Below are 72,089 nucleotides of genomic sequence, written 5' to 3'. Positions count from 1 at the left end.
TATATCATCCTTGCGGTAGATTATTTTACCAAGTGAGCCGAGGCGATGCCTACATTTGAGGCAGACGGCAAGACAGCTGCAATTTTCGTGTTCAATCATATAATTGCTAGGTTTGGTGTCACACAAGCGATTATCACTGATCGTGGGCGTCATTTTCGAAACATTATGATGATCGAACTTACAGGCCAGCTTGGTTTGCGTCACGATAGTTCAACTCCTTATTATCCACATGCTAATGGTCTGGTTGAATCCATCAACAAAGTTTTAGTCAACATGATCCAACGAATCATTGGGATTCATCGGTTGAATTGGCATAACATGCTATTTTCAGCGCTTTGGGCGTATCGAACTTCCGTAAAAACATCAACAGGGTTCACTCCTTTCCAACTAGTTTATGGTCTGGAAGCTGTGTTACCCATTCAATGCGAAATCCCGTCATTGCAAATGGCCATCGAGTTACTTCTAGCCACTTCCGAAGAGGAAAAACATTTGTTATACTTGGCTCAATTAGATGAGAATCGACGTGATGCTGCATTGGCGATCGAGACTCACGCAAAACGGATGAAAACTCAGTATGATCGAAATGTGACCCCTATATATAGATCACTAATTCCTCAGCTATTTTCTAGATAGATCACTTTCCTGGACTCTCTTCTTTGCAGGGATTTCCAATTTTCTAGACAGATCCTTCAACAACTCCAGAAGTAACAGACAACGTTTTAACGAATGCTACCAGAGCAAGGTGATGGAACTAAGCGGCTTGCACAGTGGATATTCGACCCTAGCTCTGATACTAGTTGTTAGATCAAAACATATATCACACACAGTGGATTTATACTCAGAGACTTCAATGACAATAGCAAAGAATAATTCACAGAGACAGACAAATGGAGAAACAACAAGATTACTCAGTCAGAAACAACAGAATAGATAAAACAATCACTGGAGAATAGAAATCACTTTGCATTACATAACAGGCTTGGGCCTTGGCTTGCTTGCTTTCCTTGGCCAGATAAATTACAAATTTATAGAGGTTGAAGAAGGATCTATAATCCTGTATGTCATTTAGATGGAGATCTCGAAAGATCTAGAAACTAATGGCGGTGTGGAGATATAGAAAGATCTGATCTAGAAGGATCTAGAATCCTGCGTGAATTTGGCTTCACACTTAATAGGTAGAACCCCCAACATTCATCTTACCAACATGAGAGTACAAAGAATGGTGATTTTCTACTAGCTAGGCTTGGAGACACAACATTGTTTTTATACATTTCATTATACAAATTTGGCTTTAGGCTAGCCAATTCATTACAAAACAAAATGAGAGATTGAATTCCAACTATTTCCCATTGACGAATACCCAGTAAAACCATAAGCTATTAAATATAGATATGATAAGAAATTTTCCTTCTTTTTTTTTTGCAAATCTGGGAAAGATCTTACAATTCTGGGAAAGCTGTAACTTGTTACAAAACTACCTTAAAGAACCTCATGTGTATTCCTAACCATAACTAATTTTTTGAAACGATTTCAGTTTTAGATAATTTTCTATATTGTGAAAATACCCATATGATCAAATTTTTGAGATTCTCCTCCATATGCATGTAAATGAAGGTAAAATTTGACATTTTGAAAACTATGTGAAGTTTGAGCAGTTTTGTTGATTTGCTTCTAGAAACCCACACGTACAACTTGGGTGCATTCCAAATCATGTGGAGGTGTTAAAACATTATTTTAGACAAAAACCTTCCTCTATTTTCTTTGAAAGTGTGTCGAGATGTCGAATTCCCAAATTGGTTTCTGTTTAGTGCAGGAATAGGTCAATGAAAGATAAATGCACCTTTGACTATTAAAAAAAAGCTCCAAAATAGTTTTGAACAAATTTCATCTATCATTTTCCTTTGTGGCAATCTCATATGATCGAGTGGTCCCCATATACTTCCATTCTGGTGCAGGATCTATATGGAGTGTAGGAACTACATTAACAACATTTAATGAACATCAATCCTAAGAAATGCATACAACAAAGGTATAAAATGAAAAATAAATGTAAATCTTTTTTATTGCATCAAAATAATGTATAAGTGTAAGATAAAGGTTCGTTAACTGGTAAAACAACAGAATAACTGAGGCATCATATGGGAAAAAAGATTCATTAGATACCCATGTTGATAATCTTGCATGTCCTCATGTATGTGAATCAACTGCTATACTGATTTTCCCTTCCAAAAAAACAAAATTGAACCATAAATGTTCTTGCAACCATGTGTAAACAAATGTTCCCGGCTAGACTTGACTTAATGCATGTTGGTTCATTTCTGTACTGGATTATTTATTCATTAAGAATGATCCAAAGAAAAATTGATTCCAAGGCTAAAATAAGAATACTAACAATGTTGTTATTGCAAGAATAGTGTTATCATGAAATAACCAACCACTAAAATTTCCATAAGCATCTCAAGAGAAACCCTAATCAATAGTTCTTCACCTCAATATCCTCATTACAAATATAAGTGACATGATTTGAAAGTCACGACATTAAAGATGGATGGAAATAGCGGAAAATTAAATATGATAAAATGATACCTTCCTAAGGTGACCATCTGACCATTATTCAAGCATATAACTGAAGCTCCTCTTGTTCAGTCAAAGTAATCACCTACACTAGGGGTCCCACATCCATGAAAACCAAATTATTTCAAAATATAGAACTCCAAAGCATAGCATGAAAAGGATCTTAAAGCCATTCTCAGAGGTATGATAATGAGTTTAGGGAAAGATAAAAACGACCAAGTAAATCATAGTGTAAAATTAACCTTAATACCACAGGAATGGCCCCACTACTAGTAGGAATCTATAGGCTCGACGAGGATTCCTTTTAACCCAATGAAATGCTCGTGTCCCATCCATTAGGTGTAGATTCAGAGTCATTTAAAATCATTTACATTAGTTTAAAATTTAACTGAAGGTCATTGTACTAGCTTGGTGGCATTCACAAAAACTAATAAGAATGAACATGCCAGATCATGATGAGACCTCTTGTCTTCCAACTTTTTAGCTGAAATCCATTACCCTAGCTTGGTGACGACAAGCAGTAATGTCATTCTCGCTAGGACCCATGATCATGGTAAGTTGGATCATAATGGGACCTCCTGTCCCTCAATTAATCCTTTTAAAAGGAACTCTAATTATAATTAACCTTAAATAGGTTGTGTAATAGGTGGGGAATCAAATATTCTCCTTAAGAGAAAGGGGTGGCGTGAAAAGTTTTTAATGAATAATCTTTAATAATTCATCTTGCTATCCTAAAGACTCAATTTAAAGAAAACATCTTAGATAATGACTGAAGGATTCCCCGAGTTAATCATGCTAGGGTTCTCTTGAGAGCTCATTAGAGTTTTACAAGATTGGTCCACCATAGGAGGTTATTTTTAATAATATGTTATAAGAGAAACTTGAAAATATTTCTTGTACAACAAATTGTTAGAATGACTAGGCCAGGGTTAGGGTTTTAGCTTGAAAATTGAAAGTTTTTAAGATAAAAATGACAAATCCCCTTGAGTGACTCCATGGATGACCAAACAATATGAAGAATAACCACCCATAAATGATCAACGTCACTTTACAAGATACGAGGCATTAAGAATGAATTGTTTCTGACAAGACTTACCACACGAGTGCATAATAATGGAAATTTCAATAGTTGTGCCTTAGGGAATTGCAATTTTAAGAGTGTTGCTATAAGAATTTTATTCCAAATTGAATTTTTATTTATTGTTTCTATACTATCCTACCCTAAGTTAGAGAGAGGACGATCTCCTTTAAGTGTAGGAGTACTTCCAATGTAACCATGTGCGTAACAAAATACTAAATATACTCGCACTTAGGTTTAAAATGTAAACTTCAACGCATATCAGGGTTTGAGAAACCAACTTCTTTAATTGATATTGTACCCACACCGAAAAAAATTAAAATACATGTCTCTTAGTTGGAATGTCACATCGCCCATATCCCTACAAACATAGTTAGAGTAACTATCTATCACTTGCTTTGGATGTCCTCCTGACTCTAGGGATTTTATTACCTTAGATTGTTTTGATTGTTTCCATCGTTTGCATTGTTCCAACCATGGGATTTCAATAGTTTTATTCAATTTATTTCGACCTCATTAATCCTTAGTACGTCAACCCTTCATGGTTTAGTATCTAAGTAAGCTACAAGTGGATGTCTCATTGGATCTCTTCCAATGGATAGTGTTGTACCTCCTAGAGACAACCTCCGGGTTGAGGAGAGTTTAGTTCCTAGGACATCTTAGATTATTTGTAAAATTTGCTAGAATTGTCCATTTGCATTCAACATTGAAACACATTTTGAATTAGAAATGGTGAAGAGTCTCTTTCTAGAGGGTAGATTCAATTTATAATAGAAAAAATCTCTAGAAGACTTAATATTAGGCTTTGGTGGCTAACTTGTAGAAACACATAGTTCATTTGGTCACTGTAGCATGCATGAAAGAAAAAACGCAAAGAAAAGAAATCAAATACGCATGGCTTAGAACAAAACCCATGCATTGAACTTCAGTAGGAATACTATCAGGCCAGGTAGTAACTCCTTAAGCAAAATTGATCCGTGTGTTTTACTCCATCAGGTAGGTCTTCATTATATACATGAGGGAGAGACTATTCACTTCATCTCCCGATGACTGTTCTTATTACTTATTTATCTATTTACATTATATTCACCCAATCCTGAGGATCAGGTGACAACATTACCCCCCTTAATCTGAAGAGATGTTGGTAAGTTCAAGCATCACTCTGAATCGTTCAAGCTTTTCTCTTCCAAGTTCTTTGGTGAAGATGTCTGCAATTTTCTCATTAGTGGAACAATGACGGAGATGGATTTTTTTGGCCTCAACATGATGTCGAATCAGATGATATTTAGTATTGATGTGCTTCATTCGATCATGGAACTTTGGGTTCGTGGCCAACTTTATTGCAAAGTTATTGTCAACCATGAGTGGAGTTGATTGTACTTGTTTTACCTGCAAATCGTCATGAATTTTCCTGAGCCACACTATTTCTTTTGTTGCTTCAGTTGTTGCCATGTATTCTGCTTCTGTTGTGGAATCTGTTGGAACTGATTGTTTGCGTGATCTCTAGGAGACAGCTCCTGATCCAAGACTCATAGCATATCCTGAAGTAGATACCCCAGTTTCTTTGTCTCTATCGAAGTCTGAATCAGAGTATCCAATCAAGCTGAAGTCTTCCACCTGTGTATACTTGATTCCAAAGTCTTGAGTTCCCTTCAAGTACCTTAGAACTCTTTTTGCAGCAGACCAATGTCCCTCACAAGGCTTTTGCATAAACCTGGAGAGGATTCCGACAACAAACGAAATGTCTGGCCTGGTAGTAGTTAGGTTGTTGAGACTTCCTACAAGTTGTCTATACTTTGTTGCATCCTCAAATCCTTTTCCTTCAATAGATGTGAGATTTAAGTTTTGTTCCATTGGAGTAGTAATAGGATTGCATGCTGTCATGCCAAACCTGTTCAACAGATCTCCAATGTATTTCTTTTGATAGAAATGTGGACTTCGGATGTTGGGTTACTTCAATGCCAAGATAGTAATGATATAATACTTTAAAATGAGATAGATTTCCAAGAGAAAAGTCAAATCAATTCAAATCACAAAAACCTAGCTTTGAAATAAAGATTCATATTAGTTACAAATACTTGAATTGCTGATTGATTTATGTCATAAATGCAGGCAGAAGAACGCAGCAATGCTCTGAGAGCGGCAGTCGCAGATACAACCATTGATCCTGTATGATCATCTCATAAACACTGCACAATAAACTTTGATAACTTTTATATTTAATGGCTTTAGACTGAAATCTAATGGTGTTGACATTGCCGCAGCAGAATGAGGAGGTTCCGGCACCAGGCCAACAGTTGCAACATGCACCAGGACAACAGGCACCAGGCCCACATATAGGGTCACTTTACGGCGTGAGGCAGCCTCGTCCAATATCTAACGAGGATCCACCGCCAAAGCCACCGCCAATGTCAGACGAAGACAAGGAAGGTCAAGAAAGACGGAGAAGAGCAGGAGGATGGGATCCTGCTTTCACTTCTCGTAGATCACTTCAACAACTAATGGATACGCTGTTCCTCTAACCTCCATTAATTCAAACCATTAATGTAGTCATTTCAAAAACAGCAAAACTAACAGTAGATCTTGAATTTGAATTATCAATGATGTCCAAAACCTGTGAAATACTCTTATGTTGACATGGAGTCTGTAAACGTGCTAGCTATCCATTTGGTTTTAATCCCTTTATCCAATATCTGGACAAGCAAGGCAGATGAAATTGGTAGTGGAAATCCTTGGCAAAACATAAAGTTCAGATTGTAATTAATATATTTATAGTTATTATTTATATATAAATATTTTTAAAATAAAATAAGCGTTTAAAAATCTGGAGATGTAAATGTTTAATAGATCTGCCCCTGCTTTTTCATAGGAAAATCTCAATGGCTGTGGAAACTCTTATGACATACGTTGCAATCCTTAGTCATTTGTTGGGTTGCTGGAAAGAGAATGTGTCTGAAATTAGATTTAAGAAAATAAAGCTTTTTATTTTATAAATATTTTTTATTTAAATAAAAATAATGATATAAAGAGAGTGGGAGAGTATATAGAAAGAAAAGTGAAGGAGACATGAAGGAGGAGACGGGTAGGAGGAAATAAAATTTTATATTTCTTAATAAAGGATTTTTTTTAGTTTAATCTTTGACATTTATGATATTGAGCATTTGAATATTTTTATGTGTTTTATGTGAGTTATATATTAATTTGTATAAATGGATTTATTAGGGATATCTATAAGCATTGAATTTTTATATTTATTTGGGAAAAAATTATTTAAATTATTTATAATTAAAAATATGGTTGAAATCGAAGAAATCTACAATTTAGCTTAATTTTTGACATTTATGTTTTTGAGCATTTGAATATTCCTATGTTGGTAGGTGTTTTACATGAGTTATATATATTAATCTATATAAATGGATTTATTAGGGATATCTATAAGCATTGAATTTCCATGTAATGTTTATTTGGAAAAAAATCAATTAAATTATTTATAATTAAAAATATTGTTCAAATTGAAGAAATCCACAATTTTGGAAGAAAATCAGTAGGTTTATTTTTGTAAGTCTAGGTTTAATTTTTAAATTAGTAGGTTTGTTTCTAATGTCTATTAGTATGAGCCATGGAGAAACCTTCTTTTAAATCAACCACATTGTTTTCCATGTTCAATTAATGCATTTCCTATTGAAAAACATAGTTTCAAGTAATGTGCACACATTATATTTAGTGATAAACACCCAGAAATTGTATAATCAAGGGTGTCTCATATACCAATTTGGTGTTTGTCTTGGTCATGTTCTCCATTTTTTTCCAATGAACCATGACACCAACAACATATTTACATGCAATGGGGTTTAAGTTTATAGTTTTGGGCCTTGAATGCTATCTTGGTTAAAACACACACTCCCGTTGGTGTCTTAGCTTGAAATTTGGTTGAAGACACACACCCTTGGGGGTGTCTTAGCTTGAAATTTGACTCATATTCCACTTTTTGTCCAAATAGTACTTGTGGAAAATTAATAAATTCATGCTACTAAGCCACCTAGGTATACACACACACCACTAAAAGCCTTCTTGGTTTTAGGGATAAACCATAGGATAAGACAAGACAGAGTAATGGCAGGAGGGAAAACCACTAAGATTAATTAGGATCTTAAGACATTCCATATTAATCTAGGGATGCACATGATGCATATAATTAGAGTACTTAGGTTTCAATTAATATTTTAACAACAAGTCAAATGAGCAATGTGGGTCAACTAACTAGGGTTAGTTCAACAAACAATAATAGTAATGAGCTAGAAATTGTAATTCTTGAAATTCTTAGAGAAAAATGGAAAGAAATCACATAGAGTTCACTATTCTACGTGATGAAGCTCCCCTAAGATAAAGAGGACAATTATGACAATCCTATAAGGGTGATAGACATCCTAAAAAGTTGTACACTAACTCTAATATCAATATCCAAAGACCTTTCCAAAGGGATCCCTTAATGTATGATCCCTTCTTTTCTCTAGCTATCATGGAAACTCTTTTGGGATTATAGGGTTGAAGCTTTTAAGCTTTGAATTAAGTAGTGAGGATCCACTACAATGAATTATTTAGACCCAATATCCTTTTAAGGGTGTTGAAGATACTAGGTGTAACCCATGGGTTCAAGGGATGTGGAAGGAATTTTACCCCTAATATAAGAGCTGACACTATAAATTTGATCCATGAGTGAGAAAGGAATTTTACCACTAATATAAGAGTTGACACTATAAATTTGATCCGTGAGTGAGAAACTTGTGCTGATTCAGATTGGATCATTGTATTGTTTGTCATCCGTCTCACTTTCATAGTGGAAAGCTAGAGGAATAACTCGTAGGACCATTTTATCATTGTATTGTTTGTCATCCGTCTCACTTTCATAGTGGAAAGCTAGAGGAATAACTCGTAGGACCATTTTATCATTGTATTGTTTGTCATCCGTCTCACTTTCATAGTGGAAAGCTAGAGGAATAACTCTTAGGACCATTTTTACTAGGAGGACCCAGCTTGGCAAATTGGGGTTTGAAACCTTTTGGGAGCGTTTTGAAGCATCAAATGACATTTTTAGGGACAAAAATTTGCCACCTTGGCGCATAACCTTTTTTATTACTCTATGTTATTACTCTATGCACAAAAACTTTCCAACTGTGCAAGAATTGTGTTAATCATAAAGACCTTTCCAATAGTGCAAGAATCGTGTCAATCAGAGTTCGCGGAAATTATGCCACTCAAAAGTTGACCTTCATGTTTTCACCACTATAATTTGAGAAGATGTCATGTCAACCACCATAATTCTTGGAATTTTCACCACTATAATTTGAGAAGATGTCATGTCAACCACCATAATTCTTGGGAAAAGGGCTAGCCACATGTTTATGATGAAAAAGACTCTAGAAATTCTATATTGTAACTCTAGTTAAAAGTTGAGGTAGTCAAGCCTAACCAATACTAGCCTATCAGGGTATATTATAACCAGACCACTAGGAGGAAAACAGGTTCCATTCTTTTGAGTGCATTTGTTCCATAATGAGAAAAAATAACTGAGAGGGAAAGGAGATAGAGCACACAAAGAGAATTTGTGCACTGTAGCAGCCCATAGGCCACAACCCATACATCTTTGTAGATAGAGCACACAAAGAGAATTTGTGCGATGTAGTAGCCCATAGGCCACAACCCATACGTCTTTGTACTCACATACATTTTCAATTCAGAGAAAGAGAGTAGAGTGACCTCACTAGAGTAGAGCGACCTCACCTTCCAATTGGGTTTTTCTCCAAAAAGGGTTTCCCAGGTCAAATATTGTGTCAAATATGTGTCTGTGTAAATTTCATTTTGTTCTCTATTTTTGCATAATTTTAATTTGCATGCATACATTTGTTGGGTTTAGTATAAGGTATGTTGATGGACCAACATTTAATTTCAATCTAGGGTCTGTGGACTTTGAAGAGAAACACTGGAAATGCTAGAGAATGACTCTCACAACCTGCAAAATAAAACCCTAATTTGTCTTGCAAACAACAATTATTACCCACTCCAATCATGCAATCAAAGGAATTCATTAAAATTGAAACCATAAACACTAATCTTTCAAAACCATTAACAACCTTTTAAGTTCTAGAAAACAATGCATAAATTCTCAATTCAATTCCTACACTAGATTTGACAATTTCATTAAAAAAGGACTTGATCAATCTGGACACTAGCCGCCACTCCATTTGTTGACTCATCAAACAAACTGAGATTGAAAAACTAGGTAAATAATCAAAATAATCTCTAAAAAAACATGTGTCAATCTAATCAATCCCACAAGAGTGCTTAAAGGAGTCACACATGACATCAAAACATTCTTGAACTACCTTAATTTCTCACTCTCTAGTTATTCCAATTCGTACACTGCTCAAGCTCATTCATTGTGGGTTCAAAATATGACAAACCAGATGTGCTAGTTGAACATGTAATTTTCATAACCAAAAGAGCTGCAAGTGAAATAAAGATCTTTAAAACACAAGATTCCACAACCAGTTCAATAAAATCATAATGATAACCAAAGCATTCCTGTACTAATCAATTTAGTTCCTACACTGCAAGAATTTTGTACTAGAAAAGTCCTTACTATCTTTTCTTCACACACTGTGCATTCAAAACAAAACCATACAGATGTGTCATACCAAGCACAAAGCATACATAACTTAAAGAAACCTTCATTCTATTCAAACTATTCAAAAAGGCTTTCCAAAACTTAAAGTCGATACTTCAAAAGAATCTGTAAAGGGAAATTGCAATAATTGAGATTGAGTCCATGAAAGAGTAATCCAGCTCTTCTAATGAACCTTCTCCTATCATCAACTCACAAGAACCCAAAGAAAACATGTCCTATTAGAATATTAACCAAATCACTTTAGATTCAACAATACAGTACTTCTACTTTGAATGTTTAGTTACTGTAAGAAAGGACCAGGTATCCATAATCGATTCTACTCTTTAAATCATTCACCCATAACTTGAATCTTGTCTTAATTTATAAGAAGAATAATATCATAAATAAGTATTCAGTCGAAGATTTACAAGAGTTCTATTCCTACACGGAAGTGGTGTTCAACAAGTCATTCTGGACTTCGTGAAATTATGAAAGTTTCAGCATTATTAGATTTTCAAAACCCTTCTTTAAATTACTCTAATCATCACGTGAGTTTTGAAACAAAGAAATGTTGAATGTTAACAATCTATCCCAGAGCTTTGAGTCTAAACCAATCAGAACTTGATATATAAGTTTGACATACTAGTATGATTCATGAGATTAAACAATGAAATTACAAGCCATTTTTATGTTTATATTAAAACAAAGTATATGGTTATATAACAAGATTTTGATCAACGAGGTGTTGATTACACGATATCAAGCCCTAAACTCAATGAACTTAAACAAAAATAACTTCATGAACCTTCAAATTTTCACACCACTACTCTAGGTCTGGATTAAACCACACACACTGAATGAACACCATGAATAATCATGTACGCATATGTAAACAATATAAAATTCTATGTTCACTCCACTAATGTATATATGAAAAATAAATTCCATCAATGCTACTAGTTAGAAGATAGCAAGCTGGGTTGGCTGGGCCCTAGCCAACCAACTCATTTCCTTATGAGGAAAAGAGTAAACTACAGAGTATTTAAAAATTTTAACAAGATTGAATACAAATGAATATTGAACTTGACATTGAAGCTTTATTAATGAAACCACCATAAGCTTTAGTAGTCTCGTTCTAGTTGATCAAAGGAAGGGGTTAGTGTTAGATCAGACATACATCACATACAACATATTTATACTCAGAGACTTAGACGGCAATAGGAAAGAATAATTCACAGAGACATACAAATGGAGAAACAACAAGATTACTTAGTCAGAAATAGCGGAATAGATAAAACAATCACTGGAGAACAGAAATCACTTTGCATTACATAACAGGCTTGGGCCTTGACTTGCTTGCTTTCCTTGGCCAGCGAAATTACAAATTTATAGAGGCTGAAGAAGGATCTAGAATCTTGTATGTGATTCAGATGGAGATATAGAAAGATCTAGAAACTAATGGCGGTGTGGAGATCTAGAAAGATCTAATCTAGAAGGATCTAGAATCTTGCGTGAATTTGGCTTCACACTTAACATTCTCCCACTTGAAGCCTACCATGCCTCTACAAGAGTCATCAAGTCACACTGAGTCCTACCATGCCTCTACATAAATCATGTTTATTTCGTGGTAGAATCTTAGTGAGCATATCAATAGGGCTCCTAACTGTATGGATCTTTTCCAAGGATAAATGTTCTTCTTCCAACACATGCCGGATCCAATGGTACCTTAAGTCAATGTGCTTGGTTTTTGAATGAAATGTTGGGTTTTTCGCCAAGTGAATGGCACTCTGACTATCACAATATAACACATACTTGTCCTGCTTTATTCATATCTCTCCTAGGAATCGCTGCATCCACATCATCTCTTTACAAGATTCTGTTGCAACTATGTACTCGGCTTCTATTGTAGAGAGGGATACTATTCTTTGTAGCCTTGACACCCAAGAGACTGCTGCACCTGCAAATGTATACAAATAACTTGTAGGGGACTTTCTGGTATCCATATCTCCAGCCATATCCGCATCTGTAAATCCTTCAAGCAAACTCTCATCATGACCAAAACATAAAAAATAATGACTAGTACCCTTGAGATACCTCAAAATCCATTTTACTACTTGCAAATGTTGTTTGCATGGATTGGTAAGGAACCTACTCACTACTCCCACTGAATATGCAATGTCTGGTCATGTGCATATCATGGCATACATAAAACTACCAACTGTTGAAGCATAAGGAATCTTACTCATCTCTTCCTTCTCCTTGTCATCACTAGGACATAATTCAGTACTCAACTTGAAGTGGGCTACAAGGGGAGTACCAACTGGCTTAACATCCTTCATATTAAACCTATCAAGCACCTTCTTGATATATTTTTCTTGTGACAGCCACAACCTTTTGTTTTTCCTGTCACACATAATCCGCATGGCCAATATCTGTTGTGCTGGTCCCAAATCCTTCATTGCAAATTTGCTACCCAAATCTTTCTTCAATCTATTGATCTTATTCTTATCATGCCCAACAATCAACATGTCATCCACATATAACAATAATATGATATACTTTCCTTGATCATACCTCTTGATATAGACACAATGGTCAGCTTCCAACCTCTGAAAACCATGTTCCAACATGAATGAATCAAATTTCTTGTACCAATGTCAAGGTGCCTGTTTCAACCCATATAGACTCCTTCTTCAACCTACAAACAAGGCCTTCTTTGCCTTTTTCTATGAAGCCTTCTGGCTGCTCCATATAAATTTCTTCCTCCAATTCACCATGAAGGAATGCAGTTTTTACATCTAACTATTCACATTCTAGGTCTAAAGCAACAACTAGACCAAGAATGACTCTAATGGATGACATTTTAACAACAGGTGAGAAAATTTCAGTGAAGACAATACCTTATTTTTGGGCAAAACCTTTCACCACCAGTGTTGCTTTATACCTCTCCTTCTTTTCGTCACCTTCATGCTTAATCCTGTAAACCCATTTGTTTTGTAGAGCCTTTCTACCTTTTGGGAGGTTTACCAACTCCCAAGTTTTATTTCCCTACAAAGAGTTCATTTTTTCTTCCATTGCTTTCTTCCATTCTTTGTTGTGCTCAACTTTACAAGCTTCTTGAAAACAACTAGGTTCACCTTCATCAGTCAACAAAATATAGTTTGGAGGAGGATAACTTTGTGAAGGCGTATGAGGCCTAGAAGATCTGTGAACCAATTGTGGTGGTGCATTATCAGGTTGAATCTCCTCTAAGGGTTCCTGCAAGATTCCTTCTTCTTGTTGTTCATCATTTTCCACTTGTTGTTCTTCATGCTCTTGAATTTGTTGTTCATTTTCTTGCATTGGTGGGCTACTTTCCTGCTGCTCTTCAAACCTGTCAGTAACCTTCTTGACCTCCAACTCACCTACAGTCCTCTTGAACATTTATGACTCATTAAATATAACATTCCTGCTTCTAATAATTTTATGTTTGACTGGATCCCATAGACGATCACCAAAATCTTCATCCGCATATCCCAAAAAAATGCATTTCATAGATTTATCATCTAGCTTAGTTTTATTTTCTTTGGGAATATGTACGAATGCTTCACATCCAAAGATTTTCAAGTGAGAATAATTCAAATTCTTACCAGTCCAAACTTCTTCAAGGATACCGCCATCCAAGGTTGTAGTTGGAGATCTATTTATGAGGTAGCAAGCGGTCCTGACTGCTTCAACCCAAAAATTCTCCTCCAAACTAGAATTGGACAACATACTTCACACCTTTTCCATAATGGTGTGATTCATCCTTACTGCGACACCATTCTGTTGAGGAGTACCAGGCACAATCTTCTCATGCTTTATGCCAAACCTGTTACAATATTCCTTAAATGCATTTGAGCAATATTCTCCACCATTATCTGTTCTTAAACACTTCAGCAATTTGTTAGTCTCTCTTTCAATAGCAACATGGAATTTTTGAAATATTCCAAACACTTCACTTTTATTTTTCATAGGATATTCCAAAACCTTCCCGGATGCATCATCTATATATGTTACAAAATATGATGCTCCTCCTAATGATTTGATGTTAACAAGCCCAAACACATCTGAGTGTACCAATTCTAACACATTTTTCTTTCTGTCATGGCAACCTCTAAGGAATGAAACCGTTTTCAAAATTCTTGCTCCTTTTAAAATATACTTTTCAAAATTCCAACATATAATTATATATTTTCATAATAAACATATATAATGTTTTAACCTTTTCATATTTCACACATACATATGTTGGTTTGAGAAAAAACTTGACATATACGTGCAAGCTTGATGTGAAAAAAAACTTACAAACACCACGTTTCAACATAGATCCACGACCTTGTTTTTCTTGCAGCAACTGTCTCTTAGTTCCAGCATTCCTCAGTTATTTCCTAGATAGATCACTTTCCTGGACTCTCTTCTTTGCAGGGATTTCCAATTTTCTAGACAGATCCTTCAACAACTCCAGAAGTAACAACCAATGTTTTAACGAATGCTGCCAGAGCAAGGTGATGGCACTAAGTGGCTTGCACAGTGGATATTCGACCCTAGCTCTGATACTAGTTTTTAGATCAAAACATACATCACACACAGTGGATTTATACTCAGAGACTTCAATGGCAATAGTAAAGAATAATTCACAGAGACAGACAAATGGAGAAACAAGATTACTCAGTCAGAAATAGCAGAATAGATAAAACAATCACCGGAGAACAGAAATCACTTTGCATTACATAATAGGCTTGGGCCTTGGCTTGCTTGCTTTCCTTGGCCAGAGAAATTACAAATTTATAGAGGCTGAAGAAGGATCTAGAATCCTATATGTGATTCATATGGAGATCTAGAAAGATCTAGAAACTAATGGCGGTGTGGAGATATAGAAAGATATGATCTAGAAGGATCTAGAATCCTGCGTGAATTTGGCTTCACACTTAACAGGTAGAACCCCCAACACTCATCTTACCAACATGAGAGTACAAAGAATGGTGATTTTCTACTAGCTAGGCTTGGAGACACAACATTGTTTTTATACATTTCATTATACAAATTTGGCTTTAGGCTAGCCAATTCATTACAAAACAAAATGAGAGATTGAATTCCAACTATTTCCCATTGATGAGTACCCAGTAAAACCATAAGCTATTAAATATAGATATGATAAGAAATTTTCCATTTTTTTTTTGCAAATCTGGGAAAGATCTTACAATTCTGGGAAAGCTGTAATTTGTTACAAAACTACCTCAAAGAACCTCATGTATATTCCTAACCATAACTAATTTTTTGAAACTATTTCGGTTTTAGATAATTTTCTATATTGTGAAAAAGCCCATATGATCAAATTTTTGAGATTCTCCTCCATATGCATGTAAATGAAGGTAAAATTTGACATTTTGAAAACTATGTGAAGTTTGAGCAGTTTTGTTGATTTGCTTCTAGAAACCCACACGTACAACCTGGGTGCATTCCAAATCATGTGGAGGTGTTAAAACATTATTTTAGACAAAAACCTTCCTCTATTTTCTTTGAAAGTGTGTCGAGATGTCGAATCCCCAAATTGGTTTCTCTTTAGTGCGGGAATGTTGTTCTTCAGTGTAGGAATAGGCCAATGAAAGATAAGTGCACCTCTGACTATAAAAAAATCTCCAAAATAGTTTTGAACAAATTTCATCTATCATTTTCCTTTGTGGAAATCTCATATGATCGAGTGGTCCCCATATACTTCCATTCTGGTGCAGGATCTCTATGGAGTGTAGGAACTACATTAACAACATTTAATGAACATCAATCCTAAGAAATGCATACAACAAAGGTATAAAATGAAAAATAAATGTAAATCTTTTCTATTGCATCAAAATAATGTATAAGTGTAAGATAAAGGTTCATTAACTGGTAAAACAACGGAATAAAGGAGGAATCATATGGGCAAAAAGATGCATTAGATACCCATGTTGATAATCTTCCATGTCCTCATGTATGTGAATCAACTGCTATTCTGATTTTCCCTTCCAAAAAAACAAAATTGAACCATAAATTTTCTTGCAACCGTGTGTAAACAAATGTTCCCGGCTAGACTTGACTTAATGCATGTTGGTTCATTTCTGTACTGGATTATTTATTCATTAAGAATGATCCAAAGAAAAATTGATTCCAAGGCTAAAATAAGAATACTAACAATGTCGTTATTGCAAGAATAATGTTATCATGAAATAACCAACAATCAAAATTTCCATAAGCATCTCAATAGAAACCCTAATCAATAGTTCTTCACCTCTATATCCTCATTACAAATAAAAGTGACATGATTTGAAAGTCACAACATTAAAGATGGATGGAAATAGCGGAAAAATAAATATGATAAAATGATACCTTCCTAAGGTGACCATCTGACCATTATTCAAGCATATAACTGAAGCTCCTCTTGTTCAGTCAAAGTAATCACCTGCACTAGGGGTCCCACATCCATGAAAACCAAATTATTCCAAAAGATAGAACTCCAAATCATAGTATGAAAAGGATCTTAAAGCCATTCTCAGAGAGGTATGATAATGAGTTTAGGGAAAGATAAAAACGACCAAGTAAATCATAGTGTAAAATTAACTTTATGTAGAAATTTTGAATAATTTAACACATATTCAACAAAGATTATCCTGATCATACAATTTAAGCGGAACATGTATAATACATAATCTCCTCTACGTTGATCATCAATTTACAGAAGCAGAAACATCCACAGGCACACATAGAAGCATCAATCAAACTCATAAACACAGTATGTATCCCGGGGAAAGAATCTCGCTAAAAACCCCACACTATTTGTATATTATATTGATTGAATCATGTAACATTACAAAGTACAATGCTTATCACAAGCAATCCAGTACCATGCCCTTCTGTTACACACAATACAGCTCAGATTTGATCTCCAAATCTATCCCACTGCTTGCCTGCCTCCACTACTCAATACCTGCTCAAGAACTGATGAGAATGGCTCACCAAAATCGATTTTCACCTGCAAAATAGTCACTCACTCTTTGTGGACGTGAGCAAAGGCTAAAATTTGGGCCAAATACGTGAGCAAACTCATTGGCATACTCAATCCTTTGATTGTGCAAGATCTGATGCACAACTATAGTCACAACTGATAGCAATCTGATTCTCTACCACTTGTCCCTGTTGAACTAAACATGCACTGACATGCAACTGAGTTAACTGATGTATTCTTTAGTTGTATTATGAGTTAATAATTAGTTTAACAACTCATCATTAGTCTATCTGCAGTTAGACTAACTACAACTAGTTTAACTAAGTCAAACTGAACACAACTCCATCAACTGTACCTCCAGTCCACTAAACTCAACTCACTTGAGTTCTAACTGAAGTCATGCATGCAACAACTCAACTGACTCATAAGAAAAGCGTATTTCCTTCTGACAGCTGCATGTGCCACCTCTGTAGCTCAAACTGAAGTGATCCAAGGGAATAAGATCAAGTTTATAGTCCAAATATTATTGTGAGATAATAATATTTGACTTTTCTATTTTTGATAGCCAGTCTAAAAATAGACTTTGATCACTCACACTGTGATCACTCACACTTTCATCAAAAATAGAATTCCATCTATTTTTCCCAACTTGATCAATCATCCATAAACATAGACATGATCCATATGTCTAAAAATAGACATAGTCTAAAAATAGACTTGCGCCAAAAATAGCCTGCGGGCCCACTTAGTGAAGGCGACTCTTTTCACTAAGCTCCATCATCTTGTTGCACTCTCAACAAGCATTTCTTGTTGCACACTTTTCAACACTCCCTCTCAACAAGAAAGGCTTCCTCTCAAACCCGATCCTGTAACTTTGGAATGTTCTCCATGCAACACATCTGGCCGGTCCACTTGCTCTGTCATCAAAGTCTCTGACTGCTATTGCCTCTGTCGACTGAAACTCTACATCTCTGTGCTCTTCAGTATTTGACTGCTCTATCCTCTGTCACTTTGATCTCTGACTGCATCCGTGCTGCTGCTGGTTCTATCTCCCAGCGTTGCATCCGCACTGCACCTCCCAACTAACCTCCCTGTTGGGCTAGAAACATCCTCTGATGCTGAAGCTCTACCTGCTACTGACAAGTGCTCCCTCTCTGACATCTGCGCTACTGCAACATCTCCATGCATCTTGCACCATTGCACACCTCTCTGTGCCACCTAGCACTGTGCAAAACACTTGTGCCTCTCGCATTGCTACAACTTGCTAGCTATGCGATGTCCTGGGATTCCCTGCACTGTCGCTCTCTCTGCCGCTCCATCCGCATCTGTCTCTACCCAATCAGTCAGTTCATGCTACTACACATCGGGGCTCCCGTAGCAAGGTCTCATCCAAGAGGTTGGGTACCTCAAGGATCCTGCCCCTCCTCCTTGGGACAATCAATCCACATCACCCCACCTCCTACCTGGAGGTATGGCTGCATGCGATCCCTCAGCCCGCCTGGCTTGAAGTTTCCCCCTACTGGAGGTCTCTAGATGAGTAGATGTCTCTACTCGATCTCCTTTCAGCTTCCCTTGTTGTGGCTCCTCCACAACCTCCTGAAGCTGCTGCACCAATCGTGGCTCCTCCACAATCATCTGAGACTTCTTCTGGCTTTGCATGTTGAGAGGTAATATACGCTCCCTCTCAACCACCAAGTCTCCATCAGTTGCCTTGCTGCTCAAGGCTTCGCATGCATCTTGAACCTCAAGAGCATACAGGTTCTTGACCCATGAACCAATCTTCTTCACCTGTCTGGTGATGATGTGTCTAAGGAAAACCTTTCCCTTACTGAAGACTACATCATAGCCTCTGTCTTCCAGCATCGCGATCGACACCAAGTTTCTCTTCAGTCCTGGTACATACTTGAAATCGGTCAAGGTAAGGCGAGCTCCATGCTCCCTCTGAAAAATAACCGTGCCTACACCTGAGACACTATACTTATCATCATTACCCATCCCTATGAGTATCTGGAGATCTTTCTCCTCCAAAGTACTGAACAAAATTTTGTCACCGGTCATGTGGAAAGAAGCTCCACTATCAAGAAACCAACCACTTCCCATCATGGATGAAACCATGCATGCGAAGAGTGTTAAATCCAACTCAAACTGTGAAGCAAGTGAGGCTGCCTCACCTTCAGATCCTTCCCCGGATCCCTTCTTGGACTTCTTCTTTGGGCAATTAGTAGCATAATGACCCAACTCATGACAACGAAAGCATCTCACCTTCGCCTTGTCAACCTTTTTCCCATCATTGGAAGAACTGGATTCGGAAAGGGAAACCTTCCCCTTCCCCTTCTTCGCCTTACTCGCTAAGGCACAGTTCTCCTCATCCTGCATGGATGAAGAACCATCTCTGGTGCTCCGCCTGATCTCCTCCTGCACAAGATCTGACCATAATCTTTCCCATCCTGGCAACTTCTCCCGACCATTGACAGAGTCCTGATAGGAATGCCAACTCTTCAGAAGACCAAGGAGAGCCAAGCTCACCAAGTCCTCATCATCGACAGTAACCCCCACACTTCCCAGCTCATCTCGACACTGAGTGAACTTCGTGAGATACTTGGGAATACTGTCACCCTTCTCGCATTTGATGTTTCTGAGTTTATCTTTGAGCGCCAGCTTCCTCTGATCGCTCTTACTTTGGAATAATTATGTTAATGATTTCCACATCAAATATGGAGTAGCCTTTCCATGGAGGCTGGACACAATGTGATCCTTCACGCCCTCCAACAGAATTCTTCGACATTTTGCGATCTTCTTTTGCCAAGCATCAGCTTGAGTAGCATCAGTGGGCTTTGGGATATCCGTATCTATGAACTCCTTCAGCCTGTTATCATCCAATACTGCCTCCATCCTGTCCTTCCATGCAATATAGTTTGAGCTGCCCTCAAGAGCATACTCCAATCGTAATCCGTTGAAAGACATTGTTGCGTTGTCACCAAGAAAACACTGCTGCAAATTCGAATTCCACCAGCAACCAACTCAACTGCTTCCGATCTAGAATTCGTGAGAACACAATATTTCTCGTACAGAGATTGACTGTATGGGCTTTCACCGGATATTTCACCTTCCAAAGGAAGGATGAATCCAGAGGCTACCTGGCCCGATTACAGGCTCTGCCTAAAGAAATAGAATGTAAACACTTCCTGAATAGTAGATCTGATGATCAATCCTCGCTTGATATCCTGTAAAAATCTCTTCTACAAATCAAGCTGCTCTGATACCATGTAGAAACTTTTTCTACAATTATCTAGCTCTGATACCATGTAAAAACGTTTTCTACAATTATCTAGCTCGCTCCGATACCATGTAGAAACTTTTTCTACAATTATCTAGCTCGCTCCGATACCATGTAGAAATTTTGAATAATTTAACACATATTCAACAGAGATTATCCTGATCATACAATTTAAGCGGAACATGTATAATACATAATCTCCTCTACGTTGATCATCAATTTACAGAAGCAGAAACATCCACAGGCACACATAGAAGCATCAATCAAACTCATAAACACAGTATGTATCCCGGGGAAAGCATCTCGCTAAAAACCCCACACTATCTGTATATTATATTGATTGAATCATGTAACATTACAAAGTACAATGCTTATCACAAGCAATCCAGTACCATGCCCTTCTGTTACACACAATACAGCTCAGATTTGATCTCCAAATCTATCCCACTGCTTGCCTGCCTCCACTACTCAATACCTGCTCAAGAACTGATGAGAATGGCTCACCAAACTCGATTTTCACCTGCAAAATAGTCACTCACTCTTTGTGGACGTGAGAAAAGGCTAAAATGTGGGCCAAATACGTGAGAAAACTCATTGGCATACTCAATCCTTTGATTGTGCAAGATCTGATGCACAACTATAGTCACAACTGATAGCAATCTGATTCTCTACCACTTGTCCCTGTTGAACTGAACATGCAACTGGGTTAACTGATGTATTCTTTAGTTGTATTATGAGTTAATAATTAGTTTAACAACTCATCATTAGTCTATCTGCAGTTAGACTAACTACAACTAGTTTAACTAAGTCAAACTGAACACAACTCCATCAACTATACCTCCAGTCCACTAAACTCAACTCACTTGAGTTCTAACTGAAGTCATGCATGCAACAACTCAACTGACTCATAAGAAAAGCGTATTTCCTTCTGAGAGCTGCATGTGCCACCTCTGCAGCTCAAACTGAAGTGCTCCAAGAGAATAAGATCAAGTTTATAGTCCAGATATTATTGTGAGATAATAATATTTGACTTTTCTATTTTTGACAGCCAGTCTAAAAATAGACTTTGATCACTCACACTTTCATCAAAAATAGAAGTCCATCTATTTTTCCCAACTTGATCAATCATCCATAAACATAGACATGATCCATATGTCTAAAAATAGACATAGTCTAAAAATAGACTTGCGCCAAAAATAGCCTGCGGGCCCACTTAGTGAAGGCGACTCTTTTCACTAAGCTCCATCATCTTGTTGCACTCTCAACAAGCATTTCTTGTTGCACACTTTTCAACACTTTAATACCAGAGGCATGGCCCTGTTGCCAGTAGGCATCTATAGGCTCGACAGGGATTCCTTTTAACCCAATGAAATGCTCGTGTCCCATCTATTAGGTTTAGATTAAGAGTCATTTAAAATCATTTACATTAGTTTAAAATTTAACTGAAGGTCATTGTACTAGCTTGGTAACCAACTAATGACAATGGAATTCACAAGAACTAATAAGAATGAACATGCCAGATCATGATGAGACCTCTTGTCTTCCAACTTTTCAGCTGAAATCCATTACCCTAGCTTGGTAACCACTAGTGGTAATGTCATTCTCGTTAGGACCCATGATCATGGTAGGTTGGATCATAATGGGACCTCATATCCCTCAATTAATCGTTTTAAAAGGAAATTTCATTATAATTAACCTTAAATAGGTTGTGTAATAGGTGGGGAATCAAATATTCTCCTTGAGAGCAAGGGATGGCGTGAAAAGTTTTTAATGAATAATCTTTAATAGCTCATATTGCTATCCTAAAGACTCAATTTAAAGAAAACATCTTAGATAATGACTGAAGGATTCCCCGAGTTAATCATGCTAGGGTTCTCTTGAGAGCTCATTAGGGTTTTACAAGATTCGTCCACCATAGGAGGTTATTATCAATAATACGTTATAAGAGAAACTTGAAAATATTTCTTGTACAACAACTTGTTAGAATGACTAGGCTAGGGTTAGGGTTTTAGCTTGTAAATGGAAAGTTTTTGAGATAAAAATGATAAATCCCCTTGAATGACTCCATGGATGACCAAACAATATGAAGAAGAACCACCCAATAAATGATTAATGTCACTTTACAAGATATGAGGCATTAAGAATGAATTGTTTCTGACAAGACTTACCACAAGAGTGCATAATAATGGAAATTTCAATAGTTGTGCCTTAGGGAATTGCAATTTTAAGAGTGTTGCTATAAGAATTTTATGCCAAATTGAATTTTTATTTATTGTTTCTATACTATCCTACCCTAGGTTAGAGAGAGGACAATCTCCTTTAAGTGTAGGAGTACTTCCAATGTAACCATGTGCGTAACAAAATACTAAATATACTCACACTCAGGTTTAAAATGTAAACTTCAACGCATATCAGGGTATGAGAAACCAACTTCTTTAATTGATATTGTACCCACATCGAAAAAAATTGAAATACATGTCTCTTAGTTGGAATGTCACATCGCCCATATCGCTACAAACTTAGTTAGAGTAACTATCTATCACCTGCTTTGGATGTCCTCCTGAATCTAGAGATTTTCATACCTTAGATTGTTTTGATTGTTTCCATCGTTTGCATTGTTCCAACCATGGGATTTCAATAGTTTTATTCGATTTGTTTTGACCTCATTAATCCTTAATACGTCAACCATTCATGTTTTAGTATCTAAGTAAGCTACAAGTGGATGTATCATTGGATCTCTTCCAATGGATAGTGTTGTAGCTCCTAGAGACAACCTCCGGGTTGAGGAGAGGTCAGTTCCTAGGACATCTTAGATTATTTGTAAAATTTGCTAGAATTGTCCATTTGCATTCAACATTGAAACACATTTTGAATTAGAAATGGTGAAGAATCTCTTTCAAGAGGGTAGATTCAATTTATAGCAGAAAAAATCTCTAGAAGACTTAATATTAGGCTTTGGTGGCTAAGTTGTAGAAACACATAGTTCATTTGGTAACTGTGGCATACATGAAAGAAAAAACGCGAAGAAAAGAAATCAAATACACATGGCTTAGAACAAAACCCATGCATTGAACTTCAGTAGGAATACGAGGAAATGAAAATGTGTCTGATATTCAGAATTCATGGAGCGTATATTAAGGATGTTAAGTCTCATTTGTCATAGGCATCTTCAATCAAAATTAGACACAGATGAATCCATGATTAACAGACTACATCCAATAGCTATTATTACATGCCATCTAAGAAGAAAGAAAAGATAAATGAGAGAAACACAGGGGAGATTACATACAACAACTTCATGCACTTAGAATCACCATCACTTATTTATTAATCCACATATAGAGCATATATATTTGGTCCTTTTCAATTTACAGTTCAAGTCCCCCTTTTGAAAAAAAAATTCAAAAACTCGTTAAAAATTTATCATAAAGTTTTATAGGGTCTCAAGACGAGTACCCCTTACAAAAATATCCCTTCTTGATCTTCTAATGATTCATCGCAACAAAATTGTGTTAGTGTTATACTTGCACAATTGTACTAAATAAAACCTTAACTAAATTGATTTCATTTCTTAAAATGGAATATTTATAAAAACATAAAAACAATAAAGTGTCATGATTGACACAATCAAAATATCTTCATCATTGCTAGGATGCCTTTGGAGGAACAGATCATGGATCAATGATCTGGAGTCATGGAGGATTGATGAACTCATCACATTTATGCCACGGTGCTGGGATTGGTAGAGGAGAGAGAAAGAAATTTTGATATGCAATCTTAAGGATAGTGAGCCCTACATAATTTGGCTTGGTGTGAAACAAGGTCCTCACTAGCCATAACAACTAGAAATCCCTCCTTAGATAGTTCACTACCATACTTCCCTTTATGGAGGAGGTCTTCTCCCTTGAAATGGTGGTCATACATGTCGAACCGTAGGTAGAATAGGTGGTAGGGGCATGGTGAGTCATAGATTTGAGATTATGTGTCAATGAGAGGCTCAATGCTAGATGAGGGTTTATCCTCTCGTGATTTAGGATTTTTCGGCGCAAGCTTCTCCATTTTGAGCATAAGGATAAAACTATAAGTAGAAGGCCTAAAAGTTACCATATTGACTGGGTGAATTTTGAGTGAAGAACGTTGGGAAGCTCTAGATAATCTAATAGGAGAACAACTTCATGTACCATTTGAGCAACAAGAGGACTCAACTGTAGGAAATATACTTTTAAATTAAAATGGTTAACAAGTCATATTTTTATAGGTGGGAGAAAACGGTAACTTGATGACATGTGAAATCATGAGGAGGTGACAAGTGACGTAAGTGATTTGGAGGGTGTCTCGACAAAAAATGGAGGGGGAATACCTTTACATTTTACCACAATTCTCGCTTGCTGACGTTGATGGCACCTCGGTGTATGGTGTGGTGAGCGTGGTCCCCACTTCTCTTTGGCAGGTGGTTGGGATCAAGCTAAGACCCCACGAAATTAATCTGGGTCATCGATCAGCTAGATGGGTTCCCTTGAATTTTCTCCTCCGGAGGGTGGCACCATCATATTGGTCACACCAGTTTCCCACCCCCCCAGTAATGATTCTGAGGGTTGGATGGGTCACAATGAATGTTGATCGCTCGATACTTGCTCTAGGTTTAAATAGAGGACCCCTCCTTCCATTAAACTCCCATCCCTTTGATTTTTGTACTTGCAAACAAAAAGGTTTTGAATGTTTCCTATTGTCTGAGTGTGTTAAGTGTGCAACAAGCATGTAAATTGTGTTTCCCTTTTCCATCCTGTGTATATATGTTCCTCTCTACACAAGTATAAATCTAGGACCATACGATAAATATGTAAGAAGGTAGATAAGAGAATGACATAGACTCTAACTGGGGATAGTGCATTGCAAGCAATGCATTGAGAACCTGCAGATTAGTGACTTATACATTGGGTATGGAGTCAATTTATTTAGGCATGTATAAAGTAAAACCAAAAGTAGTAAGGATATAAAAAACATATCTGGCATGTACTATAACAACCTTGGTGAAAATTTCATGTAATAAGAGTTAATAAAGGCAAAATAAGACCACAGTTAAGGGATGCTTATTCCAAGCTAAATGTTGGGCAAAGATATCCTAGTGGGAATCACTAGATGTGTGTTTTGGCTAAGGAAAATTGGTAAAGGATAAGACAAAGGAATTAAAAGGAAAAAAGGCATTTTTGGCACATTTATTTATGAAAATAAAGGAAATTAGAAGAAAAGTAAGGTGAAAGGTCACAAGTTTCATGTGAAGAGGAAAATAAAGAAAATCAATGGAAAATGAAGAAAATAGAGGTCTCATTAATAAAAAGGCATCTGAGGATCAATCGGTAACCTTTTTTCAGTTCAAGATTGGAGCTCTCTCGTTATTCTCTCTCTCTCACTCTTGGTCACTTAGAGTTTTCTTGGAGCACTCTAGCTTTGGAGCAAGAAAGGAAAAGCAAGCAAAGGGAAAGGAAGGGAAGAACATATCAAGGAAAGGAGAGCAGGATCAAGCAACTTCAGCAGGAATACTTGCAAGTAAACTTTTGCATGTGTGATTTCCTAGCCAGTTTTCACAAGCATAGCTTTTCATGTTGGTGTATGGTTCTCTTGATGTCGGTGGCATAGTTTTTCCGGGTTATGACAGTGGTTTCTAGCGTATCCTTTCCCTTTTCTGGATGCCATGGTATGTTGGGATGTTTATCTCAGTTTTGAGCTTTGGTTTGTCGGATGGATTTCAGAATATAGGGCAGGGGTGGTCTAATGTTTCATTCCCAAAGGCCAAGGAATCCCTTGACCAATTATGGCAAGATACATGGTAAGTCCTGATTGAGAAGTCCCGGTTTAGAGCCTAGTGATACGGGTTTGGATTGTGGTAATGACTGAGAGATTTGTCCCAATTTAGGGGCTCCAGGATTGGATTGTAGAAAATCCCAAGATACAAGGAGACGAAAAATTCCTCAAGGATAGTGATGGATTCCAGATGGAATTCCAAGTTTGGTTCAGTTGTGATTGGAGCGCCAGTTCTGGTGTGATCACGGTTTGATGAGGGTGGAGGTGGTTTAATCTCTCGATTCCCTTGGCTGTTCATGGATTGGTTGTTCTATGAGATTACACATTCATGCTTGGAATATGGCATGAGGGTGACTGGCTAAAAGAGAGATTTGGTTCAGCCATGTCTATGGTTGGGTGGTACATGGAAGTCCCGAACCTGGTCGGATTTTCTTATGATTAATAAGATCTAAGTTCTCTTAATTTTTCATTGGTTTATATGTGGATTTAATTTTTGTCATATCTCTGATATTTATATGGTTTTATGCTAGTTATAAGCATTGCTATATGTCACTGGTTCATGTCATGGTTATTTCATGTATTTACTTGTAGTTGTTAAATGGATGGATGCAAGAACTAATTGATTTTATAACACTTCAATGGAGAAGGAGGTGATCCTTTTGGTTATGTTTCATAAGTTCTTTAAGTCATTTATGATTTGTCTTGTATCCTAGACCTCTAGGTTGCATTAATGGCAAGTGCTTGACAGAATGTTAGTCTCGGTTGGGGATGCTCAGGCCTAATCCTAAGGTTTATTTTTTATTGTTTTATATTGTCATCATGCCTTTGATGGACTATGCAGGTTATAACAAGTTCTGGGCAGAGGCAAGAATTCTGGGCTAGAAAAGTGGCTCAAATCTCGGGGACACTAGTATAGGTATGCTGAAAAAGGTCCAGGGACATTGGCACATAGACCTATGAGAGCAACTTTGGATTCTAGTCCTTGTCTTGCCTATAGCATGAGAGCAACCAGGGGTTAAAAGGCTTAAATCATCAGTGGGACTCAGGGATAGGATGTCTGAGCGGATGACATGTCTCCTGAGGGTGTTGCTTCTGATGTAGATGGGTTTGTTTGATATGTTTCGTTGGTTCCATTTCCTTAAGGTCACGAAGGAAGTTGAATCCCTTATAGTAGACTCTCTCATGGCATGCTTACCCTGGATGTCTAGTTTCTTGGGTGGACCTAGGAGGAGGGGGTGTTAGAGATTGGTATCAGAGTTTGGTTTTGCTCTCCTTGGGTGAAGGTGCTCAGTCATGCATGCATCTCAGTTGCATGTGTGTCTCTTACACTTGCATTCCATGTGCTTATTTCATTGCATCATTTTGATCATGATTATAGTAAGGTTGTCATGAGGAAGTTGATGTGATTTTGTGGGATGCATCGTTGGAAGTATATGACTGGTTGCATATGGTTATATGTCACTTATGTGTTGATTATATGTTGCTTGACTACATCCTTGTATGTCAGGTGAATTCTTGAATATTTTGTATATCAGTCTTGTAGGTTGATTGCAAGAATTAAATGCTTATGCTCGACTACACGTGTTTATGCATATGTGTAGTTGATTAGGAATTGCTTATGCATGTTGATAGTTTCATGTGGCAACGTATAGAGTAATGGTTGTTTTCATGCATGAGGCCATAGTATGCATTTTTGATACGGCCTTGCATTGATGACTGGACCCTAACTATAATGATGTTATGCGTTGTTACATTTATTCGATATATGTTTATATGTTGTTATGATTATGCTATAAAATTATCACGTTGATTTGATGATATTGCAGACAAGGTATCCTCCCCGAATTATGCTAAGGTACATTGGTTTATTGTGATATGGTTTAGCTAACATAGTATGCCTTGCAAGAAAGAGATTAGATGGATAGCAAGGTGGTAGACTACATAGAATCTCCCTATGCATTAGATGGGAAATGTGGTGCGGGGCACTCTTATGACTTGGAAGACTCATTGAGAAGACTGAAGGAAGAAATAAGGAGCTAGGAAGTAGACAATGGTAAAATCATGCAGGCACAAGAGAAACAAGCAGAGGTGAATGCGATGCTACTTCAGAGTTTTTTAGATTTACAGTGACATGGACCACTTCAGATCAACCATGGACATGAGGACAGAACTAATGGGGCATATGGCAGTAGGTCTCCTAGTAGACACAGGTCAGATAGATCTGACATGATCATTGATGGCAAGTTGTTGGACACTTCAGATAGGAGAGATGATAGACACACGCACTATTCCAGTTCTGGCTCTGACAGGCATCATGATCTTCATCGTTATCATCCTTATATGAGGAGTGATAGGGGATACTTTCCGAATGATTTCAAGAAGGAAAAGACACCTACCTTTGATGGAGAAATGAATAAATCACAGGGTTCAGAGGAATGGTTGCTTGGTATGAAGAAATTCTTCCGATTACATGATTATTTAGAAAACATGAAAGAAAAAATAACCACTTTCAGTCTCAACGGTAAAGTGGATATTTGGTGGGAATACGTGAAGAATTTCAAAGGTATCCATGAGGAATATTTCACTGGCATGCATTTGGAAGGCTCTTCAAGAAAAATTACTTGTCAGAGAGGTACTATGATGAGAGAGCTAAGGAGTTTTATGAGTTGCAGATGGGCTCTATGACAAATGATGAGTATACTAGTAGGTTTTTGGAGATGTTGAGGTATGTGCCTTACCTCAAGGAGGAGAAGGCCAAGGTTCATATATTTATCAGTGGATTTCTAGTTGCATAAAGAGATTGGATTGGGTTCGATGAGCCTAGATTATTGTAGGAGGCCATCTGAAAGTTGAAGCATTGTTATGAGCAGTCGAAGTGCAAAGTTGAGCCTAAGAATGACTTGAAAAGAAATGAGAAAGCTAAAGGAAATGGCCACCAAAGATAAGAAGGCCTCAAGATGCAAGTGAGAAATAAAATGCATTTCCTTACAAGAGGTTCAATACAACTCAGAAAGGATGTGGAGAGTAGAAAGATAGAGGCAGTGGTAGGGAACCATTGCAGTGTTGGATATGTGGTAAGGATCATCGTAAGAAGGATTGTTCACAGTATCAGAGTGGTGGTAGACCCTATATCTATAGTTCTCAGGAGGCACATAAAGTTGGTGATGTTGGTCATAGCATTCCTCAGATCTAGAAAACTGTGGACAATAGGCATGCGGATCACCAGGCATCAATCTTTGAGATGGACGGTAAGTTTTGTGATCAATTTGTTTCTATTTTGATTGTTCCTGGATCAAACTATAGTTATATTAATCATGACCTAGTCGATAAGTGTGGTTTGAGAAAATAAGAGCATGTAGAATCTTTTTTGGTACAGTTGGCTATAGATACAAAGAAGTGAGTTTACCATTGGGTAAGAGCTTGTGCATTTGACTTAAATGGTATGCCTACAACTTCATATTTGAATATATTTCCATTGGGATCGTATAGTATGATTTTGGGTATATATTGGATATACCTTCATAGAACCAAGGTGGATTGCTTTGACAAGGCCATTGAGTGTGTCGATGATAGTGGGGAAAATAGGACTTTGCAGGGAAAGAAGAAGCCTACATCAGTGAGGATGGTTACCGCTATGCAGACTAAGCACAATTGCAAAAAGGGTTGTGTGATGTTTGCAGTACACATTTCTAGTGACAAGGGTAAGGAGGTTGAGGATGTCAATGTGTTAAGTAGGTACCCAATTTTGCAGTAGTTTCAAGATGTATTTCCTGAGGATGTTATACAGTTTCCACTTCACAGGGAGGTAGACTTTTCTATTGATTTGGTGCTAGGCACAACTTTGGTAGCAAAAGCACCTTACAGGATGAGCACACCTAACATGGTTGAGTTAAATTTGCAACAGAAGGAAATGTTGTACAAGTGGTACATTAGGCCGAGTGTATCGCCTTGGGGTGCACCCGTGTTGTTCATGTAGAAGAAAAATGACACTCTCAAATTGTGCATTGACTACAGGCAGCTGAAAGAAGTAATGATCAAGAACAGGTACCCGTTTTTGAGGATTGATGATGTGTTTGATTAGTTGAAGGGAGAAACAATGTTATCTAAGATCGACTTGAGATCAAGATAGCATCACGCATGTATCAATAAAGTGGATATTTTCAAGACTATGTTTAGGACTATGTATGGGCATTACGAGTTTGTTGTTGTTCCATTCAGTTTGACTAATTCTCCAGCTAAATTTTTGTGCTTGATGAATAGTGTGTTGTGCCCTTATTTGGATAAGTTTTTTATTGTATTCATTGATGACATACTTGTATATTCTAAGAATGAGGAAGAACATGCCGAGAATTTAGCAGTAGTGTTGAAATTGCAAAGAGAGCATCAGTTGTATGCTAAACTTAGCAAGTTTTTAGACTGAGGTACATTACTTGGGGCATGTTGTCTCCAAGGACGACATAGCAGTAGATCCAAAAAATATAAGGGATATCATGGAGTGGGCATATCCTAAGAATGTGGATGAGGTGAGATAATTTATGGGGTTGGCATGTTACTACAGGAGGTTCATCAAGATCTTCTCACACATTACATATCATATCATATCATTGAAGTGGAAAGGTAAGAATTTCAAATGGATAGAGGAGTGTGAGGCTAGTTTTGAGCAGCTTAAGTAGTTGTTGACACATGCACTAGTGTTGACGATTGCGGATCCAGACAAGAAGTTTGTAGTGTGTACAAATGCTTGTAAGAGAGGACTTATTGTAGCGCCTGCAACACCCTACAAAATTTTGGTCTACATAAAATTTCAGAGCCTTCCTTGGATTTTTACTTAATCTTTGCAAGCACTCGGGCTCACCCTATGAACTTGTGTTGAGTCTTTGCATGCTTTGTCACACGGAATGAGTCGATCTTGCGGACAAGATAGACCTTCCTAGAATCTAAAGAAGACCTAGTGACAAGCAAGCCAATCACAAACTGTCTTTCTCTAAATATGCATTTATAAACAAAGGCAAACAAGTGTTTTAGGCCTACCTTGGGTCCAACGCAAGTTTGTGGAAGCCTCTCTCCTTCGATCCAAATGAGCTCCCTTGTCGTGAATCTGCAAACACAAACAAGAAAAAAAATTAAATAGCACCTGAAAAGCCAATATCATAAAACATATTTAATATGAAAGTCAAGGAATTCATGAAACAAATGACATAAGACAATTTGTTGAGAAAAATGAATCTGATTGTATTAATTCAAATCAAAGAAGAACTTTACAACCTGTGCCTTGACGCTGTACAAGCTCCTCCCAGGGTCCAGCAAGAAGTCTCCTCTACTTTGACAAGTTTCGCTCTCTTCCCAATGAAGCCAAAAAGGTATGTGATCTCTCCTTTCAAGCTTAACTAGGAAGTCTTAATTTCACCAGCATTTACCCTCAAAAATGTTTAACTTCTAACCTCCCTAGCAACCAGCCCAATGCCTTAATTTATAGTGCAATGGAGGGAAGTTACTAGGTCCTCCTTCAAAGGGATAAAGCCCTCCTTCAAAGGGATAGCTCCTCTCATCAAGGGATTAGTTCCTTCTCTTTTGGGATGCATGAACCACCTAAGATCGACTAATCCACGTCAAAATTCCTTCTAGAATCATCTAGAATTAACCCAAAGTGAGTTTTTTAGAATAAAATTGCGCCTTTTTTACTTTCACAGGGGTCCGCACCCACTCCTTTAGGGACAGAGCGGGTAGGTCCGCAGGTATTGTGAACAGGAGGTGCGGGACCGTAAGCAACAGTGAGAGAAAGTGCGGAACTAGAGCTTTGTTGATTTTCAATGTCTTTCTCTCATTTTCAAAGCTTGACTTGAAGAGCTGAGATCTGAGACTTGCTTAGGAGGATAGTACAAGTGATGATAGACCCATACTGACTGCAAATAATCATGGTGATGATATTTTTTTGTAACAGATTGCCCCCTAAAGTGCGAAGTCTGTAGTAGATGAGGATTTCATTTATCATTTAGGAAGAGTGAAGTAATTTATCATTTCGAGGATCATCTTGTGGAGAGCCTGGTTGGAACCTGTAAAAACATTCAATGCAATATATATATATATATATATATATATATATATATATATAGATATATGAGATCATATCATCCCTGAGGCAGGCATTCCCATACTCAGATCAAAACTGACTTAGAAAACTAACTAACTGCTCTGATACAGGAATGATCTTGTAAGACATCACAAGTATAGACTCATGTGGACACAGTATGGATGCAGCCATCTATTTATGAATAGTGCATTATATAATGAATACAAAATTCCTCGCAGCCTGGATTATGGAAACTAGATCCAGGGTCTTCATTTCTAGTTCACGAAACAGTACGATTCTATCCATGCGAATGAATGTGTTGAAGTCGAAAAATGGTAGAAACCACTTGATTACCAGTCAATGATGTAAACTGTTAAGAATTGTGAGAAACCACCAGTGATGTCAATGGCTCTCAAAGTACCCAATACAATCCATGAGATGTGAATAAATGTGTTGATGTCGAACATGTCACGGAATCTTTTGATCGAAGGTCAATGATGCAACCTGTCGTCAAAGGCGAGAAACCTGCCATTGAGGCATGCAAATCCCAAGGTACTGATGATTTCTAGATCATCTTTCTAGATAATGAGCTGAAGTCGATAGAAAGCGGTCCGTCGTAGGCAAGCCCACAACACAAAATCATAGATCAAGTTGAAGAAATTTAGTTGCAAGGACTGACTCAGGGATGGTCAAGATGGATGACAGATATTTTGCAGATGAATGGCTTATTGGCAGTGACCTCTTGAACACATAACGACACAACAGATGGCTTGGTGACAACTGACCCAAAGTTAATACCCAGAAACCGGCTGAAGACTTTCAATGTGGTTTGATCAACTATTAGGCAAAGGATTTCCCAACCCAGGTGAATAAAAGTGTCGTGTTCAAGAGTGGTTACAAAGTATGACAAACAGGCTCATTTTTCTCTCTTTTCCCCCACCATTTCTGGCAAGTACCTCTTTATTTTTGACAAGCTTGAGGAGGATAACATTTGCTTGATTATAAGCTCATCCTTCGGACGAGTCCAACTTAGTTTAAATTCGAACCCTAAGAAGGAGTGGCTCGTTCCTGTTTGTAATTGAATAGGTCCTTTACTGTGAAATTTTAACGAGTCCAGTATAGGAGAAACTCGGCGTTTTTCAATTGTAGAGAGTTTGAAAAAACTTAAGAAGACTCCAGGGTTGACCTTTTTTGTAAATTTGTGTCTCCCAAGCCCGAAAAAGTATAAAATAATACTTGATAGAACCGCTTGATCTTTACGACCAAGGAGTACTTTTCGTAATTAGTGCCCCTGATCTGAAAAAGTAAAAAAGCGATCAACGACACGTCATTTTATAACCAATATCAAATTTGAAACGACAAAAATCCGGCAATCTTTTCATGTTTTTACGGTCAGAAAAGAGCTGTAAGTGGACCGTCTTTTAGTTCCATTTTAACGAGTTTAAAAGAAAAAACTCGGCGATCTTTTCATGTTTTAGGAGTCAGAAAAGAGCTTAAAGGTGACTCTAAATGTTTTTTCGTCGAAAATGATAGATTTCACCTGAATAATCCGTTATCCTGAACAAAAATGCAAACATTACTCATACCTGTTTGAAATGGATAAAAATGCTGCAAAAATTACCTTTCCAAAGTGAAACATAAACAAATTTGCAATTTATTTACTCAAAAAACTTATAAAAAGGGCTTTCATCAATTCATTTTTACCGTTTGAGATTTGGGTGAGAAAATAGTGCTTTTGTTCAGAAAACTTCCCGTGAAGATTGCGGAAAATCCAACCGTCGGAATCGAACGCCGTCTTCTCCAGGTAATCCACATCATCCTACTCTTCATTTTTAACCGTTTCATTTTTTGTTTTAGGCTTTTAGGCTAAAAACCCGCGCGCGGGGGCCCGCAGGCATAACACTGGCAGCCCGCGGACCCCGACTTTTTCTCAATGGGGAAAAAGTCAGGGGTCCGCACCTTCCATGTAGGCAAGGTGCGGACCCACGCACTATCTCTAACCCAGAGGGTGCGGTCCTCGTAGCAAGGGTTTTTAACCCAAAAATTCTCAAATTTGACCCAAACAAATTAATTTCTAGCATTCTAATTTGTCTTTTTATTGGATGCAGAGAGTACATCATGCTAGATTGGCATGAACGAGAGCATGAGGACGTGGATCTTGCCGCGTTGAATCACCAAACTTCGATTGATGCATTGAAGGCATGCAGCTTGTGCAAATTCTGGGCCATACCTGGCATGAGGGCCTAGGTGGATTTCTTACAGTGGCTGGTTGATAGATGGAGCAAACAGGACCAGTGCTTCTTCATAGGTGGCCACCAGCTCGAAATCGAGCCGGAAAACATATATTTCTTGACCGGTTTGCCTAAGAGAGGTGAAGACTTGACCCTATTCGGGACTAGGCTAGGTGGCCAGTCTGTAGATAGCCTCCAGCTAGAGTTCTGCAACAGCCAGGCTAGAGACAAAGGGATAAACATTAAAACCATATCCATTCCTGAACTCATGGTGATCACGTTTACTGTCACCAGAATTTACGGGAGTTCCGCGTTACATATTGCTACCGGATCCCAGATGCGGATGGCAGTTGACTGCTTTTGAGGCACCATCTTCAACTGGTGCGATGCTGTGTTGGCCAATGTAAAAGGCCAACTGACCAGAGCCAAAAACGGACAACTGAAGACCTTTGGTTATGGGGCTTTGGTTGTGAGCTTTGGTCTGGAGAGGGTTCCCATGTTGATCTCGCAGCACCTTACTGTTGGAGGTGGGCTTCCTCGAGAGCCCAAACTGATGCGATGGGTCGCAGTTATGGCCCGTCATCCGGACGAGGGGACAGAGGTTGTTCGATTCAAACCTGAGTATTTCCAATGGTTGGAAAACCAGGTTTTTTCTATTCAGGACTTCCCTTACGCTGGGGTAGATTTTCGTGGTGACCCAGACATGGCTCTTCCACCAGGAGAGCAATGGGATGACTAAGGTAAAATCATTTTCAACATTTTTCCTATTTTAATTTTTTATTATTTTTCTATCGTCCCAAAACTGATAGTAAAAGTTTCAAATGCAGATGTGGGTCCACAGCGACCAGCCGCTCTTCGGCCTTACGAGAGGAAACAACCAGTTCCAGCCACGCCAGCCCCACAGGACAAATCAACAGAGGTTTTGGCCGAGTTGGAGAGTCATCTAGAACGCTTGACAGGAGATATTCTGGAGACCACCGTAGATGACATTCCTCGTCGACTTCAGCGCTATGTGATTGGGGTCCCAGGACCTTTTAGGAGGTTCCTTTACAAGGTGGCCCGTGCAGTGGTTTCTTATCGAGATCATCACCAGTGATATGATGATCGCTTATTGTGGGCACATATGACATTTTTTATTTTTGTACTTATCATTTTTGCCGATCATAAGGTGTTTTTCAACCTATGATCGAGGAAGATGTATTTTTTGACACACACACACACACACACACACACACACACACACACACACACACATATATATATATATATATATATATCACATCCAAGGATATCCCAAAACAACATCAATATTATCTGTCTCTGAAGCATAAAAATCACCATGCAACACATACTTATCCATAGAAATCTTCAAATCCTTATACACTTGAACATCATCATTATCAATCTGTGCAGTTTCAATGTGTTGTGCTAGAACTTGCAATCTTTTTGCCAAATTAACACTTATAAGATTTTTCTTGCAACTAGGATTTATAGACACAACGATTTTCTCCTTCTGAATCAATCCATGAACCTGCAATAAAGATATACCAGTAGGAAATAACCCTTTAGGTTCCATGGTTTCCTTATTTTCTGTAAAAATAAAATCTTTGCTAGACAATATGTCTGTCTGTGTGAGCTTATCAACAAGAATAGTTTTTCGGCCAAAGTGGTCCATAATAGCTTTTGTGAATATGTCCCAAGTCCAAAACCTTCTATTGGAACATTGATGCTCTTGCCACCATTGTCGTCTTTCATTGTCCAAGTACGTGCTTGCCACCATAAGCTGAGTCTCATCATCTAAGATTCTATTCAGATTGAAATACTGCTCCATTTGTGCTAGCCATCTAGCTGGATGAGAGCCATCAAATTTATACAAGTTCCTCAAATACCGATTTGGGCCCGCCATCACAAAAAATTGGCGAAAATTTGAATTTGTCACAGTTTAGTCAATATTGCTCAGAATCCCTATTATGACCTGTTTTCAGAAATGGAACAATCATTCTGCATTTGCCCATGTGATAGAAATCCTGATCCAGGCACTAGAATTTCAGATCTGTGCTGCTACTCTCCCGCCGTCACCCAAAATTTCTGAAAAAAGAGTTGATTTTAAATCAGCGATATCTCCCTCATCCGGACTCCGATTCGACTGATTTCTTTTTTGAAATTAGGTGTGTTTTCACAAAGATTCCAGATCTACAATTATATTTTGCAGATCTTGCACTAGGACATCCAGATCTGTGCCGCAAACTCGCTATCCTGAAAAATTGTCTGCAACCCCACTGATTTTTAGATCAGCGTTATCTCCTTCATCCGAACTCCGATTCAACCGATTTTTTTTTGAAATCGGCTATTTTTTCACAAATAATACAGATCTGCAAATAGATTTTGCAGATATTGCACCAAAGCATATAGATCTGATCTGCAAACTCGCCACCCCCGAAACCCTGCAAAAAATAAAAAACATTTCTCCACTGTTTGCCCAAGAAAGTGCTCTGATACCACTTGTTCGATACCACTTGTTGTAGATCTGATCTTAGAAAAATATAAGAGAATAAAAATAAACCCAAGAATAACAAGATCAAATATAGATAAATGCTTCTTTATTAATCTCAAAACCCTTAAGGTAGGGCAACACCATACATTCACTCCTTAAGGAAGGAGAATACTCCACAAGTCATATGCATGTTCATACAATAATCCTTCACTATATCTTCACATGGAGTCTCTAGCCTCTATATAGGCCTCATACATATAATACCATGGGTCATTACCATAGTTCCATCATACCATCAACTAATACCATGGGCCCATTACATTATTATTAACTACTTGTGGTCCCTTACATGATATGGGTTAACCACCTTATTTATTACTATGGCCCATCCCATTATTACATTATTACCTTGGGTACCTCCCTTGGTACCCCATATTATCCCCCTTAGGTATATAACAAATTAGGGTTTTATTTTGCAAGTTGTCGGATTCATTCTCTAGCATTTCTAGTGTTTCTCTTCAAAGTCCATAGACCCTAGATTGAAATTAAATGTTGGTCCATAACATACCTTATACTAAACCCAACAAATGTATGCATGCAAATTAATATTATGCAAAAATAGAGATAAAATGAAATTCACACACACACATTTGACACAATATTTGACCTCGGAAACCCTTTTAGGAGAAAAACCGAGTTGGAAGGTGAGGTTGCTCTACTCTAGTGAGGTCACTCTACTCTCTTTCTCTGAATTGAAAATGTATGTGAGTACAAAGATACTCTACTCTCTTTCTCTGAATTGAAAATGTATGTGAGTACAAAGATGTATGGGTTGTGGCCTATGGGCTACTACAGTGTACAAATTCTCTTTGTGTGCTCTATCTACAAAGATGTATGGATTGTGGCCTATGGGCTACTGCAGTGCACAAATTCTCTTTGTGTGCTCTATCTCCTATCCCTCTTGGTTATTTTTTCTCATTATCGAACAAATGCACTCAAAAGAATGGAACCAGTTTTCCTCCTAGTGGTCTGGTTATAATATAGCCTGATAGGCTACTATTGGTTAGGCTTGACTACCTCAACTTTTAACTAGAGTTACAATATAGAATTTCTAGAGTCTTTTTCATCATAAACATGTGGCTAGCCCTTTTTCCAAGAATTATGGTGGTTCACATGACATATTCTCAAATTATAGTGGTGAAAATTCCAAGAATTATGGTGGTTGACATGACATCTTCTCAAATTATAGTGGTGAAAACATGAAGGTCAACTTTTGAGTCGCATAAATTCCGCGAACTCCAATTGACACGATTCTTGCACTATTGGAAAGGTCTTTATGATTAACACAATTCTTGCACAGTTGGAAAGTTTTTGTGCATAGAGTAATAACATAGAGTACTAAAAAAAGGTTATGCACCAAGGTGGAAAAATTTTGCCCCTAAAAATGTCATTTGATGCTTCAAAACGCTCCCAAAAGGTTTCAAACCCCAATTTGCCAAGCTGGGTCCTCCTAGTAAAAATGGTCCTAAGAGTTATTCCTCTAGCTTTCCACTATGAAAGTGAGACGGATGAAAAACAATACAACGATCCAATTTGAATCAGCACAAGTTTCTCACTCATGGATCAAATTTATAGTTTCAACTCTTATATTAGTGGTAAAATTCCTTTCTCACTCATGGATCAAATTTATAGTGTCAACTCTTATATTAGGGGTAAAATTCCTTCCACGTCCCTTAAACCCATGGGTTACACCTAGTATCTTCAACACCCTTAAAAGGATATTGGCTCTAAATAATTCATTCTAGTGGATCCTCACTGCTTAATTCAAAGCTTAAAAGCTTCAACCCTATAATCCCAAAAGAGTTTCCATGATAGCTAGAGAAAAGAAGGGATCATACATTAAGGGATCCCTTTGGAAAGGTCTTTGGATATTGATATTTAGAGTTAGTCTACAACTTTTTAGGATGTCTATCACCCTTATAGGATTGTCATAATTGTCCTCTTTATCCTAGGGAACTTCATCACGTAGAATAGTGAACTCTATGTGATTTCTTTCCATTTTTCTCTAAGAATTTCAAGAATTACAATTTCTAGCTCATTAATATTATTGTTTGTTGAACTAACCCTAGCTAGTTGACCCACATTGCTCATTTAACTTCTTGTTAAAATATTAATTGAAACCTAAGTACTCTAATTATATGCATCATATGCATCCCTAGATTAATATTGGAATGTCTTAAGATCCTAATTAATCTTAGTGGTTTTCCCTCCTGCCATTACTCTGTCTTGTCTTATCCTATGGTTTATCCCTAAAACCAAGAAGGCTTTTAGTGGTGTGTGTGTATACCTAGGTGGCTTAGTAGCATGAATTTATTAATTTTCCACAAGTACTATTTGGACAAAAAGTGGAATATGAGTCAAATTTCAAGCTAAGACACCCCCAAGGGTGTGTGTCTTCAACCAAATTTCAAGCTAAGACACAACGAGAGTGTGTGTTTTAACCAAGATAGCATTCAAGGCCCAAAACTATAAACTTAAACCCCATTGCATGTAAATATGTTGTTGGTGTCATGGTTCATTGGAAAAAAATGGAGAACATGGCCAAGACAAACACCAAATTGGTATATGAGACACCCTTGATTATGCAATTTTTGGGTGTTTATAACTAAATATAATCTGTGCACATTACTTGAAACTATGTTTTTCCGTAGGAAATGCATTAATTGAACATGGGAAACAATGTGGTTGATTTAAAAGAAGGTTTCTCCATGGCTCATACTAATAGACATTAGAAACAAACCTACTAATTTAAAAAATAAACCTAGACTTACAAAAATAAACCTACTGATTTTCTTCCAAAACTATCGATTTCTTCAATTTCAACAATATTTTTAATTATAAATAATTTAATTGATTTTTTTCCAAATAAACATTACATGGAAATTCAATGCTTATAGATATCCCTAATAAATCCATTTATATAGATTAATATATATAACTCATGTAAAATACCCACCAACATATGAATATTCAAATACTCAAAAACATAAATGTCAAAAATTAAGCTAAATTGTGGATTTCTTCGATTTCAACAATATTTTTAATTATAAATAACTTAAATAATTTTTTACCAAATAAATATGAAAATTCAATGCTTATAGATATTCCTAATAAATCCATTTATAAAGATTAATACATCACTTACGTAAAACACACAAAAATATTCAAATGCTCAAACACACAAAAATATTCAAATGCTCAATATCATAAATGTCAAAGATTAAACTAAAAAAACCCTTTATTATGAAATATAAAATTTTATTTCCTCCTACCCGTCTCCTCCTTCATGTCTCCACTTTTTTTCTATATACTCTTACCCTCTCTTTATATCATTATTTTTTATTTAAATAAAAAATATTTATAAACTAAAAAGCTCTATTTTCTTAAATCTAATTTCAGATAAAGACACATTCTCTTTCCAACAACCCAACAAATGACTAAGGATTGCAACGTATGTCATAAGAGTTTCCACAGCCATTGAGATTTTCCTATGAAAAACCAGAGGCAGATCTATTAAACATTTACATCTCCAGATTTTTAAACGCTTATTTTATTTTAAAAGTATTTATATATAAATAATAACTATAAATATATTAAAAAAAGCAATCTGAACTTTATGTTTTGCCAAGGATTTCCACTACCAATTTCATCTGCCTTGCTTGTCCAGATATTGGATAAAGGGATTAAAACCAAATGGATAGCTAGCACGTTTACAGACTCCATGTCAACATAAGAGTATTTCACAGGTTTTGGACATCATTGATAATTGAAATTCAAGATCTACTGTTAGTTTTGCTGTTTTTGAAATGACTACATTAATGGTTTGAATTAATGGAGGTTAGAGGAACAGCGTATCCATTAGTTCTTGAAGTGATCTACGAGAAGTGAAAGCAGGATCCCATCCTCCTGCTCTTCTCCGTCTTTCTTGACCTTCTTTGTCATCGTCTGACATTGGCGGTGGCTTTGGCGGTGGATCCTGATTAGATATTGGAAGAGCCTGCCTCAGGACATAATGTGCCGGTTGCAACTGTTGGCCGGGTGCCTGAACCTCCTCATTCTGCTGCGGCAATGTCAACACCATTAGATTTCAGTCTAAAGCCACTAAATATAAAAGTTATCAAAGTTTACTGTGCAGTGTTTATGAGATGATTATACAGGATCAGTGGTTGTATCTGCAACTGCCGCTCTCAGAGCATTGCTGCGTTCTTCTGCCTGCATTTATGACATAAATTAATCAGTAATTCAAGTATTTGTAACTACACTGGTTGAACTATATTGGTTGGTTCGAAACTCGTCGATAAATGATTTTTTATGTGATTTTCGTCGTCAGCGCAAACTTGTTATGGATCACAGAAGCCTCAGCTCTACAACTAATATGAATCTTCATTTCAAAATTAAGTTTTGAGATTTAAATTGCTTTAATCTTTCTCTTCGAAATCTATCTCATTTTAAACTATTATATCATAAAATTTCGAATTTATGATTCTTCAGCCTTTTAATTCACTAATGTGATTTGTCTTCAAACCAAAATAATATTTTAACACAAATTACTAAATTGAAAACAACACCACAAAATTTTGATTTTGATTCATGATTTCAACTTTTTAATTCACAATCTAAATCTAACAGCAGTTTATGGAATCGAGTGAAACCTTTCTCGCCTCATTCAGTGCAATGAGTTCAGCATTCTCATGTCGATACTGTTCAACTTTTTGTTTGATTGCTTCCACGTTCACTCCGGCCACCCAATTATATGCTGCACGAGCGTTGTACCAGATTATATATAAGGGAGCTTTCAAAATGTTTAGAAAAAAATAGTATAGTGTGTAATTTTATAATCTTATTTTATAATTAGTCTAGTTTTATTTTAAATAAGGATTTAATATAAGTTAAGAAAGATCTAATTTCTTTAGAATTAAATTTTTTTTAATTAAAAATATTTAAATATTTTGTAGAGTTATTTAATTTTTTTGGCCGATATAACAAAATTTCAATAAAAAAATAAAAGCTTTTCCCTTTTTCTTTTTTGGTTTTGGTATCAGGAGCCAATATGTAACAATAATGTATAGTCATTGGTATCTACAAAAAAACTTTATACAAGAATATGCAAATTATATCAAGGTTAGTGTACATTATATTAATGCAGGCAAGGATTAAAATGGAGATAGGTGGCATTATTACTAGATTTTTCATTTTTTTAATAATTTATTAAAAAATTACAGAATTGTATTTTTAGTTTTTTTAAATACTTTTTTATAAATTAGTTTAATTAATAAATAAAATACAAGTAGTTTTTTAGAGTATTTCTGGTAAAAAAATAGTAGAGATTGTTAATAAGCATAAGTTTAAGTTAATTAATTTGCAAAGTTCAAGTGTTTCTAGAATTTTTCAAAGTGTTAAATTCATTTATATTAAAATAGCATTTTAAAAAACAAAAAATCACAATCTCCCCAAAATTGTAGAACTACATTTTAGAGAAAATGTCATTGTATCTATTAGTTAGATTGTGCATATTCTCTATTACATACACACATCAAAACATTCCAAAACTTAATAAGAATTAATCAAAAATATAAAACCCCTCTTTCTCAACTTCATCAACTCTAATAGATCAAATAAAAAATCTGAACATATTTAGATGATCTTTTCCTTAAATATATTTTCAAATGAAAAACCTTCACTTTAACACTATGTTATTGAGTGAGAGATTCATTCTACACCCCATTATCGAGAAACTCATTCTACAACCCATTAAGGAGAGGCTCATTCTACAACCAAGTATGATGTCTAACCGTCATCAAAGTAAAGTCGAAATTTTGCTATGTCAGACAAAATATTTATTTTTTTAAATCTAAAAAAAAGAATAACTATACAAAACATTTATGTGTACTCATAGAAAAAATTTCAAGTGAAGAAATTGGCTCATGTTAGATCCTTTAGGTTCATGTTAGATATCTATTTAAAATGGATCTATGTTGGTTTTATGCTTCATTGAAATTGGAATACAAACATCTAGCCACATCAAACAAATTTTTTTTTTTTTTTTTATATAATGAGATATTATTCCCCACCTAGTTTCAAATGTCCCATAAAGACATTTTTAACCCTTTATATTGAAGGAATAGATTCCCTACCTTAGTGAAATTTCCCAATTAATATATTTCTTATATATCTAACTTACCCAATTAGTATATACTAGTAATTGGTGTTAAGTGTATACTAGAAATTTGTAGTAGGTGTTATAGCAGCCCCTAAATTTAATCTTGAATCTCACCTAATTTATCCAACAAATTACCAATTCACGGAGTTCAAAAAAATACTTACCCAGATCCTCAACCTCTTCAAGATAGTCATTGTATTCTCTCAATGTTGGGAAGTCATCTTCTCTTCTGTTGTATCTGCATTTTCCAATTTTACATATCAATGTCTTTAGAAACTGAAAGGAGGGTTGAGATAATGAAGAGCAGCCCTACGTATTCAATAAATATGTGTTTGGTGATGAGCGAGGGGTGAGTACATCTTTGCCATTTTCCTCCTGATTACCATCTCCTGTGCGAGAGCAACAGTGCCAGGAGACTCAGAGTAGACCATGGTTGTATGGGAGTATAAAATTCCTTGGGCTGCCTCACCAAAGTACTATACACTACAGCCAATTCCTCTGTCATATTTCATGGTATCTAAAAAACCAATAATCCCCGAAACGGCTTCAAATCTCTCTCTGATCCGCTACCTATTTAGGTTTTCGTTCATTTAATCATTTCAAGAAATCAGAAATTATATCAAACTTTAAAAGAAAAATCAACATTTAATAACAGCATTTTGAGAATTTGAAACATACGGTAATCTTGAATTATGTAATATATATCTGCAAATAACGAAGATATATACATATGTATATATATTACATACTCCAAAGAATCGTGGCGCGTCCTCTGAGGCCGTAACGAGTTCTGTGAAAGCAGGCCAGCGAATCAACACACAATGAAGCCGAATCCGTACGGAGTTGTGTGGAACCTGTGAGAGAGGGGCCAAGGAAGTTCTATGGAACCCCCGGGAGGGGGGCGAAGCAACCGAACCAACGGACTTATACAGTAATGCCCACACAGAACAACTTTAACTCAGCATTATGCTAAACAACAATAACGGATTTTTCTAATTGGATAGATAGATGGATTAAAAATAAAATAAAATAAAAAGTTGTATGTAGTTTGAAGTGAAATTTCATTAAAATTAAAAAGTTGTATTGAAGTTTGTATTTTGGGAAGTGAATTTTCAATTAAGTATTGGGTTTCTTGGTTGAAGTTAAATGCTATTAAAAAAAATTGTTTTTACTTTAATATTAATGAAGATTTTTTTTTGTAGCGCAGGGAGGGGTGAAATTCCATTAAAAAGGAAACTTTGTATATGGGTTAAAGTTAAATGTTATTAAAAATTTAGGTTTTAGTTGAGATAATATTAGTGAGATTCCTCTTGAGGCCCGCGGAGAGCATTTTGCATGAGAGAAAATTACATTAGTTATAGATTATTAATAGATTATTTTATGCCTATCCTTATTAACAATTAGTTGTAAGAGTATTTCATTACTCACGAAATTGTATAAGTAGAAAACGTCCATTATGTAAGCAATGGAGGAGGTTGTTAACTATGACAATTGGGTAAATATAAATCTCTAGGTGATTTTACAATTCATTATAGCTAGCTTATAGGGAAATGAAGCATTAGTAAAAAATGAATTCTAACATTAACAACTAATTTTATTTTATTTTATTTGTAGATTATAGATTTTATTGATTTATTAAAATAGAACATAAAATATAGTCTTGGTTTCTTGCTAGGGAAACCAAACTAGTGACAAAATTATAAGCTCCTCAATAACCATATGTTATAATCCAATAATAGAGCAAAAAAAATTGCATTTATAGTTTGTAGACCTTTACTATCTAGCCTAGTGACTAAAACACACATATAAGCAAAAAACCCTGAGGTAGAACAAGAGAACTAACACCAAATCATCCCAATGGAGATGAATTAGAGAGGATCACTTCAACGGGAAATTTTCCTTTGCCAAGAGAGTTTCACAATTCAAGAGAGAGGTCATGCTGGTCTTCGATCCTTTGTAGGTGTCAATCCAAATATTTTATGGACAATTGAAGCTCATCCAATGTAAGAAGAATTTCCTCCTTTTCTTTGTTGTGGTCCAGTAAAACTTTATCCCACAACATCTTCATCTACCAAATAAGACTATCATTTGCATGCACTGATTGTGTCTACTTCGAGTATGACCAGTGTTAGGGACCCTGGAAACCACTTCCCCTGCAATGTTTGTGTTAGATAAACAATCTTATTGTCATACAATATCTCTTTCCACCTCCATAGGCTCAGATTGTATGTCAAGCAACATATAGGTGTGGCATACACCATGATGGGGTTTTTGCCCACTAGTGAGCTCAAGGGCCTCCTCATGATTCATAATAATTTTCTCCTCTACAACACCTAGCCCTCTGTCACATGACATGGTGGAAGTACAAAATTGAGAACACGATAATAAAAAAATCGAGCTGATAGCAAGGTTCATGAAGTCACTTGTGGGGGCGGGGTGGGGGAGTGGGGGGTGTTAAAGCATAGAAAAAGGACTATAGAATACAAATCCAATGATAGTGGGTGCTCAAATCTAGGACTAGATTCTCAAGAGAGCTTGCAAATGATAGAGGGGAGCATGTGCAAAGGCTCCAACAAAGGAGGGAAACCTTGAAACTTCTAATAATGCCAACCCTATCACCAAGAAGATGCAAAAGGAAATAATCAAACCAACTAGAAACCCAAATAGTAGAGCCCAAAGGTCATGTTATTGAGGAAAACCTTTCAAGAATTGAAAGCATCATAGAGAAGAGCATTCAAAGATAAAAAAAGGTTGATAGAAATTATGAAATCAAGCAAGGATAAGAATGGAGTTAAATTCATAGCATGATTATTTTAGACTTGGATAGGAGGCAAAAAACCATAATTATGAAACACTGAGACAATTAATGACCATTTTGTGGCATTAAACTGCTAAGGGGTGGAATTGTTAGGCATGTCCCCTCACATTAGTGCAGGGTGGGATGATTGACATGCTGCGTCCCATGCACCACATCCACTCCCACTCCATAAGGGGATATTAATTAAAAATTAAATTATGATAAGCGTTACCACTTTAACACACACACATGTGCGCTCACAGACACACACACAACCTTTTTATTACCATTTTATTATCATAATAATAATAATAATAATAACTACCATTTTAAATGAGGTGTGTATTTTATTTAATAACTAATTTTTATGAAGGGTATCTTATTTAGCTGCATTGTATTGGTATGTATATATTCATTTGTAGCTCAAAAATCCCAAGACGTTGGGGGTTGAAAAACATGTATTTATTTGGTAAATATCTGGCAATAAAATCATTATGGAACATCGTTATAAAAGAGAGCCTTTGGAAAATGATTCTTATGCAAAAGTACAATGCTCCATGAACCCTCTTGAACTCAATTAGAAAGTAATCAAAAGTTCTAATGATTATATCCAACCTATGTAAGGAAATGACACTAACCTCACTAGTCATAACATCTTATCTTGTATGGAGAATGGTACATAGATCACAACCAAAAGTAGAGGCAACTGGAATATGAGGTGTGGTAGAAACATACTCATCCCTAATGAAATCATGTGACACTAGAAGTAATTGGAAGATGTACACTTAATTTGATTAATAGTGCAAATTGTTGACACCTAATCTTTGGGATTAGGTAAATCGATGTAAAATAGTGTAAATATAAAATAAGGAGAATTGGAATATGAAGAGGCACTAGGAGATGAATCCCAAGAGTCTCTCCCTCCATGTATATATCTATGATCAAACTTAATGCAAAAGCACAATTCATTTTGAGGAGTTACTTCCTCACCTGACATGGTATCAGAGCACAAGTCCTAACCTCTATTGTTGGCTCCCTTCCTGCACTTGTAACTCCCTCTTGCCCTTGTTTTACATTTCTGCAGACTAGCACATCCCTGCCAAATTCTGTGCATTCTATTCTAATTGTTGAAGAATTGATTTGTTGCATTGAGGTTGTTAGAGTGAGTATTTGCATACTGCCGCCAGTGATCAAAATCTCTCTTTTATATCATATTAGAGTCCCGTCTGAAATTTTTGTCATTCCACTAGGTCATCAGGCAAAAGTTTGATCACTAAAGGTTGAATTAGGGTTACCTTTTATCCTTTTAGAAATTTACCCCTTGCTGGCTCATTTCACCTTTTGTTGAAGTATACCATTAGTCATGACTTGTCTTCATCATGAAAGTCATTTTCATCATGGTCATAGCCATTCAAAGTCTCCATTATGCCTTAGGGTTTCCAAGGTCCACTAAAACACCATCTCCCGCATAAAAGACCAACAAGTGAAGGAGTAAGATTAAACAAGATTTTATCATCAAAATAGTTTGTAATTTGAATATTCAAGCAAAAATGTAATTTTATAGTTTTAATATGTAATAATTTGCATGGTTCCAAGTGTTGTAAGTTCAAAGTTCCATCACCCAAAAGGAAGAGTTTCAAAGTCATTATGTTTCCAAATCCACCAAGAAAATCAAATGAGAAGATCAAGTTCTAAGGTAAATTGTAAAAGACAAGTCAAGTTTGAGAAATAAAAAGTGGGTCCTAAGACTAATTTTGAAAATCTAAACAAGGTATAAAGGCCACCAAAGACCAAAGGAAGGCTCATTTTCACTCTTATCCATCAATATCTAACTCACCTACGCTCCATCTAGCTCACTTGACCTTTTCCCATGCCCATTCCTCTCATTTCCCTCTCCTAGGGTTTTGAGGGCACTTTTCTTGGTTTCATGACCTCCATGGTTAAATCATCAACAAAACTTGTATCCTGAAGCTCTTACACCTTACCCTATCCTTAATATACCTTTATAAACACTTCTTATCACTCCTATCCCTCAAAATCATCATTTTTCTACAAACCCTAGCCTATTGCTATGCTTTTGACACTTCTCTAGACTAGGCCTGTGTTTTTCCCTTTTGGACCCCTTCCCCTCACTCAATCCTTGAAATTCTAGTTTCACCTACTTCCTAACATCCCTCCCTACCTCTCAAAATTTTCCTAAGAATTTAGAAGCCCCATGTCCCATTTATTTCCCTTCATTCCTATAAATTTCCCAAATCCCTTGTTTTGCCTACACTAAACCCTAATTTCCTCTCCCACTGAGCTAGGGTTGGATATGGAATCAGAGACATCTGAGTAGACGAGGCATAAGGGAGGTCATTTCAACAAGTATGAGGCCATTCCAAACTCATAGAAATCATGTCCCCATCATTTTTCAAGAATTCATTCCAAGGGACAAATCATTTGCCACACGGAGGGCCGGTTTTTCTTCAAACTATGTTTCAGACCAAACATGGATGAATTTGGCAAAAGTGAGCAAGGTTTTTGTCCATAATAGGCCAAGGATAAAAAAGCCTTCTTCACTTTTTACATAGGTGTCATTTTTTTATAGAAATGTCAAAAATACAGTTGCTACAAGAGAGTTGTTGCACTTCTAGAGTGACTTTGAGAAAATCACTTTTTCTTCTATCTAGAGTGTCCAAATGATTTGCTTGATGAGTCAAATGATAACTAGACAAAACTGTTGGACACCTAATCCTAAAGGGTTAGCGTGGAAGCCGAAAATACTAAGCAGTCCAAGAGACCTTGGGATCTGAAACCCAAGAGTCATATGTTGTACTATAAATGTATATCTGATGTTAATAAAAAATATGAACTCACTGATTTATCTTTCCTATTGTTTTCTGATTGCCCATGTGTGTTTAACATGGTATCAGAGCCACTTGTTTTTTTGTGGCCTTTTTTATGTGCATGTCAGTGCTGCTTCTCCATATAATTAGCTGCTACACTGCATGCGCTCTGTCCTTTGAATTATGCCTGCGCTCTTTACTGTTTATAAACGTTCTGTAAAAGAAGCGCTGCCCTGACATATTCTATTCCTGCTCCCCGTCAGAACTGTTTTCTCCGTCTAATCCACTGAAATTCTTCTCAGAACTGTGTTGGTCTTAGAAAACGCTTCTGCGCCACTGTGTATTCTCTTCGTTTTTTTTTATAACGCTCAGAAAACGCTTCTGCCATGTGCTGTGATGCATCTGCATGTAGCAATTTGAACAAGATTATCATACTGTCCCACAGTTTTATGCACTCGACGAGATGGGAAAACTGTTATTGTTGCTGGCCTTGATGGGGATTATTTGAGGAAGAGCTTTGGATCAGCTCTTGAGTTGATACCTATAGCCGATTCTGTAGTTAAATTAAAGTCACGCTATGAGCTGTGTGGTAAGGCCGCATCATTTACATTTCGTAAAACAGGGGAAAGAAAAATTGAAGTTGTTGGTGGTGCAGACATTTACATGCCAGTGTGCTGACGGCACTATGTAAATGGGCAAATCGTTATTGATACAACGAGGCTGTGCTGGAATCCCCGGAGGCACAATATGATACTTGTGCACAAGCAACCACAACATCTGGATAATTATGTCACAATTTTCTGTATAAATCTCTTTTCACTACTTGTGGGATATACTTATTTCCTTCGCTAAATGTCAAAATTTGTCTTGGCATAATTAAGTGCACTAGGGGTGGTTTAATGGTTAGTATTGCTCAGGCAAGGAAAGGTTTGACTACCTGGGGGTTCTGTGGAAAACACTCTCTAAAATGAACTGGTTAATTTATGTTTGCATTACTTTCTGGCTATGTCAGAGATGCTGAGTTGGTTTCAGTGTGTATTTTATGCTCTGTGAAGACCGTTTGGTATTCTATGTTTCGCAGTTAGGAGGATCTGGAGTATGGTGGTTATATTCTGCGGTAAAATGGAAGATGGAGCACATGCAAGCCGTGCTGTCACCTGCGTATGTCAATCAACCAGCGTATTTAATTCTGGGCGATTTCTTCATTGCCAAAGGCTGAAATGAAATGTTGAAGGGACTATTTGCATTTAAAATTCATTCCAAGGCTGCAAATAATTATCAGCTGGGAGAAAGACTCGTCGAAGGATTCCATCATTGACGGAGTGCGTTGGAGGTCTCTAAGTTTAGTGCGCGTTGAATAGTTTGTGTTGAGGAAGAGAATTGTTGGTCGTTTCTGTTCAAGTCATTCTGAAAACCTTGGTCGTTTCTGTTCGAAGCATCTAGAATTAAAGAAAAACGAAAGCAACATTTTTTGCATCGATTGCAGCAAAAGTATCTGTCAACATTGTCTTCCCAACCATCGGTCGCATCGGCTTCTTCAGGTGCGAAGCGACCCCAATCCAGGCCTGCCAAAGGACTGGTAAACTCTTGTCAAACTTGTGATAGAAGTCTGCAAGAAGCGTACTGTTATTGCTCGGTTTCGTGCAAGGTAAATGCTGTGCTGAATAAAGAAAAGGATTTATCTACATTACTGTACCATTGCAGTTCGCTGCCATTTCCTGATATTTTTTACTTCTCACCAAGAGAAATTAGTTCCAAGGATGGAAAGCTTGCAGAGATCAGAGAAGAATTATCGGCTAGCAGTATGTTAGAAGAGACATGTTCTGGCTCCAATGCTAACGATGTGCGTTGGATGTTGACATGTTCGGAAATAGACATGCCTTTGGTAAAGAAAATATACAGGCGTGTAGCTGCGCCCCACTCTATTGCCCGGCCATCAACTAGCAGGAGAAAGGGTGTTCCCCACAGATCACCAATATATTAATTAATTATAGTATATTTCCAATAATTTTAATTTATTTTGAATCCCTATTCGAAGAGCTATGTATTGTGCGCAGTAGCGGAAATTTTGGGTTGGTCTGGTTCGAGGAGTCAATTTACAAGGTTTTCTGGTCATTTTGAATAGTGCGTCGTTTATGTTCAAGTCATTTCTCTCTTAGGAAGAGCAGTTCGAGGACTTAGCTAAATCCACGAGCTATTTCATCTACTGAACGAATTTCTTGTGGACTGAGTGTAGGAGACTGGACTGAATAAGCTATTTGTGGGACCCATTCTCTGTCATACCCAGGTCGTACACCTTTCTGCTGGACGTGGGGCCTACCCTTGTGCGTAGATGCCAAATAATCAAATTTAGGGGAAGTCCGTGAGCATTATTTGTGACTTTGGTCAGACGTATTACCTTTGTGAAATGTAACTGAGATTACACTAATGCATGGAGATTACTCTTACTCTGTGGGGGTCATACTAAGTTAGCAGATATAAGTCTAGGAGACCAGCACTGCATGCTTTGCTGTGTATTTGCTTAGGAGCAGAGGTTTATCACTGGTTTTCCAATGTGTTGAGGACGTGGTGACTGTATATCAACTGGGAAAGGTCCAGAACGTGCCTATTGTTAACCCATGCAAACAGCGATCAATTCTGAGGCAGAAGCACAATGAATATCAGTTATTAAATTTGTCTAGCTGAGCGTAGGAGTTACTGGTGCAAGTTCTGTCTTGCGCTCAATAATTTCTGGACTTAACTTGAATGAGGACCACTTGGAAGGGAAATTATTGCTGCTTGTTCAAATTCAAGGCCAACTTTGTATTTTCTACAGCGACTTCCATAAAGAATGGTCTAGCCCCAAGGCTACAAACTTGTATTTTCTGTGGTTACACTTATCTACAGCCACTGTTCTTCCTAACATTTGCTGAATTTAAAGAACAGAATCTCTAAAAGTATGGTGATATTTGTACAATTTTGACAGTTTCAAGATATCTCTAGTTGATTTGAGCTATAGGTCTCTCTTGTGCAACTTGAAGATATTTAGCAGCTTACATTTTTCTGTGGGATTTGGAGTTTTTAAGGTGTAGAAAAATGGCTAAGCTTGAAAGAATATTAGAATTATTGAGAACTCTAATCATGTCCACTGATAACAGCACAGTCAAAATTAACAAAGCCTCTCTTTCAGACATTCAAACATGTCTGCAATATGCACAATAAAAGATAGAGTTTTTGCAGCTTGAATCACAGCTACAGCAGGAAGAATTACAGCAATGGAGTCATCATTCTGAACCTGTTTCTGTTCAGAACAATGAAACAGACTCCCATGAACAGCAAGTCAATAATGGTACAGTTCATTCAAATAAAGCAGCAGTTGTATATGCAGATGCAGAAACTCAGTCTGCACTTCCCAAGCCCATCATCAGACCTTGGGAACAGCTTGTCCACAACAAGCACAGAACTGGTCTTGGATATGACAAGGACTTGTCCTTTCATATTCCAGACTATGCCAAGCCCATTTAGTTTCAGAGTGCTGGATTCATTTATGACAGTTCACCTGCTCCTCATGACAGTTCAGCTTCAGCTAGTCCAGATTCTGCCCCTCTTCCACAGCAACAACAACAACAAAAACAACAGATCGTGAAATGCCAACACTGTGACCGAGTTGGCCATCTGAAAGATCACTGTTTTGATCTTCATCCATGTGAGCACTGTCATAAAACCAGCCATTCTTCACACAGATGCTTCAAAAACAAACGTCCTGCAAGAACAAAGATTCATCTTGGATGGATCGCTTCTTGGCAATGGGCATCAACAGCCAAGAAGATATTCCAAACGCATGTTAGAACTTGTTCCAGAGTATTAAATAGTCTTGCAGTTGAGTTTTCTCCATCTTCTCACCTTGTATCTGACATGGGGGGAAATGATGGTCATCTACAAGCTTCAAAGCCACATCAAGCGAGCCTGAGCCACAACCTGCCACACCAGTTTCAGAGTTGTAGCCAGAGACAAGATGCCTGAACATGCCTTCAGTTGGCAATCTGGGACTTCCTCTAGCAGAAGACTCCAACTTCTTGCCAGTTTTGGAAGAGTTCCAGCAGAGTTGTTGGTCATCCTTAAACCATCACAGATGAAGGACACTTCCTCTAGCAGAAGACACCAGCTTCTTGCCAGTTTTGGAAGAGTTCCAGGAATTGCATTAAGCATTCCAGAGTTGTTGGTCATCCTTAAACCATCACAGATTGAGAACACTTCCTCTAGCAGAAAACTTCAGTTTCTTTCCAGTTTTGGAAGAGTTCTGGGAACTGCACTAAGCGTTCCAGTGTTGGTGGTCATCCTTAAACCACCGCCCTTTTTTACCAACATTTCATAGAGCACATTCAGCCTAGTGCTGCCATGCATTTTTGCACATTTTGTATTACAGCTCTCTTCTTGGACTCATACATAACCCTTCGGATTAAGGGGGGGAATGTTGGACACCTAATCCTAAAGGGTTAGCGTGGAAGCCAAAAAGACTAAGCAGTCCAAGAGACCTTGGGATCTGAAACCCAAGAGTCATATGTTGTACTATAAATGTATATCTGATGTTAATAAAAAATATGAACTCACTGATTTATCTTTCCTATTGTTTTCTGATTGCCCATGTGTGTTTAACAAAAACTAGATTTCCAATGAGCTATAATTCACTCAATTGGGAGTTGATTAAGACCTCCAAATGTTTCCTGCAAGAGAACACTTCATTTTTGCACCCTCGTCGCTGTGCATTTACCAGTCTTGGGAGATTGGTAGTTTGACAAGGGAAATGACCTTCAAATTGAAAAATAAAGGTATATTTGGAAATTATACTCGAAGGGATTTCCAACGATCTATCTTGGAGAAAATGTGGACACTGAAAAGGCCTCCAAACATAGCCCTGAAGATGGCATTGCGCGTTTGACACTATGAGGGCGCTCTTGACAATGAAATGGTCAAACGCCCAGCACCTTGGATTTTGTGCTCTCTTTTTGGGAAACCAATGAGAAAATGATCAGAATTTTTGGATTTAGAATGATTAGGACATGCACCCTATACTTTTTCTAAACATTTGGAGCAAAACTGGTCAGCCAAAAGGGTAAAAAACTACCAAAAAATCACCTTTTGGCCTGGTCACTGCGCGTTTGAGTAGTCTTGGGAGATTGCAATTTTGGAGAGACAAATCAAGACCATTTTGAAAACCAAGGGACGTTTTGGAAACTAGACAAGATACGCTTTCCAATGAGCTATCCTGGGATAGATTTGGACTTTGGGAAGTCATTTAAAATTCAGCGTGAAGAGGACGTTGCACATTTGACCAGGTCACTGCACGTTTAACTAGGTCGCTGCACGTTTGACAATCTTCCACTGTTGGACACCTAATCCTAAAGGGTTAGTGTGGAAGCCGAAAATACTAAGCAGTCCAAGGGACCTTGGGATCTGAAACCCAAGAGTCACAACACTGTATTATAAATGTACATCTCATGTTAATAAAAAATGAACTCACATGATTTATCTTTCATATTGTTTGCCGTCCATGTGTGTTTAACATGGTATCAGAGCAGGCGAATTCTGGCCCTGCTCATATTTGAGCCACTTGTTTTGTGGTCTCTACCTACATGTCAGTTCTGTCTTTCTACTAATCAGAATTGCCACCTTATTGAGATTTGTATTCCTCATTCTGCACCATATTCTTTCCTACGCTCTGTGCACTCTCTATAACTATTTTCTGCCATATTCTATTTATATTCCCTGCGCTATGCTCCATACAAACCTGACATTTGAACACTGGTCCGACATTATTCTCCTGCTCTTCTGTTGTGCTGTCTGACCACCTGTTTGAATGCGTTGAGTGCCTGCCATTACCTGTGGTCTGCTACAATTCCATGTGGAGTATGAGGATTGTCCTGAGAATTATGAGGTTGCCCGTTACCTTTTAGAAATGAATCGCTGGAACGTTCTGTTACTCACAGTCAGAAATTTTAATGGCATTCATTTTAATTAAGCGTCACAGGCAGTAGAAAGGCGTGATTCGATTCATAGTATGCTATTCGATTTATGGTGTATATGAATGGTGTGATTCGGTTCATAGTGTAAATATTCGATGCATAGTATGTGATTCACTGTGCGTTGAAATCCATGTTCGTGGGTTGATATAAAAGGTCTCCATGTATTGATTAATTATTGGAATGAAGAATTGAACTGCTGCTGATCCTAAAACGTTTGAGAAGCTGTTAAAATTGCGTTGAAGGTTATGTAACGTTTGCTCTGAAGTTTGCTCCATTGACATATGTCATGAACCATTGTTGAAACGGTCATCATTGCCTCAAAAGTCATCATCGCCTCGTTCGCCTTCTCTGCCATTGCATAGAAAGTAAAAATAGTAGCAAAGGTCTAGCGGGAGAGAATCCCATCGGCCTTCATGGATTTTGCTGCATCCCACATTGCATCAAACATATTGTTATTGCCAAGAACATCGACAAGCAGATTCCAAGCTTAGAGGGATCAGCCCCTGCGGAGACGGCTTTATCAAACATGAATCTTACGGCACCCAGAGGATTTCTCAAGCAATCAAATGCGGGACCCCCCATTGGAGATTAATTCGATATCTGGTAGCAAAACAGCCTGTGTCAGTTCTGAATTAGCAGAATGTTTCGCCTGAAAGAAAATATGGCATGAAAGTTTCGTGGGCGATATGAGATTCATCACAAGCTTCGTTATACTGATGAGTCTTTGGTGGCTACTGCAAAGTTGTCGTATCAATATATCAGTGATCGTTTCCTTCCTGACAAAGCAATTGATCTGATTGATGAGGCTGGTTCTCGAGTGAGATTGAGGCATGCACAGCTTCCTGAGGAGGCCAGAGAGCTTGAAAAAGAACTTAGACAAATAACAAAAGAAAAGAATGAAGCTGTTCGAAGCCAGGACTTTGAAAAGGATGGAGAGCTACGTGACCGGGAGATGGAGTTGAAGGCACAAATTGTTGCTATAACAGAGAAGGGTAAAGAAAAATCAAAAGCTGAGAGTGAGGCAAATGATGAGGGTCCAACAGTGACAGAGGCAGACATTGAACATATTGTATCTTCATGGACAAGTATTCCTGTTGAAAAGGTATCAACTGATGAGTCTGACAGACTTTTGAAGATGGAGGAAACTCTTCATCACCGTGTCATAGGGCAAGATGAAGCTATAAAAGCAATCAGTCGAGCTATTCGTCGAGCACGAGTTGGTTTGAAAAATCCCAACAGGCCAATTGCGAGTTTTATTTTCTCAGGTCCAACTGGTGTTGGCAAATCAGAGCTTGCGAAGGCACTAGCAGCTTATTATTTTGGTTCAGAGGAGGAAATGATACGGTTGGATATGAGTGAATTTATGGAGAGGCATACTGTCTCAAAATTGATTGGTTCACCCCCAGGATATGTTGGTTACAGTGAAGGAGGACAGCTGACTGAAGCTGTGAGAAGGCGACCCTATACAGTGGTCCTTTTTGATGAGATTGAGAAGGCTCATCCTGATGTATTCAATATGATGCTTCAAATTCTAGAAGATGGAAGATTAACTGATAGTAAGGGTAGAACTGTAGATTTCAAGAACACTCTTTTGATTATGACATCTAATGTAGGAAGCAGCGTGATTGAGAAAGGAGGAGCTAGAATTGGGTTCGATCTTGATTATGGGGAAAAGGACAGCAGTTACACAAGGATTAAGAGTCTTGTGAATGAAGAAATGAAACAATATTTTCGGCCTGAGTTCTTGAATCGTTTGGATGAAATCATTGTGTTCAGGCATCTCACAAAGACAGAGGTGAAGAAAATGACCAGACTTGAAGATGCATTAAAGTTACTGAATATCCTAATTCATTCCACTGTCGATGGGATGGTAAAAGTCAACAAAGAAACTCTTTGTGACATTCAGACCTGCCTGCATGATGCACAAGAAAAGATCGATTTTTTGCAGCTTGAATCACAGCTACAGCAAGAAGAGCTACATCAAAATAGACACCATTCTGAACCTGTTTTTGTTCAGAACATTGAGACAACCACCCATCAGCAGCATGTTAATAATGGTACAGTTCATTCAAATAAAGCAGCAGTTGTATATGCAGATGCAGAAACTCAGTCTGCACTTCCCAAGCCCATCATCAGACCTTGGGAACAGCTTGTCCACAACAAGCACAGAACTGGTCTTGGATATGACAAGGACTTGTCCTTTCATATTCCAGACTATGCCAAGCCTATTCAGTTTCAGAGTGCTGGATTCATTCATGACAGTTCACTTGTTCCTCATGACAGTTCACCTCCAGCTGTTTCAGACTCTGCCCCTCTTCTACAGCAACAACAACAGATCGTGAAATGCCAACACTGTGATCGAGTTGGCCATCTGAAAGATCACTGTTTTGATCTTCATCCATGTGAGCACTGTCATAAAACCAGCCATTCTTCACACAGATGCTTCAGAAACAAACCACCTGCAAGAACAAAGATTCATCTTGGATGGATCGCTTCTTGGCAATGGGCATCAACAGCCAAGAAGATATTCCAAACACATGTCAGAACTTGTTCCAGAGTATTGAACAGTCTTGCAGTTGAGATTTCTCCATCTTCTCACCTTGTATCTAACAGGGGGGGAAATGATGGTCATCTACAAGCTTCAAAGTCACATCAAGCGAGCCTGAGCCACAACCTGCCACACCAGTTTCAGAGTTGTAGCCAGAGACAAAGATGCCCATGAACATGACTTCAGTTGGATTGAGAACACTTCCTCTAGCAGAAGACTTCAGCTTCTTGCCAGTTTTGGAAGAGTTCCAGGAATTGCATTAAGCATTCCAGAGTTGTTGGTTATCCTTAAACCATCACAGGTTGAGACTTCCCTTTTCAGGTTGAAGTTTTACCTTTTATGCGGGGTGAGACCTCCCTTTTATGGTTGAAGGTTTCCCTCTTTAAAACAATAGGATCACTTCCTCTAGCAGAAAACTTCAGTTTCTTGCCAGTTTTGGAAGAGTTCTGGGAACTGCACTAAGCGTTCCAATGTTGGTGGTCATCCTTAAACCACCGCCCTTTTTACCAACATTTCATAGAGCACATTTAGCCTAGTGCTGCCATGCATTTTTTGCACATTTTGTATTACAGCTCTCTTCTTGGACTCATACATAACCCTTCGGATTAAGGGGGGGAATGTTGGACACCTAATCCTAAAGGGTTAGTGTGGAAGCCAAAAAGACTAAGCAGTCCAAGGGACCTTGGGATCTGAAACCCAAGAGTCACAACACTGTATTATAAATGTACATCTCATGTTAATAAAAAATGAACTCACATGATTTATCTTTCATATTGTTTGCTGTCCATGTGTGTTTAACATCCACTATTGCCACTGTTTCACTCTAAGTTGCATTTTACATATGGGAAATTCTTTTTTACTCATGTAATTGATATATATGATGTAATTATTATGTTTTTACTTTTATCTAGGGTAGATACATCAATTAAATGGCCTATGTGGCATATAATGAATCATTTTTCTAGAGTGAGGGATGAGTCACTTTGACTACTCTACAGTCCAGCTATCAGTTCAACCTTTCTTGCAATAGCTCCTCCTCTCATGGATTTTACCCCTGAGCCTAGGATGAGTTGGTTTTAGGCCTATATTATGTATTTTCTTAGTCATTTTACAGGTCGGATTCAGAAGGGATGTTATACTAGTGATCAGAGACTATTGTATCAGATTTTGGAAATTTTCAATAGATGAGTTGCAGCTATTTTTCTGGGATACATGTGGTATAAATTTTTAGCATTATTTCTTCTTTGTGATCATTTGTGTGAATGTTTTATCAGTTCATAAACCATTTCATGTTCGTTACATGGTAATTTTCAAGTTGATAGGTAGAATACATGCTTGCTCATGCTTTGTTTTGGGTAATTTATCATACTTTGTCCATTTTTTCTTAGTTTAGGAAGAATACATCTCTTATGCTCTTCCTAACTCCTCATTAGTCTTAAACCATCTCATAAAATCACCTTTTAAGTGTTAACCTTCATACCTACCTTGCCCCTTTGAATGTCTACAATCATATCTCATTTTCCCTGACCTAGTCCCTTTAACCTAAATCACCCATCTTTGTGACTACTCAACCAAAATCAAATCAAACAACCCCATGCACTTTACATCTAGCCTAAAACCCTAATCTATCTAGCCCTCATGGCTGTGATCCCTTGGATAGAGCCCTCTCCGACTTGGTAGGACTAGCTACCAAGCTAAAAGATTGATTTGTGGTTACCTCAATTGGACTCTTCCTTAGCCTTGGAGATCTGGAGGAGTGATAATAGAGGTATTTCTTTGCCTTATGTAAACATTGGAGTGATTTGATGCATCGAATGGTGTGTTTCCTGAAGGCGTTGTGGCTAGTGCATTAAATCCAAAGATGTTGTGGCCGGAGGTGTGCTACCTAGAGGTGTTGTGGTGCGGTGAGTGTGGAAATCCTTGGCACCATTGTGACTATGACATGACCTTGACATGGATTACCTCCTTCCCCTCCTATGTGAATAGTACTATGGGCACTATGCTTTCACATTTCTATATTGGGCACTACTTTTCATAAGGAAACTATTTACATCCCTCAACATATTCTTTTTGGATTTGTTATAATGTTGGAATCTTGGAACAGTCAGAAAAGTTGTCATATAGTTCTTTGTTGAACAATTTGTGACCAGTATTTTTCTCCCCGTATAACTCCTCTATATATCATATTATTCCATCCATATATATATCTAACAATCCATTGTATTTTCCATCCATACATCCTCTCGACATATGGTATACATTGTGGTGAACCTGATGTTGCGTTGACTGTGGTGTAGTATGTATAGGCGGTATAACTCGCATTGAATGGTGGTATTACGTTGAGCCATATATAACACCTCCCTGCTAACAATTATATATATGACACCTTTGTTATATAAGTCTTCCATATATCATATATCACCTCTATTGGGCATGGAATATCCCCCCCCCCCCCCCCCCCCTCCCTAGCATGTTTTGGGGCTCAAAGCCCAAGTTTTGAGGAATATTATTGTAAAGCTCCACAAATTGCAGGCGCGAATTGTATGATAGAATCATAGGGCTTTTTGCCCTAAGTTTTGAATGTAGTGTCATCCTACCCATGGTCCGCGGACCATGGGATTATATAAATAGAGCGAGGCTCTAAGTTGTAAAGTCATGGAAGGAATCAATGGAATGAATGAATGGAGTCTGAAGGTAGCGAAGTGTAGTGGAAACGTCTAAGTGTCTTGGGTCGTAGTAGTAGGAAGAGGCTCTGCAGCTGAGTGCGCAGAGGTCTAGTAGAGTCTGCAGCTGAGTGTGTGAACCCCTACAGTTGAGTGCGCAGGGTAGAGTCAAGTCTGTAACCAAAGGAATAGAATAATAAAGAGAAGTTCTATTACCAATTCTGTGTATCTGTTCTAATTTATTACATGTTTGATGTTACTTGCAATTATATTGTTTATTTGTTTCATGCACTTGTATTATGAATATTGTTAACTGAAAGTGTACAAATAAGTTAAGTAAATCAACTAATATTGGACTATGAGTAGGAACTTGGGTAATAACATTGTTCGCCCCTGGAATAGGGCTGCGGAAGGCAGCACCTCAGGCTACGAGGTACGAGTAAGTGCGCGTAGTGACGTGCGTTTTGGATCGAATCGCGGACCACTTGAAATCATTAGACATCCCCAGGGTGTGGAAACCTGGTTCTAGCACCCTCCCATACTACTTTGGGTGAGACCTCAGTCCGCTCTCTATGGACTGTTGTCGAAAGGGCCAATAGTGCTGGGATTTGTTTGGCTAAATCACTTCTAAACCTGGGTCAGGCCCCACTAAGCCAAAAAATGGTTCCGTTGCCAGGACCGGGATCTACATAAGGGATGTCTAATGTCGTGCCACTGGAATTTGACAAAGAAAGAAATTGAAAGTGGCTGGACAGAAAAATTCACAAGTTCGCGGCACAGGAAAATAGGAATCAGCGAGTATCAAAGGAATAGTGGTTAGAGCACTACGTGTATACGGAAATCCACGAGATTTTCTTTGCATCCTTCCCCTCTGAGTTGTATGAGTGGATCGTGAAGCTAGCAGACAGTCAAGGGAGGTGTAGGCTCGACAAAACAATTGTGTGGACTCCGGAATTGGTGCACAGACTAGAAGCCTTGGAAGATAATATTGTGCGTGCTGTGGACCATTGGATTGATCGGATTATAGGAGGGTTAATCACCAATTTCATGGTAGACACATCAGTCAGCTATAGTGAGGTGGAACGACGTTTCCTTAAAGGACCGCGAGGTAATTACATTAAATCTTTGAATACCTGGATTAAAATGCTACTGTACAAAAAGTAGGTTAGCGAATAAATTAATGTTTGGGACTACGTGAAGTGGGAAGATCTACAGAAATAGAAGTAGCAAAGAATTAAAGACTAGTCCCTTGATTATGCCCTCGCGAGAGAGCGAGTAGGAGCTCACGAAAGTTTCTCTGAGAAGCGTGATCAGTCTGATAAGGCAGCGAATTTTGCACATACAACCCCCACCTACACCGCCACCAGTTTCACCGTCATCACCTCCATCTCCACCCACACCACCTCCACCACCCACCCAGTTCAGTATGGTGTGTGCAATAAAATTACCGGTATTCAAAGGAGTAGGAAACGAAGATCCGGACTAGTTTTGGTTTGTTGTAAAAGCGGTATGGGAAGTGCAAGGGGTTACGGATGACAACATAAAGAGGGAAACATTGGTAAGCACGTTGCAGGACCGTGCACTAACGTGGTAAATTAAACACTCTAATGACAACCCAAATGAAGGTATCGCAAAAATCCAAGCCACACTGAACAAGGAGTTTAGCAGGCCAAAATTGGAGATGCAGTCAATTATTGGGTTTAAGGAGATTGTGATGCTTCCAGGCGAGACTCCCTGGGAACTGGATCAGAGGTTGAAGGGAATGATTCATGAAGCCAACATGACCTTGATGGATGCACAGCACCACGCATGGTTTGTAGCATCCCTAATGCCGCATTTGAGGATGGCACTGTCGCAGCAGAAGTTATCCACCTAGGCTGAAGCATTGGAGATTGCAATGAGACTGCACGAAACCCCTATACAAGATCCTGGCCTAGGATTTCAACAAATCCACATGCAATTCAAAAATTTATGCCTGGAAATGTAGAGTTTAAAACAAGACAAAACAACTTGCCCAGAGGTGCACGAGGAGGTATGGTGCATCAAATGCAAGGGATAGGGACATGAAAAACATCACTGTCCAGTCTTCGCGAACTATTTGGCAGCAGGAGGGATGATGCCATTAAATCTGGAGGCACAAGTAGGGTCGAGTGCGGTGCCTGCATTATGGTGGGCAATCTGTTAGATAGGAGGAAAACATGCTACACACAATTATAACCTATTGCAGAAGTATACACAGACATCCCAACAATTGTTTTGTAATTTCTCCGGGTTGGTAGGTCATGACGAGCACACCTGCAGAAGTTATGAGCTAATGACGGATCGAACCCCTACCTACAGGGTGCAGACTGAAACACGAGCCCTCGATCAAAATACAAGACTGGCGCGCAATGGCTTTCAGGGGCGCAGCCGAGGTCAAGGTGGAATGGGCCAAGTAAGAGGTCACAGACAGTTGATTTGTTACAATTGCGGAGGGTCGGGACACTATGCCCGCAATTGTACAAATCCAACAAGAGCGTCATGTTTATATTGTACTCAGTTTGACCATGAGACAGAGGATTTCCCTACCCTGATAGCGAGGTTACGTGATAAGGGAATAATCTAGCCTCCCCCAACTCAGAATCTACAAATGATGAGGGCTAAGCCACGCGAAGAGGATCTGAATGTGAACATCGTGCTTTGGAGCAGTATCACAACAGGGGATGACAAAGGTAAGCAGCCTGAAGAAAGTGTGTGGGTTCGCAAGGCTCCTACAAAGGAACCTGAATTTGATTTGGAACGCACGAAGGAGACATTCATGGAAGCTAAGAAGAGCTTCACAGAGGCCTCCACTTTAGGTAGTAAGGATCAACTAGAACCGAAGATGGATCCTTCAATTCTCACTACCTTTCTGGAGACATGTATGAAGTTGTTGTGTGACAACAGGGTTGTGAAAGGACTGCAGGAACTTATCAGTATGTGTGTTGGGTCAGGAGAGCCATGCTAGTACAAAATCTCAGGAAACATATATCACAAAGAGGAAGGGAAATGAGGTTGATTGTGCAAATCGGAGAGTATGTGAGGGATCAAGTAATTCTGGATCTAGGATCGGACATGAATGTACTGCCAAAGTAGACATGGGAATGCATGGGTAGGCCCGCGTTGTAGTGGTCTCCTATTCAATTGCGAATGGTGAACCAACATAATATCTTACCCATGGAAATATTGCAAGGAGTAACAGTCGATATTGAAGGCGCGAGCGCACTGGTGGATTTCGAAGTGATAGAAATTTCTGATGATAAAAATCCCCATCCTGTCCCACTGATATGAATGGAGTCATAAACCTTAAGAAGCGCAAAATGATTTTGAGAAAATTTCACTAAGCATAGTAGTACTGCTAGATCCTACCGAAGGAGTGCGATACACTGAACCGGTGCGCGACGATGATAGTGAGGACGATCTTGATTGTATCAACAAGAAAACTACACGAGAGTAGGACTGGGTGAATTCGATAGCAAACGGTGGAATTTCATGTGAGCATGACAGCTCCTGCACTTCGGATTCGGACGAGGAAGTAGAACAATGGCAGAACCGGTTACACGAGGTAACCACGCTAAATTGCAACATGATGATAAGGTCATTACACTGTGTAGCAACAGAGGCAAGGGATCTGCCCATGTATGATGGATTGACATCAGTGGAGGAATTCCTAAACAAATTTGAAAGTGAAGTACCAGAACAACAGTGGTTCGATGCTCTAAAATGGGCACTGTGCGCTACACCCGCAAGGTGGTGGGGTATGCACCAACAGAGTTTCGAGGATTGGTGCGACTACAAAAGGGTGACGCTTACATGATTTGGAAAACCTCAGATATGGATGAAAGCAAGTTTTAAGGGGCGAAACAAATTTCATGCCCACCTTTCGAGATGGATACAAGTATATGGTACGTAGCCCGCACTAACACACACTACTCTCCTAATAGAAAACATGAATAAAACGTAGAAGTAGAGAAGACGAAGCACACCAAGGATTATCAGCGGGGAAGCCTTTAATAAGGCATGTGAAGTGCTAAATAGGGTCCACCATGTGAAATGCACTGACTGGGACCTGCACATACCAGCAATTCGATGGGCTTATAGGACCATGTGCAAGACTATGACTGCGAGAAAAATTCCAAAGCCACAATATGAAGCGGGGGTTGTAATCTCGAAGGAGCATGCAAATCCAAGTCCACACGTAATAGCAACCATAGATTCGACCATGCGCGAAGCCATAAATGAATAAATCACACAACTGCGTGAAGCAAAACATATAAGACTTTAGAAAGAAATTCGACGGGGAAACTTTAGACTTTGCGAACTGGAAAAGGACCGGGTACGGTTAAGGAAGAAAGGTGTTTTACTGGACGCAAAGGTCACATGGCTAGAAAACGAAATAAAGGGAGCATTTCTCGTCAACAGACTAAGGATAACAAGGCAAGGTGCATACGATCATTCTAACGAATTAGAGGACTATCATCGAGAATTGGTTAGTCTGCTGCCATGGCTAGGACCGCATATCACCAAATGTAGTAACCAGGGAAGCGCATTGCAAATAGTAGAGCATGTGGCACCAATTGCCACAATGATAGATGAGGATTTTCTGCATACCATGTTGGAGGGCGGGATGGAGCCCTGCACAGGTGGTGCGACCACCTGACTAGCCATAGGAAGGATAGTCTTAGCGCTTCAGGCAGTTGAAAGGGAGCACAGGACTATAAATTATTCTACCTGGGAGCTGCGTTCTCTGAAAGGTGCACGCAGGAGTAGAATGTCACAGGGTTCTCAACTGCGAATGGAGGGCTGCGCTGCCATGCGGGTTGACTGGGAAGTGACCATTGGTGTCATTGTTCATGATGGGATATCTTATTTGAGGCCAAATGGAGCAGGTGGAAGGCATTTAAGAAATAATGAGCACGCTGGTTACTACATCTCGTGATATCACAAGCTGGATCCCTTTGAGATTATATTAATAATGAAATAAGAGCAATCTTACAACCAAAGTCTTGATGCCACAAGCCTCTCAAAGGGATCTAGCCAACATGTTCTTCAAGCATTCACTCTTTGAAGATGGATCTCCCAACCTACAAAATTCTCTCTCACTCATAAATTTTACACAAAGTTAAGGGCACTTCACAACCTTCCACGAGCTATCAACAATCCCACATCTATCACACTCACACTAGCTATTTTCAAACTCACAAAGACTAACAGCACTTCTCAATCCAAGAATTTACCAACTAGCCAACTATCCAACTAGCAGAGCATAGCAATGGTAAGAGTTTAAATAGGAGAAGGAGTCTCCATGAAAGGTGGAAGAGTGAGCTTATCTCCAAGGAAGGTAGCACAAATGATGAAACTACCACACCAGAGGAGGAAAGGCGACACAAACTATGCCAACAACCAAGTCTGGAGTCATCCAAAAGGTCGACTGTTGGAACAAATTCGCCCAATATGGATCATCACGAGTGCATAACTGAGCTTTAGTGCTGACATCACTAGTGAGCAATGTAGCTAGTCAGATCATTGCTAAATATAATAAGTAACCTCGCGCTGGAGCATGAAATCGGACCATCGCAGGAATCAGATGTGCTTCCGCGCTGAAAGTGTGGCTGGACTGTTTATAAGTGCCATTCAGCACGTGTATTAAGTCCATAGTCGTGATGAGGCAGATAACTTAGGAAAAGTGGGTCATTTGGCAGCACAAGAGAGCTTTTTTTCAATATGAGCATGTTTGAATTGGACACATGACACAGTAGAAATATTGGGATGAAGGCAGTGACAAATTACTATGTAACAGATGCCCCCTAAAGTATGAAGCCCGAGAGAATGGGAGGGTGAAATTCTTTATGAAACTGACTGAGCCGGAACACCATCTGGAAGAACCTGTACGCAAATACAACTGATATCTCTGATAGTGAAATACATGTAGTCTAGGCATGGGCGTAGCCATCCAAAAGACATACGAATGAGGTATGTGGTATGGATGCAGCCATCTAGCTAATAAGAGCATGATAATGACAAAGGTATGGTCGCAACCATCCATGAAGACTCAAGTATGGTCACAACCATCCATCAATGAGTCATGTAATCACAAACCAATCCACACAGCCCAAACATGTGTAATCTGAGTTCGGGGTCTTGAACCCAACTGGTTGTAGTACAAATTCTAACATCCGAATAGATGCATTGAGGTCGAGCATGATAGAAAATCGCTTGATTACCGGTTAATGATAAAAACCGTTAACAAGCGCGAGAGAAACCACCAATAATGCCAATGGCTCTCGAGTCTCAAGGTACTGTCTAGCACAATCCACGAAGTGTGAAGAAGGAGCTGAAGTAGAACACTCGTGGAATCACCCAATCGATGACCAATGATGAAAGTCGACCGTCAGGTGCTAAGAACTTTCCATTGAGGCATGCAAGCTCTAAGGTACCAAAGGGGATCTCTAGATCAATCTCATGGATAATGAGCTAATGTCAATAGGAGACGACCCGTCGCAGGAGGGCCATAATGTTTCCCCCATCAACGACATGAGATAAGGAACAAGTGGTAGATGGTGAAACAGAGTATCAGAGGAGGAGGCAAGGATGTAAACTGCAAAAGGATTATACTCTTGAACATATCAACGACACGACTCCGGAGGGTGGTAGCATATAGGGACCAAGGGATCAGAGGCTCGATGGAGACAGTGTGAATTGGATGGAATGAGGCTAAATGGCAACCCAAACCCGTAGAATGCCAAATGACGATGTCTGGATGTCCCAACCCGACAAGAAGAAAAAGTGTCGATGTTCAAGAGTGACTAGCTGACAATGATGATTTCCAAATTTTCCCCCACCATTACTGGCGAGTACCCCAATTATTTTGGAAAACAAGCTTGAAGGGGATAGCATATGCTTGTAATATAAGTTCGACCGTCGATCGAATCCAACCTAGTAGTAGTTTAATGAGCCCTAGGGAGGAGAAGATCAAGTCTCGTCATGGTGACGAGTGCAATGTCGTCAGGGTTTAACAAGTCTGACATAGGTAAAACTCGGAGTCTTTTTCATGTTTAGAGAGTTTGAAAAAGACACAGAAAAGAAAACTCCAGGGGGGTCCTTTTTCATAGATTTGTGTCTCTCGAGCCCGAAAAAGTATAAAATGATACTCGAAAGAATCACTTGACCATTACGATCAATAAGTACTTTTCGTGATTAGTGACTTCGACCTGAAAAAGTATAAAAGTGATCGAAATCACGTTGTTTCGTAACTAGCAACGAACCCGAAATGACAAAGGCCTGGCAATCTTTTCGTGTTTACACGATCGAAAAAGAGCTTAAATTCGACCATCCCTTATTTCTTTTAACGAGTCAAAAGGAATAACTTGCCTATCTTTTCATCTTTTAAGTCAAAAAATAACATTAAAGAAAACTTTATGGACCAAGTGTACATGAAGCATGACATAACTCCACTATCTATAGCTCTGCACAAAACACGTCAAACGTAAACCCATTCGACATAAAATGAACAATATATGTGAAAACATAGTCAAAAAACCAAAATTTTAACTAACCATGTGATAAAAATGAGAAAAACCCACATTTTTTAAAAAATATAATTTTTTAATTTTCAAAAATTACTATAAAAGCGGGGGGGGGTAATCCATTTATTTTTACCATTTGCAGTGTTCATTTCACCTTGGAGCATTTTGGAGCACCAACTTGAGCAAGGTTGGCGAGCTGATTTTGGCCTCATTCATCCACGGTTCATCCTGAAACTTCTACCAGGTAAGTAGGCTTCTTCCTGTGCTTCATTTCAATATCTTTTTTATGCATTCTGGCGTTAGACATGTAAGTTTAGACGGATTTTTGAGTCGGAGTCCACCGCTCGGTCATCACGGGTATGCCGCTCCGGTCCACGATGACTGAGTGCGCTTTACACATAACACTTTCCGATCATCGTGAGAATATGATGTACTTCCGCAATGACCACGAGAAAATTGAACTGTCAACTTCGCGCCATCACGACTCTTTTAAAAACAGTCGTGATGATTTTTTTGTGCAAATTATGAGTTGAAATTTGTAAACGAAGTTCTAATTAATTTTTTCTCATCATGCAGGTCCTAATGGCATTTGTTTGGCAGGAACGAACGCACGATGATAATGATGGGTGCCGAACTTCTTTACGTGGATGCGCATTGCTAAAATTCATCCTTACTTTGCACCTTTGGGCCCAACCTGATTTGCTAGAGCTACTGATTCGTGCCTGGAATCCGACAGATGGGAAATTCATAATCCGAGGCTGAGACATTGAGTTCGATGCCACAGACGTATATTTCCTAACTGGGTTGTCTCGTCATGGTGAGAGGCCAATTCTAGAGGGGCAGCGACTCGAGGGAAACCCTCTAGAGATGTTGATGGCACGAGTGTGCCCACGGGCACGCAAAATGAAAAGCGGGAAGGTGGAAATCCCGACGGTGGAAGACGTGGTTCTTCATGCAATGCTATTTATGGTGATGCGGGCAGCGGGCTCCCAAGCCCAACACGAGGCATCGAAGACCCATCTCCAGTTGGCTCTCGAATGTCTCAATCCGACCATGTTCAATTGGGCAGAAATAATGACAGCTAATATGAAGAGACAACTTACCAACTGCCATCGAGGAGAGACAAAACAGTTTGGCTACGGGTCCATCTTAGTTCCACTCATGCTAAAGCGGGTGCCGACGCCACAGTTGCAGGACATGGATTTGGATTTTCCCAGACCACGGGATACCAGGATCACACAGTGGGCACATGTTATGCCACGAGGAGGTGGCAGACAACCAGTGTCAAGGGGGACACTGTTCTGTGAGTGGCTGGAGCGCCAAACGATCTTCATCGAGGACTGGCCATATGCTAGCATGGACTTTCGCGGAGACCCTGACATGCAGCTACCCACTGGCGAGCAATGGGATGATGGTGGTAAGACCCTTGATCACATTGTTTTTTGTATTTTATTTTTATGATGTTTTTAGATTTTTCATGCATATGTCCTAATGACGTACTCTATGTATTTGCAGATGTGGGACCGGTGAGACCTATAGGGCTGGTCCCAGAGGCACAGAGGAATCCACAGGGCGTCGGAGCATTGGCCTTGGCTCCCCCAGCTGATGATTCAGTCGAGACAGTGGCCCGAAATCTTGAGGGCCTAATGGCAGGGATCCCTGATTACATGGGGGTCAAAGAGGTCCCCATAGAGTTCAAGATCCACACAGTAGGAGTGATACCCAGGGTGCACTGCCTGCTGAGGCAAGTGGCATTGGCAGTGGTGTTCTATAGGGAGCATAATCCACTGCAGTAGACACCTAGGTTTTATTTCCTGCTGATTTTTTGAGAGACATGTGTCTCATATGTACGGAGAACACAGACTCTATTTGGACATATACACTTGTTTTTTGAGTGCCTCGGTGCACCACACGAGATATATATATACATATTCCTATGGTTCATTATTGTGTTTTGCATGCTTCTTATATGCTATTTTGATTACATGTTATGCAAATTTCTGTCTAATACATGGTTTGCCAATGCATCAATTAACGTGTTTAATCTTCATGGAATGTGTTGATATGTGATAAAATCAAAATTCCTTTCTAACAATTTAACATGTAAATACAACCTTAGAATCCGAAGGTCTCTGACGGAATAACGCCCATTAAGCTGGTGGACGACAAGCTGAGAATCCAGATTCACAACCAATGCACGAATATTGAGATTGATAGCCTCGGTCAGTAACTCAATAACAACACTATATTCAGCGACATTATTTGTGGTACAACCTAGACAAACACCCTGAAGGTCTACTAACTCACCGTAAGGATCATAGATCACCTATGCTGTAGAAGAAAGGTTGCGGGTACTGTGGTAGGCACCATCAGCGAAACCGACGTAAGGTGTACCAGACATCTGCACAAGAAGCAAAAGACACAATAAGTGGCAATTATGCCTACACACCAACCCAATCATGAAAACACACACACAACACACCTGCTAAAAACACACGTATGTACAAATTAGAGTGCATGGAGTTCAAGCATAATATTTTTTCAGATAAAGCCCATTTCGAGGCTTATCTAGAGGGTTCCCTTCATAATCAATCAGCTCATAGGCCCCTTTTTGCAAAACTCGCTTTACAATATAAGGCCCATGCCACATGGGCTTGAATTTGCCTACCCCCAGCTTATCATTTGCTTGATCATAGAGCAGGAATAAATCTCCTTCAACGAAAGAACGAGGATGACAATATTATCGAAGTGATTTTTCACTCTCTTCTTCTGTGCTTCAATAGCTAGAGAGGCTAGTCGACGAGTCTTTTCCAGCCGCTCTAGGTAGAGAAGGCGTTCTTCTACCAAAGTAGTGTTGGGGAGTAATTCGACGGGTAATTTCAAAGAAAGGATCTCACATTCAATCGGAAGGGTATCCTCCAGCCCGTAAACCAATTCAAATGGGGTGAACCCGGTGGCATCCTTCATAAAGGTTCGATAAGACCATAAGGCGAAGAACAACATCAAGTGCCAGTTGGACTTGTGCATGCTAATGGTACATTGAAGCATCATAACTAGAACCTTGTTGACGGCTTCTACTTGGCCATTGGCCTGAGGATAGTATGTGTCAAGCTATCATGCCACAAGCCTAGTTGGGTTGTTAACTCAGTCATCATATGATTATGGAAATGCTTACCGTGATCAGTGATGATAGCCTAAGGGACTCCGAACCGTGAGATAACATGAATAAATAAAAATTGTGCTGCTGTGTGACGTCTTTAGATAGTGTAGGCATTGCCTCGGCCCATTTTGTGAAATAATCAACAGAAACGATGATATACCCATGCCCCCCGGCCAAGCGAGGGTTGCGGGTCATATAATCAATGCCCCATTTGGCAAAAGGGCCGATGGTAATGACAAGGTGCAATGGAGCGGGAGGCATGTGCATCTCTCGTTGGTAGATTTGGCACTCATGACAAGAGCGGACGACAAGAATGGAATCCTTGAAGATGGAGGACCAAAAGTAACCAGCACAGAGGATCTTCTGAGTAGTAGCATACTCAAACATGTGACCACCACAGGTGCCAAAATGGCAATCATTTAGAACTTGTTCAACTTCCTTGAATGTTAAGCATCGGCGGAGAACAGAGTCGGTGTCGAGATGGTACAGGGTGTCCCCAATAATACGATAGGGTTGAGACTAATGGCGAATATGTCGCTGAGCATCCTTAGACACATCGAGACAAAAAGAGGACGTCTGAAGATAGACAATGATATCCCCGTACCAGGGATCGAGGGTGCTAATTAAGAACAGAGTGTCATCCGGAATATGGGCCTCTAACTGATAGGGCACAGTGAGAGATGGTAGAGAGAAAAGCAACTCAGTAGAGACGAGGGATTTCTTAGACTTGGCAGTGGTGAATTCCAAGTCGAACTCTTGGAGGATGTCAATCCACTTTGAGTATTTTCCCCCCAGTAACTGACGTGACAGGATGTACATCATCGGGTTGCAATCAGAAACCACCGTCGTGGTGCGCAATAAGATATGGCGGAAGCATTGGACGACACAAACGATGGCCAATGCTAATTTCTCGACATAGGCATATCGAGTTTTTGTATCTAGTAAATTGCGACTGAGATAGTAAACAACATGCTCAGTGTCATCGTCATCATCTTGAACTAGAACCATGCCAATAGTGGTATCAATAGCAGCCAAATACAGAGTGTAGTCACGATGATAATCAGGAGGATGCAACAACGGAGCAGAAACAATGAGAACCTTGAGGCGCTCGAATGACTCTTGGGTAGCGGCATCCCA

The 72,089-nt window shown here is 38.5% G+C and overlaps 2 protein-coding genes and 1 pseudogene across 2 annotated transcripts; 2 read left to right on the top strand and 1 right to left on the bottom strand.

Moving 5' to 3' along the window:
* Positions 1 to 41,088: 41,088 nt before the first annotated feature.
* On the bottom strand, positions 41,089 to 43,841 carry LOC149146839 (uncharacterized). The gene is made up of 5 exons (XM_089441639.1): positions 43,768 to 43,841; positions 43,575 to 43,648; positions 41,903 to 42,042; positions 41,406 to 41,462; positions 41,089 to 41,310 (listed from the first exon to the last, which is right to left on the bottom strand). The coding sequence occupies exons 1-5, from the start codon at positions 43,839 to 43,841 to the stop codon at positions 41,089 to 41,091; spliced, it is 567 nt and encodes a 188-aa protein (XP_089297765.1).
* Positions 43,842 to 48,698: 4,857 nt separating this feature from the next.
* Positions 48,699 to 51,054, top strand: LOC149146838 (uncharacterized; annotated as a pseudogene).
* A 4,549-nt stretch (positions 51,055 to 55,603) lies between these two features.
* LOC149146837 (ATP-dependent Clp protease ATP-binding subunit ClpA homolog CD4B, chloroplastic-like) lies at positions 55,604 to 68,554 on the top strand. The gene is made up of 4 exons (XM_089441638.1): positions 55,604 to 55,657; positions 55,711 to 56,907; positions 68,096 to 68,149; positions 68,369 to 68,554. The coding sequence occupies exons 1-4, from the start codon at positions 55,604 to 55,606 to the stop codon at positions 68,552 to 68,554; spliced, it is 1,491 nt and encodes a 496-aa protein (XP_089297764.1).
* Positions 68,555 to 72,089: the final 3,535 nt, after the last annotated feature.

Source organism: Pinus tabuliformis, chromosome 9, assembly GCF_031772625.1.
Source record: "Pinus tabuliformis cultivar Carrire ecotype Pingquan chromosome 9, CPIR1, whole genome shotgun sequence".
Classification (NCBI taxonomy): Eukaryota; Viridiplantae; Streptophyta; class Pinopsida; order Pinales; family Pinaceae; genus Pinus; species Pinus tabuliformis.
Note: the sequence above shows the minus strand (reverse complement) of the source record. Positions and strands in the feature narration are given on the sequence as shown.

What these genes read in the sequence shown, in the direction of transcription:
- LOC149146837 (XM_089441638.1), top strand. Translation starts at nt 55,604, where the DNA reads ATGCGGGACCCCCCATTGGAGATTAATTCGATATCTGGTAGCAAAACA. An exon ending in CTGGTAGCAAAACAGCCTGT is followed by an intron (nt 55,658 to 55,710) that starts GTCAGTTCTGAA and finishes ATGGCATGAAAG; the next exon opens with TTTCGTGGGCGATATGAGAT. An exon ending in CCACCGCTCGGTCATCACGG is followed by an intron (nt 68,150 to 68,368) that starts GTATGCCGCTCC and finishes CTCATCATGCAG; the next exon opens with GTCCTAATGGCATTTGTTTG.
- LOC149146839 (XM_089441639.1), bottom strand. Translation starts at nt 43,841, where the DNA reads ATGGTCTACTCTGAGTCTCCTGGCACTGTTGCTCTCGCACAGGAGATG. An exon ending in AGGAGGAAAATGGCAAAGAT is followed by an intron (nt 43,649 to 43,767) that starts GTACTCACCCCT and finishes TGGAAAATGCAG; the next exon opens with ATACAACAGAAGAGAAGATG. An exon ending in CAGATACAACCACTGATCCT is followed by an intron (nt 41,311 to 41,405) that starts GTATAATCATCT and finishes ACATTGCCGCAG; the next exon opens with CAGAATGAGGAGGTTCAGGC.